Source organism: Mytilus edulis, chromosome 12 (assembly GCF_963676685.1).
Source record: "Mytilus edulis chromosome 12, xbMytEdul2.2, whole genome shotgun sequence".
Taxonomy (NCBI): domain Eukaryota; kingdom Metazoa; phylum Mollusca; class Bivalvia; order Mytilida; family Mytilidae; genus Mytilus; species Mytilus edulis.
In genome coordinates this window covers 27,703,734-27,769,295 of record NC_092355.1, presented here as the reverse complement: position 1 = coordinate 27,769,295, position 65,562 = coordinate 27,703,734, and the positions used below count along the sequence as shown (strand labels likewise).

The 65,562-nt window shown below is 32.2% G+C and overlaps 4 protein-coding genes across 4 annotated transcripts; 2 read left to right on the top strand and 2 right to left on the bottom strand.

Annotated features, from left to right (window-relative positions):
- Window positions 1-5,323: 5,323 nt before the first annotated feature.
- LOC139498169 (uncharacterized) lies at window positions 5,324-10,195 on the bottom strand. The gene is made up of 3 exons (XM_071286501.1): window positions 9,774-10,195; window positions 8,548-8,700; window positions 5,324-7,179 (listed from the first exon to the last, which is right to left on the bottom strand). Exons 1-3 carry the CDS (start codon window positions 10,024-10,026, stop codon window positions 6,962-6,964), a joined length of 624 nt encoding a protein of 207 aa, XP_071142602.1. The 5' UTR covers window positions 10,027-10,195; the 3' UTR covers window positions 5,324-6,961.
- A 3,469-nt stretch (window positions 10,196-13,664) lies between these two features.
- LOC139498167 (uncharacterized) lies at window positions 13,665-18,925 on the top strand. The gene is made up of 2 exons (XM_071286500.1): window positions 13,665-13,842; window positions 17,107-18,925. Exon 2 carries the CDS (start codon window positions 17,110-17,112, stop codon window positions 18,778-18,780), a length of 1,671 nt encoding a protein of 556 aa, XP_071142601.1. The 5' UTR covers window positions 13,665-13,842; window positions 17,107-17,109; the 3' UTR covers window positions 18,781-18,925.
- Window positions 18,926-23,904: 4,979 nt separating this feature from the next.
- Window positions 23,905-30,803, top strand: LOC139498170 (uncharacterized). Its single transcript, XM_071286502.1, has 3 exons — window positions 23,905-24,243; window positions 26,711-26,863; window positions 28,096-30,803. Exons 1-3 carry the CDS (start codon window positions 23,973-23,975, stop codon window positions 28,347-28,349), a joined length of 678 nt encoding a protein of 225 aa, XP_071142603.1. The 5' UTR covers window positions 23,905-23,972; the 3' UTR covers window positions 28,350-30,803.
- A 13,726-nt stretch (window positions 30,804-44,529) lies between these two features.
- Window positions 44,530-52,533, bottom strand: LOC139499246 (uncharacterized). Its single transcript, XM_071287919.1, has 6 exons — window positions 52,518-52,533; window positions 51,248-51,272; window positions 50,386-50,455; window positions 48,855-49,293; window positions 48,439-48,617; window positions 44,530-46,978 (listed from the first exon to the last, which is right to left on the bottom strand). The coding sequence occupies exons 1-6, from the start codon at window positions 52,531-52,533 to the stop codon at window positions 45,593-45,595; spliced, it is 2,115 nt and encodes a 704-aa protein (XP_071144020.1). The 3' UTR covers window positions 44,530-45,592.
- Between the last annotated feature and the right edge of the window lie 13,029 nt (window positions 52,534-65,562).

Sequence of the window (65,562 nt, the reverse complement as noted above, 5' to 3'; positions counted from 1 at the left end):
TCTGTTCAATCATGCAGATATGCATGTCAGTGCATTATATTTATATTACATGTTTGTGCTAGCTTGAACCATGTGAGGACCTCAATAAGTTTCAAAACATTAATTCTGTCTATTAAAAAGATTCACAAACTAACTTTTTTTGTTTTTAAAATGCATTTTAACTATTTAAACAAGAGTGTTCACGCTAAAATGACTAGCCTAGATTCATTATTTATTTTGAGTTAATAGTCCTAAATAAAGAGTTTTTATACCATTATCAAATAAACTAAACATTTTAAATGATCTATTACAATGAGATCATGGTCTGATAATCTAAATCAAAAGACATGTACGCCTTACAATTACTTGTAGTACATACACCAAATATAGCTGATGTTTTGCTTATACAAGAAATATATAAGAAACAAATCCAACCATAAACACTTTTAAATATTGACCAATGAACTATGAACACGATGTCAAGATTAAGACAGACGTGAATGATTCCACGTATCATATATAGTTGACTGTATTGCTTATTGTATTTGAAAAACAGACTGAACCAGAAAAACTTTTCATTAAATAATGAAAGATGACAAAGGTCAAGGTCTGATGAACCATGCAAGACAGATATATATATATATACCTATGTTGTGAAAATAAATAATCATTCCCTTGCTTTAATGAAAATGAAAAATCTTGCTTCAATGGTGCAGTAAATAAATAATCTGTCCACTTAATAGTTTACAAAAATAAATAACCGATGCAAAACAAATCCTCCTCCCCCTCCCAGAATATCAAATGGTCGTCCCCTTATAGTTATTAATTCGAATATTTAGATACTTGTATTTAATGTTACTATTTTAATATTGGTACACATGCAGCTTTGCACTTGTTTCAGAAACACAATTATTATATGGAACGTCTTTCAGAAAAAGAATTGTCCTATATTACAAGATTAAGGTATACATAGACCAAGCCTAGACAAGAAGCTACTAAGAATAGAAGTAAGGTTTTCTGAAAACCTATATTAATCCTAAATATTTACATGTATTTCTTAAAATTATAACGAATTGAATGTACAATCAAACTGAAATGCCGTTCAAGAAGACACGTAAACATGTGATTGGTTGAGTTTCTGTGACATTTAATTTAAATGATTCTTTGCCAGCAGTTAGAATTTCTAAATAAATACAAAATAAAACAAATCACACAAATGATCACAAATGCTACATTATTTTGTAAAATATCTTTGAATATAAAATACAAAATATATGTTTTTTATCACTTTTTATCTAGATCAAGTTTCAAGTGTTTACAACTAAATAATTTAAATCGATAGTGTCTCCCTTGGTTTCTTCCGTCTTATTTTTACCTTATTATTGCTATCAATAGTCGTAAATCATGTAAATGTTACAACTGTATTTTAAACAGAACTAATTTGAATCATCGAATATATTACGTATAAATACTTGAAGAAATTTTCCTAAATTTAAAAATACTCGTTACCTTCGTCTTTGTTTAGTTAAAAAGGAAGTAAATTATGATTGCGCATGTATAACAATATTTAGATTTAATTCGAAATTCCTGAATCACAATGATTGACAAATATTAAATTTATATTGTGTCAATATTTAACATGTTAGAAGTATGAATCTAAATAAATATTTTCAATACAATTTGTAGACTAAAGTGTATGTTATATCTATGATACACACTTCAAGTTCTTAATAAAGCTAGTCAACAAAGAAGTATTTGAATGGCATGTTCAAATTGAAAAGTTCACAAATATAAATAGATTAGCTGTCACCTGATATCTGAGCCTGATATGATATGTTTATAGGCTAGCAACATAGACATGTATATTAATTACGACAACATGATCAACAATCACTGAAACTAGACTAGAGCTGCAAAATGTTTCATTTTTTCTAATTCTTTGGTTCTTTGTATCTTTATTTTTCTATCTATAAAGTATATATGCTTGTTTCACACAACAAATAACGAGAAAAAAGGGGGGTCTTAATCTTTTGAATACCTGTATAACAATTACAAATAACTATTTCTTTGTTCAGTTGATAATAAATATTCGACATAAATCTCCCACTTTATATTCTCAAAGCAACAAATTGTAACACAGTATAATTATGCCAAAATTATTGTCATTATGATTTCAAAAAAAAAAATTTTAAAATGTAACCTCGTGATAAGTTCGTATGCCAGTTCATTTCAGAAACCTTTCTAGTGGTTGATTTTGTACTATTTTGATTTGAAGGAAAAATATTTGGGCGCATCAACCCGAGAAAGCAAACAAATGTAAAAAAGGATCGGTGTGTAATTGCTGGTCTTCATCTCATATTTAAACGGACTCCTTAAAAATGCAGCTTGGAGCAGATTTGTATAAAAGCATGCAACTTTGCTTGTTTCTGAATCCTAGTTATTTAATTCAGTCTGCTTTTACAAATCTTTTTCATTTTTTCATATATTCCTTTATGCGAAGATTTATCTTAATAAAGAGATAGTATAAAGAATTTTTTTCTTTTCTTTATATGAGAGTCCAACGAGACCAAAACATATATCTGAGATATCCAAATTTTGAAACTAGACGTTTATTCACAAAAATTATAATCAGTGACCAAACATATATCTGAGATTTCCAAATTGTGAATTTAGACGTTTATTCACAAAAATTATAATCAGTGACCATAATTAACATAATTTGTTCATATATAAACAAGGGCAGATCTGAATATACCTCGACACATAAGAAAACGTCTAACTCGTAATAAAATAAAATGAAAAGTTGAAAACCGCTTTCTCCTCTACCATGTTTGTTTACTGTCTAAATAATATAATATTATGGTATGAATTTTTTTCATGACATCGCAATTATATTGATTCTCCAATGTGGCCCGAGAACACAATTAAAATAGTTGTCCTGCTAAATCCTTTTTATATGAACCAGTTGAAAAACACGGGTTCTTTAATAAAACGGTCTTTAGAGCTGAGGAAAGGGGACTCTTATTATTTATTTTTTGTGGTAATTTGTTTGCATTTGTTAGAAATAATTTGTTTACTTATAAATATGACATGTTAATAATCTTAAAATTTGTGGAAATAGATTTATATCTTTTCATATTCTAGACAAGTTCTGTTCTTTGATGAGTAATGCATCGAACGGATAACAGAAGTTTACCGTTCATGGCTAAATGTGCCTGAGTCCAAAGGAAGATAACCCAAGTTTTTTTTATACAAAATTTCATAGTTTTCATAGTTTTCTTCGTCTGTTGAAACGTTTAGGAACTAGTTCTTTTTATCTTAGATTTGACCTATAATTGTTCTGTGGTTGTCGATGTGTTTCTTGATTCTCAGGGTTTTTTCAAGCCGGTGACTTCTGTCGCAAAAAGCTCGACTTATCATCGACAATAGATTTGTTGTATGGAAGGATTATAACATTTTCATGTCGAGATGGCAGGTTTCATGGTTAAAGTAGTGTTGTGTTAATATATTCTTTTTTTTTACGTCAACTATATTTGGTGTATGGAATGTTTGTAAAATGTATATGACTGTCTGACAGGCATCATCTAACCTTGATCTCGTTTTTTTTTGTTCATTTGTCTATGTTCAGTTCGTTTCTAAGAAACTATGAACAATAGTATATATATTTGGTGTGTTTGGTGTATGAAATGATTATAAGGTGTACACATATTAATTTTCTGGTTTGGTTAATCTGACCGTGACCTAATTTTTTTTATCATGTAAAGTTAAGGTGATACTAGTACCAAAGATTTATATTTTAATAGACTCTCAACCTGACATCAATTGTCATGCAGTTAGGCATGCATGACAGATCAGCATGTGCCCTCTTGTTTATATAGATTATACTGTTGGTTTTTCTGTTTGAATTGTATTACGCTAATCACTGTGAGACATTTCTTAGCTTTCTGTAGGGTGTGAGCTAAGGCTCTGTGATGGAGGCCGTACTTTGACCTATCTTTGATTGCTTTAAACACAAAATGACCTGGTTGGAGAGTTGTTTCATACCACATCTTCTTATTTCTATTAAAATTAATTCTGATGGTTTTATTGTTCTTTAGTAAATAATTAGTTTACTAGAACTGAGGGCAGGAGACTCTTAACAGCTTGTTTGTTGTTATAAATTTGATGCTGTTTTTATTGAGTGTTCCATTATATGTATATATGTTAATTGTATTAATATATGTTGGTCACAAACTGTAAAGTTTCTATGACAATAAAATATTTGATTTGATTTATTTAAAATGTGCATATGTGCAGGATATGTGATTGAAACTTTTCATTCCAAGTATTGTGACATTGCATCATAACAGAACACCAATTTTAACACAGTAACAAACAAACAGACACCATTATCAGTAAATTTCATGTACCCTTTTTTTTAAACAAGAATGTACACGGATACCCCACTCGCACTATCATTTTCTATGTTCAGTGGACCGTGAAATTGGGGTAAAAACTCTTATTTGGCATTAAAATTACAAAGACCATATCATAGGGAACATGTGTACTAAGTTTCAAGTGGATTGGACTTCAACTTCAGCAAAAAGCTTCAACCTCAAGTGGGACAGACAGACGAACCAACGAAGAGACGGACAAACAGACGCACAGACCAGAAAAAATAATGCCCCTCTACTATCGTAGGTGGGGCATAATAAAACATATTGTATAGTCACTTGTTTATTATCAAAGACTGTATGTTGACCTTTATGCACTGTCTGCAAGGTTGCATCTGGGATGATGGTCTGGGAAATTTGGACTGCCACTGGAAAAGTAGGGTATATTTGATATGGACAGAAATTTTGCAATGTTTTATCTGGACTAGTATGGTTGTTTATGGTAAGAGTAATTTAAAGAACTGTACATGTAAAAAAAGAAGATGTGGTATGATTGCCAATGAGACAACTCTCCACAAGAGATACAGAAATTAACAACTATACTATAGGGCACCGTATGGCCTTCAACAATGAGCAAAACCCATACCGCATAGTCAGCTATAAAAGGCTGTGTGGTCATTTTATCCAAATCTTTTATATTTAATTCCTTGAATAAAATTGGGAATGGACAACAACCCAACCAAAGAGCAGAAAAAAGCAAAAGGCAACCCTGAATGGCCCTAAACAAATTTATGTACTACTTTAGTGAAAATGGATGTTACGCTATACTCCAAAACATATAAATGAGCTAAAATTAAAAATCACACAAGTTTACCAAAGGCCAGAGATTTCAGACTTGGGACAGGCACAAAGGGGTTTGAAGACTGTAAACATTTAAAATTGTTCAATAACATTAAATTAAAACAAAATAAAAAGATAATTTTATTCTTTACATCGATTATAAAATGTACATTTTTGATGATTGATGAATTAAGTATCTCATTTAAAAAAAACATACATGTGACATATTTGCATAATAATAAACTTTCCTCAAAGAACGATTTCCCACTTTGCATATACCCACCATATTAGATCTGGTGGACTCTATAAATATTTATCTCTAAAAAGTTATTTATACAGGTGTAGAATTTAATGACTTTCTAATGCATTCATGTAATTTAAAAGATATTTCTGATTTAATTTTCCAATTATTAACTAACTTTTTTTTAAATTGTTTGTTTCAGATACATTTCAGAAAGAATTGGTTAACTGAAGTGTATAGTGCTTAAATGATAATGAATGATTCTTGTATATACATATGTACAAAACTTGAGTAAAAAAGGTTATAAAATAATTACAAATGATTTTTCTGTACATATTAGAATTGTACACACAGTAAATTACACATTATTTAACAATTGATATGTTTACTATAAAATAAAAATGGAATGTTCTTGTTGCTTTTTATTTAAAAAAAAATATTTGCAGTAGTGAATTTAGCCTTTTTATTTTTTACTTTTATGCCAAATATACACACTTGAATTATCTGTTAATTAGGTGCATTCTGTTTTAAAAAGGATGTTTTTTTTAATGCACTCTTTTGTAGAAAAAAAATTGGTACAATCTTTACCAGTTGATAAGTGAAATTCACCTCATCAGCTACTATCTGTATAAAATAATACCAAATAACATTGATCTAAGGTATATGCTTGTGAGTTCCAAAAATCAAAAATAATGTTATTATACAAAATTATCTCCCTTTGATAAAAATAATAAAATTGTTCAGACTCTGCTTTCTTCCTGTATCATGTGTATAATTCTTTAAATTTAAAGGGAAAATTTTCCGTGATAAAAACTATTTTTACAAGAAGTTCTCTTAACTTCAGAATATCTTTACAGAAATTTCTAAATGATGTTTTTTTACACATTACAATATCTTTGCAAAATGATCAAAGAATTAAAATGGCACTTAATGAAGATATATACAATGTGTAACATATAAAAAGTCTGAACAAATATACATGATTTATGACAACCGATATATTTAATTTCACATGTAATAATAACATGTGACATTTCACAACCTGTACAACGTATATTGAACAATTCCAAAATCATTTCAACATTTAAATATTTTTTCTCTATAAAATTTGATTTTGTTTAATTATGAACATGATAAACCTTAAAAAAAAAATGAAAATTTATTTAAATAACAGTGTGCATTAATACATATTCACATTTTCAATGAAGAAAAAAACTAGAAACTGTTAAGACTTTTACTTTCTGGCATTTTTTACTGACTAGCTAGCCTATTTAGCAGCAATTATCTGCTGCAAAACAAAAAAAAACTTTATAAAATATACACTTGAATAAAAATGTGTATAATGTGAATATTATCTGAAAATCCATAGAAACTGTCATGTTTTCTTCAGTATAAATATACCTATTTGAAAAACAAATATACAATCTTATAAAATTTCAATGTATTTTTACAAAAATCAAGTTGAAAAATTGCTATGTTAAATAAGTCTTGTTTTTTATACAATGGTTGAGAGATAAACCAGTATGATCTATTTGTAGTAGTTTTTATGAGGATAATCCTCCCTAAGTTCTTGTTTGATGCTCCTGCCAGCCATCAAAAGCAAAACTGCTGCTATCAGTGTGAAAATAATGGAAATGACAAAAAATCCATATCCCCATGATAAATAGTTCTGGTCTGGTCGCGGCATCCATCCTCGATCTTCTTTCTTCACTCCAAATAGAACCATTTCTATAAATCCAACCAGCACTGGAAAGAGTAAATTAAACCATAATTTATATTTATTTCATATTGATATCATTTATATGGACTTGGTCGACGTCATAACCATAAATCAACTGATTACAAACAAGAATGTGTCCTCGGTACACGAATGCCCCACTCGCACTATCATTTTCCATGCTCAGTGGACCGTGAAATTGGGGTAAAAACTCTAATTTGGCATTAAAATTAGAAATATCATATCATAGGGAACATGTGTACAAAGTTTGAAGTCGATTGGACTTCAACTTCATCAAAAACTAACTTGACCAAAAACTTTAACCTGGAGCGGGACAGACGGACGGACGAACAGACGCACAGACTAGAAAACATAATGCCCCTCTACTATTGTAGGTGGCGCATAAAAATTCAACTAGAAAATATCAATTGGAGTGACTTCATGATTTATGTTCATTTGTGTTCCTACCTCTTTTGATTGAGTTGTTGTTTGTTGATATTGTTCGTAAGTGTTTTTTATATAAAGGTTGTTTTTTTACCAATTTAATGGTTTCACAGTCCTGAAAGTGACACTAGTAATTTTTTGGGGCCCTTTTGAGCTTGCTGTTCAGTGTGAGCCAAGGCTCTGTGTAGAAGACTGTACCTTGACCTATAATGGTTTGCTTTTAAAAATTGTGACTAGGATGGAGAGATGTCTCATTGGCACTCATACCACATCTTCCTATATCTACAATGTATATCATGTCATTTGCTCATTTTTCATTTTCTGCTATTTTGGGCTGTTAAATTTTTGTATTATTGTACTTTTATTATAAATTTTGTGTACATGCACTCATTTTCATTTTGAGGTTCTCTTCTCTTCATACATGTATGATCTTTAAGCATCATTGTATGTGATAGTCCATGTATGAACATGTATATTTTGTAAATGTGATGCTAACTGAAAAACTTCTTGATGCTTTAATTTTTTTTTAATGCTGCTTTTTTCAAATCCCTTGTTCATCAGGATTTTGCATTAAATTTTTGTGATACCACTTGTATTATCTGTTGAAAAAAAATGTAATGTTCTACCCATGACACTTCTCAGAGTCAGATGAATTCAAATAATTTGTAAAATTGTTTATTTTGATTTTAAGCATCAAATATCCAATTATGTATAAATCATTTAAATGTATTTAGTACTATTTACACTCTTGGTATTTAGCTAAATTTTGTCTTTGAGTGACCTTAGATCTGCTCCTAATAACCTTATGTTAGATGTGAAACAACAACCACTTTATAATTGTGACATGAATTTTTTTAATTTGTGATGCATATTTTACAGAAATTTTACCTATAAATGGCAGACATATTGGCATACAATTGTAAATAAGCCTATTCATCCTTTTTAATACTCACCCACAAAAAAGTAGACAAAACTAATTCCCATGAGGATTACTTCTTTCAGGTAGTACGGCAAACAATTCAGTACCATTAGAATTAGAACAAATGTGATGATGACGTGAAACAGCAGACATACACTGACCATAACTTGACATACGATAAACCATGCTGAAATGTAAATCATACATCAGTTAACTGAAGTCGAAGATGAAAAGGGGGAGGTCAAGATCTAAAATGAAAATAACAGTCTAACCTCTTGCACATTAAAGTAGCTTAGACATGCATTTTGCTTTTTTTAAGTGTAAAATGTACATGTATTTTTTTTAAATTATAATGTCATCAATGTGTGATTTTTGCCCTACGTGTATTTATTTTTGATAATCTGGGTGTTTTTGAAAGATCTCCCATAGTCTTCTCTTTCATCATGTTCATATCTAATGTAAACTTAAAAACAAAAGCTGACTATGCAGTATGGGCTTTGCTAATTGTTGAAGCCTTACAGTGATCTATAGATGTAAATTTCTGTGTCATTTTGGTCTCTTGTGGAGAGTTTTCTCATTGGCAATCATAGAGTTTCATCTTCTATTTTATATTTAAAATATCTCTTTATTTTGTCACGAATCTTGTCAGTTCATTTATGTATATCAATATAATTATATCCGATATATAGTACTCTTATTTGAGGGTAGTAATGCTCTTTACTGTAAGGCATCAAACGTCCATTTTCAAATTGATTAAAATATCTGTATCGTGATTCATCAGAGGTCTCAAATAATTATCGTTACTGTTATTTATGGAAAATAATTAACATGATTAAGGTGATTCGTCAAAATTATTCGATTTTTTAATCGTCTAAAAGAAAGTGCATATTTTATCATTATGCACCAAAAATTACCGTCAACGTCATTTGGCGAGAATTTTTATCATTATTCCATGTATTTGTCATGAAGGTACCCCTATTACCACCCTCTTATTTATAACAAAATTTATTGATAAATATATATATATATATATGATTTATTATGTATAATGCCATTATGGTATTCATGTTGGTATCAGGTGAGACAATATTATAGAAAATAAGGTACTGTATGAATAAATATTATTGTGTCAAAAATCACTTCCGGTATTTGAAAATGAACAGGTAAACAAATAAAATTTTAAGTAACTACCGTGTAAATTCAAAATAAAAGTCTTGTAAAATATGTGACAATCTAAAACTAAACATAAGTCAGACTTACGTGGTGATAGCCATTCCCAGATTGGTCTGTATTGGTCAGAGAAGATATACCAACAACCGAGGTATCGTTTTCCATTGTAATCCTTCCAAAACGTGTAGTCATTGAAACAAAACTCCCATAATCCACATTTTACAAATCTGTTTTCAGATTTAGAAAAAGATTCTATCCAATAAGGGCTGGCAAATGATCCAACCATAAACGCCACAGCCGCTATTGCGAAAATTAAACCAATTACCGATTTCTTTTCGGCCATTTTTCTGTTTTACCTGTTTCGACTGTTATTTGACAGGTGCGAATTGTATCGGGAAGGTAAATGTAATGCAACCGGGTACCAGTCTACAATGTCATTCGCTAGGAATGTCAACAACTTGGACGAATCCAATTTAAATATAAGGTAAGTTTTATTTTCATTAAGATCTGAAATTGTAAAGGAAAACACAAGGATTTGTTTACAAACCCTTGGAAAACATCACAACGGCATTACTTACAAAAGAATAAAAGAAAATCAACAAACAAATGATTTTATAAGCAAAAAACTGTACAAAAACAACTAAACAAGAAAAAAAAAATAAAAAAAAACAAGAATATGTGTCCTCAGTACACGAATGCCCCACTCGCACTATCATTTTCTATGTTCAGTGGACCGTGAAATTGGGGTAAAATCTCTAATTTGACATTAAAATTAGAAAGATCATATCATAGGGAACATGTGTACCAAGTTTGAAGTCGATTGGACTTGAACTTCATCAAAAACTACCTCGACCAAAAACTTTAACCTGAAGCGGGACAGACGGACGAACGAACGAACGAACGAACGGACGGACGCACAGACCAGAAAACATAATGCCCCTCTACTATCGTAGGTGGGGCATAAAAATTAAAAAGAAATTAAAAAAAGAAACAATAATAATAATAAAAAAAAAAAACAAGCCAAAACATTTTCGATCAAATTTCTACTACGGCATCTGTTGAGTAGCCGCTTCTAGCCTGGCATACTGACCAAATCTATCATGATCCTTCGTCGACTGTCTAGCAGTGAAACAGGATCCCGGCATGACGGCCATATAGCTGCCTATATATAGCAGACTCATACTGAATACAGTTATAAATGTTTTCAACATATTGATGTAGATGAAGCATGATCATCCTGATGCCAATTGGACAATTTCGATCACTATCAACCAGACTGTCGAGAGACCAATTAAAGGACCGTTGAAGGGTGTAAACAAGTTCAGGTCACTATACCGTCTTCAACAATGAGCAAAACTCATACCTCTGTGTAAGCAACACAAGCCCTGGATCGAAATGATAATTCAAAGGTGAAAACTGTTTGAAAAATTCATGTTGCCCTCTATATCTATTGTCTTTTTGTCAATGTGTTGCTGTCTCCTTGGTGTATGCATTAGTCTTGTATGATTTTTAATTTCAGTTCATGTATATTTTTGGGAGTTTAGTATGGCCTCCATTTTCACTGAAAAAGTACACATATTTGTTAAGGGGCCAATTGAAGCACGCCTTTAGGTGCGGAATGTTCTCGCTGTGTTGAAGACCCATCTGTGTCCTTCGGCTATTTTTTGTTTTACTATTTGGTCGCCGGGGTTGTTATCTCTGTCACATTCCCCCTTTCCATTCTCAATTTCAAACATTGCCATCCCTTCAATAAACCGACCCTAGTTGTTTTCAGCATAGTTTTTTTTATTGTCTTAACTTTTTGCCGCGAGTAACTCGTTTCTTAATTTATATAAGGAAGAATATGAAATAAATCAAGCTTTTCCTTCAACTTTCCTTCATTTGTAATATGTTAATGGGATAACATTATAGTAAAACTCTATTATCTAGGTTTCACTCTTTTTACTTGGAAAAATGGAAAAAAACGTTGGGCGCCAATTTAACAGGGTGGTTTTAAGGCTCGTATAACAACACTCTGTTTACTTAGGGTTCTTCATACTTTATTAATATTCAGGAAATATAATAAATACAGCCCTGAAATAATAATAACAAATATATAATAAAGTTATTAACTATCACAGTTACATATGAAGTACTAGTAATCACATATTGCATTTATAAAGGCTGACGTCATTTAATAAATACAAAGTTAAAATATCATAGCCATAACGAACGTAAACGTAGTAATAAGTATATGATCTACATTTGAATATAACTATCAAACATTCTATTAACATATATCAAGGTACCATAGTATATCAATAATACGTTTATCAATAGAGATCAAGATAAGCCTTACCGATTTATGGAATCAGGCAATAACATCAACAGCACTACATTAGCATTATAACCAATGCTCTACTTCTAACATCAAATATATGTCTGTATGATCAATGGGTCCTACAAGCAATGTACAACACAATAAGTATTCAAATACACATTTCAGTTCCATATAATCAAAGCATTACAATGTTTTTAATAATCAATCACAATAGTAATATAAACTTGATTATCATATATCAAAATTACAGGCTATGACGTAGTATCAGTATAAAGCAATGTGACGTATAAGACTCATGACATAAGGGTCAAAGGTCATTCTCAGAATCATTCAAAAATCTATCTCCCTACTTGCAAACTACGCTTTCATATAACTCATACTCGGAATCATCTCTTTTACACACATTTACATAATATAGGGATATACCTACCAAATAGGGCTTAAAGCGTTCCATACAATTCATTCATCTCTCATTCTACTCAAAGTAACTAAAGTGCATCCTTACCTTATAAAGTGAATATACTAAATTCCATATGTCCAAAATACTGCATATGACTATCAATGAAATATCATTCCGTTCCAAACAATATAGAAATGGCACAAACTAAAGTAAATATAAATTCTCCATTTTACTCAAACAATACCCATTTCAAATCTGGGGGTATGTCCCAATTAACCAATGAGAACACAGATAATTCTGGCCACAGAGAAATTCAGAGGACTTTTGACTTTGCCTTTTGATTTTGGATTTTCCTTTTTGAATTTTCCTCGGAGTTCGGTATTTTTACTTTTCACCTGAGCTTTCTTACTAATGATATATAAATTGTACAGGTAGAAACAGTTACCACTGTGCGGTCAAGCATAGCTGATTAATACTAAATACTCTAATCATTAAATAATATATAGATAAACTGATCAATAAGTAATAATGATAAACTATACAGAGAAGTGATTAAAATAATAAAATCAATGAAAATCGTCTCTACCACACATGTATTTGCATATATACGATATATATATATATATATATATGCTATGTTTCTTTCGTTCAAGTTCATCTAGGATCTAAGGTTAGAACTACAATAATTTACGAACCGTCATCAGTACGGGTATTAGTTTAAACATATTATCAAATATAAATGTTTATTTATGTATTTGCTATTTCTCTAATATAAGCGCGCAACATCAAGGAGTCATATGAACAAAGAATGGTCGGCTCGTAGTTAGAATAATGTTACTAATAAGAGCAATGTTTTACAATTCATCCCAGCTTGTCGTTCTAGTAAGCATGATATGAAGGGGTTCTATTCACTTCATCATTGCCTCAATTTCAAATAGCGACCTCCCTCCCCCTTCCTTCCCCTCATCATCTCGACAGGAGAAAAAAAATCATATGCTGGCTCTAAACCAATGAAAAGACACTCGCAGATAAAAGGTAATGACTATGTTTATCAACAACATTTAAATTTTAAAGTAGAAATTTAATAACACAATTATTGTTCGGTGCAAGTCATAATATGTATTATAGAAATAGAAATTCTTTATTAATTCAATTATGGACCTTTGCAGGTTTTAAATTTCATGCAATGCCTGCAATGATTTTCTTTTAATTACCTAAATGTACGCACAATACAGGTGTAATACGTTATTGTGAGAACATAAATTTAAATTCTTTATGTATTTCATAGAGATACATATTTGAATTACTAAGAGTGTTGATCGCTTTACGTGAAATTACATTTAACAATCTATTCTGTCGATAAAACGGTAAATTTTTAACATTTAAATAGGACGAATATACACTCTTGTAAATATCAGGACATCTTTAAAAAAAAAACAGTGAGTATAATTCATTTCTTACTTATGATTTCAAATTGCATTTTATTTGGAAGAGAACATCCAGTTTTAATTGATATATAAAGAATAGAATACAACACTGTTATTCACCAATTTTATATAAGGGTCCCAGGAGGGCATGTTCCTGTAGCAAATATACCATATATATAGCCAATGCAATCTTAACACTTATATATACATAAAATGTGTAATAATAATAATGATAAATAGAAACACCAAGGCCGTAGCTACCCTTGAGGCAAGTGAGGCAAATGCCTCACTAAAATTTCGACACTGATTTTTTTTTTATACATATCTATAAATATAATAGTCATTTGTTGTTCTGTCTCAACCTTAATTTCTATAACTTGTCATCATTCTTTTAAACTATTTTTCCTGGATATAACTCAGCATCTCAACGGGTGATGTTTCTCGATTACATTAACCTAGTAACGATTATCACCATGGATCTTTATAGTTAAAACAGGCTCTTGCAGAAAAGGGAAAAGCGATACTGAAGGTAAAGAAGGAATAACTCTAGTAAACTAGTTTTTTTGAGTGTGAGTATTGCATATAACTTCATTAGAACAATCCAAAAACGATAAGTAGACTGACAAATCACGTACTGGTCTTCGGAAGGGGACAGTCATGTCTGCGTATTCATTTCTCCGTTTCCCCAACTTTTGACAAATCAAGTACTGGGCATCGCAAGGGGGAGTCCTGTCTGTGTATTCATTTCACGAACTTTAATCTTTCTCTTTACAGATAAATAAAATATAAATAATATGAAACATGAATGCATGGATTATTTTTTATCCATGTTTCTTTAACCTAAAAAATTGAGAGAATATACCATATTCCAATTTGATATTATTGAGGAATGGTATCTACATGTACCTTTAACACAGGATTTTGTCTTTACTTATTCGGGACTACGGAATTTCGTTTCTTTATATTCGGGGTTTCGAAATCGGACACCCCAACCCCTAACCCCTAAATTTATAGATTCTGGAACTAAAATACCACCAACTATTTCCAGAAATAATTTGAAACTACATGTAAACGTCAAAAACTCCATTCCAATTCCCCTGTACCAATATCATATATACTTACTCTATAGATAGAATCATATACATGTATCTTATCTCATTCTATCCCTAGTTTGTCTACTCTTTGTCAGCATAAAAGCGAGTTTAATATTTTGTAACTGCGACTGTATGATGGTGCTTACAGGAAAGCTTAATTCCCTTTTGCAAACAAAACTGTTACTACCGATGCTGCTACCGAGTTGCTGATGGAGAAGGAATTGGAAGAAGACATTAATCATTGTGTTGATGATAATGTGCTACCTTTAGAAATATTGACTGCCCTGAAACGACTGAAAACTTGGAAAAGAGCATGCATGAGTGGCGAAAGATTGTGGGTCTTGCCATGCTCCCTGTTCATCGCGATAAGGATATCAGCAGACCAAATTATGATTCTGAAACGATTTGACTGAACCGGCCATAGAAAAATTTGGCAAACTCTACTGAATCGATGTTTGTTCTATGTTCTGGCAGCAGACTCAAATCAGTGATATTTTGATGATTATCTTACATATAAATTTAAATAAAGTTTTTAAAAATTTGGTGTTAGTAAAAGTCTTTATATAAAAAGTGTCCAAATTCAAAACATTATCAAACTCTCTAAAAATGCCTAGAATGCAGGATTTTGCACCAAGTTCATTGCATACCCTCCTCAAAAAAAATTTCGCCTCGCTTCGCCTCGCTTCGCTCGGCTCAGTTATTTTGCCTCACTAAAATAAGATGCCTAGCTACGGCCTTGAACACACACAATAGAAAAACAACATTGTCTAGAGGAAAAGGTGTGTGTTGGGAATGGAAATAGGGAATGCGTCAAAGGGAAAACAACCTGATCGAAGGGTAGAAACAAAACGAAGGCCACCATCCAATGTGTCTTCATCACCCGAAAATCTCGCACCCGGAGTCGGGATTCAGCTGACCCCTAAAAAAGGTGAACTTGTTAAATGAAAATGCCAGTACGTCACTTTAAATTGCAAAACGTATATATATATATATGACCTAAAACTAAATTGAAAAAAAGCCACACAAGACTAACAAAGGCTATTGAATAAAAAGCTAGAAGGGTTCAGTAGTTTGTGGCTTATGGAGAAATTTGTATGAGGTACACTTTACTGCAAATAAAGGATATAATGACTATAACAGCAGTAAGTACGGCGGCCAAGTGGTCTAAGAAGTTCTTATAACTGTAATCACTTCCCAGTCAACACTGAAGTACGTTAAATTGTGAGTTCGAACCCCGCTTGTGTGGGTTCAATCGACTCTAATCTTTATTGTCTGGGATTGTCAGTTTTTCTTTCTCTTGGCACTCCGGCTTCCTCCACCAATAAAAACTTGCCGCCACGGAAAAGCCCAAAATGTGATACTTTAAAGTGGCGTTAACAAAACAAAAACCAAATCAAACCAAGTCCTAGAAGACCTGTAAGTAAGGTGTGTTGAATCAGAATAGCTAGTATTCAATACAAACACTCGTAATTACAGCTATTTTCATAATGCATGTAGTATGAATGTTTGGTTGGCTTGGTTTGTTTGTATAAATGTTTTCACAAGCATCCAATATAAAATCTAAAGAACAACCTGTCAATTGATTAATGAAATTGTAAAACTTAATTAAAATGCTTGAGCTGACAGTCATCAAAACAAAACAAGCAAGCCAACCAAACCTTTAAACCACATGCATTAGGAAAATAGCTGTAAACTAAAAAGATATTGATATTTTATTCAAATGTGCAGGCATAGTAAGTAGTCTTGTGAAAAATGTAATTTGATATTAATATAATGAGTATGAATTATACAGTTCGTACAATGTAGGATGTATTAACGATGTAATTCGATAGAAATATAATTTGAACATAATTATAGTTTTTAAAAAACGTACTTCAGTTAACTTCGTTTCAAGTACATGTCAGAACTGAATACGTAAATAAAAATACTTATAATATATATATTCGATGTAGGATTTAAAAAAAATCTTTGTTTGCTTTTAACTGACCGGTCTATTACTTGTGTTTTTGTTTGCTTGTGGGTTTGCTAACTTGCTAGTTTGTTTGTTTGTTTGTTTGGTTTTTTTTTTGTAATGTTGATGCTTGTTTTTTTTCATCTTTTTTTCTGTGTTTGTCTGCTTACTTTGTTTGTTTGGATTACGAAAGTGTGTCATTACTTTTATTTCATAATTGATGTATTGTAGGAAATGGCGGATCAGTTCGAGTGCGAACCTTGCATGAAAAGAAAGAGACAATCAAAAGCAACTAATTGGTGCTTGCAATGCGAGGAATTATTGTGTGCAGAGTGTACGGCGAGTCATAGGAGCATGAGAAAGCTTCAACATTGCAAGATAATAGAAGAAAAAGATATTCCTCTCGTTACAAACATGAGATTACAGGGTTGTAAAAAACACGGCGGTCTGCTTCTGACGTCATTCTGCGTAGATCACGATGTCCTCTGTTGTCCAGAATGCGTGATTGAAAATCACAAAGGTGGCTTCTGTAGGAATGTTATGTCTATCGACCAGGTATCTAACGGAATAAAAACGTCACATATTTTTGTTGAATTGAATAAACAAATTGATCACATTATTAAATCGTTGAATGGACTTAGAAATGAATTGGCTTCTAACATAGAAAATATTGAACTTAATACAAAGAAAATAAAAGAAGAAATTGCGAACACAAAAGAAGTCCTGATTCGGTACATTGAGTCGCTCGAAAAGGATTCACTAGAAGAGCTTGTACAGAAAAAACAAGCATATTTAAAACAAACAAAACGAAGAATAAACGAAACAGATGACATTCTTCAATTATCCCAAGAACACGCAGACGCAATGGACTTCGTCAGGAAAACCGGATCTGAATTGCAAGCGTTTTTATTAATTCACAGTTCTAAAGAAAGTTTAACCCAAATAGAAAACAGAGTAGCTAAACTAGATGGTAACTCTCTGCAGTTGCAGATTTCTTTCATTAGAAGTTCATTTGAAGACACTGCTCGAGAAATAGGAAAGCTAGATTTCATAGAAACGAAACGGACAAAGCCATTTGCGTCGTCGGTTTTGCGCCATTCGCAGTCTTTTGTCGGAAGGAAAAGTTCAGATTGCTCGTTCGTTTTTCTGAAAGAATTGGACCTTTCACCGTTAAGTTCGTCCAACCGTTACACTATTACAAGCATGGCCATATCTGGCGAAAACGAACTTATGTTATGCGACATTAAGAAATCCAGAATAATATTATTTGATACGGCAGATATCTATCGTAGTTATATCAAATTGACGGACAAACCCTGGGATATAGCATCGCTTGGACATAGCAGTGCAGTTGTTTCGTCACGTGACGTAGACAGCATACATTTCATAGACCTTAAAAACATGTCATTCATCAAAAGCGTTAAAGTTCAAGATAGTTCAAAAGGAGCTATTGCTACTACTGACGAAAGCATTTTGGTTGGAGCCGCAGGTAAAATACACGTGCTTGATCACGAGGGATCAGAAATGAAAATAATCACTGTGCCAGCTGAAGGCACAGTCAGTTACATTTGCACTCCTTCCGTCGACAGCATTTGTTTTTGTGATGGATCAGATGAGACAAAATGCGTAACACTTGACGGGGAACCAGTTTTTAAATACCAGTCCCCTGAGCTCGTGAAGGCAAAAAAAGTTACAGCTGACAAAAGTGGACACATATACATTGTTGGAGAAGACTCTCACAACATTCACCATCTGTCACGTGATGGGAAGTTCATCGATATTGTCCTATCGGACGATGATCAGTTATACTGCCCAATAGCGATTACATTCAGCAAAGACTACAGTAAATTCTATGTGGCATGTAAATTTTACGATATACGTGTTTTCAATGTAAAAAAACGTTGACTTATGATTGCCGCGGAGCGCATCGATCACTGGTTTTATGCATGAACATTTTATTATATAACGTGCTTAATACATTGTTCTGGTGGTGGTGTCAACGCTCTTTGTGACTTCCATATTAAAATGTTAAAAGCTTTAATATCAAAGATAACAAGGTTATCATTAATTATCATCAATTAGACTGACACACGTCTATCTACATCGCACTTATCAGTGAAGCTCGCTTCGTTAAAGTTTGAGAACCAAAATCAGTGGCGGTTTCCCCATCCAGGACCCGGGGGATGAAGTCGTAGAGGTCGTAAACAAACAATTATACCTTATGTTTCTCATGATTTAAGATGATGTCGCCCAGTAAATTGTTCGCTAAATCACTACGGTTGACAGTTCATATACTGTATAAAATTGTATGCCCTTTTCTCCCAAATTGAGGAGCTTTTTATAAACGATGTGTCAAATCTGACTGAAGCCCTATGAACTTTGTTAGGGGTTGGACAATCTTCAGTGATGAACCAAATGATTTTAACAAACAGTCAATTTGATTTCGGAAACAGGCCACATTGATAGTTGAAGTAGTTCATGTCACCAGAGTATAATATTATATAAGGAATTCATCAGATGATGACTTAATGATGTTTAATAAAAGAAAACAACACGTTATAAATTCAATTCGTTCGAAGCATTTTTCTGTATTCTTAAGGAACTCTCAAAGCCGAATATTTGAAAGGCATCGCTGTATAAGAACCGAAAGAGTTGGGCAGCTATATGACTAATAAGGACCCCGAAATAATAACAAAAAATCAATCTTGTGTCAATTTTGTCTGAATAAGTTTAAGGTATAAAATATATAGTTATGTCCTCATGTTAAAACAAAACGCCTATCAAGTGGTCCATCCAACCGCCTAACTGTTTTAGTTATGTAAACCTCACGCATGAACCTATATTTCAAAAGACATGTATAACTCATTATATTAAGAAATCAGTCTTTTCATCGATGAGGTTTCCGAAAGTGAAAAAACCTATCTCCTCGTTTATTTTCAGTTTATCTTAACGATATCCAAGATTATTTCTTGAGTCTGAGAAAAATGATCGAACAGCTTACTGAAAGATACACGTGACCCTCCATGACATATCAAGTCTTATGGAGGAAGAACGCCATTGTGTGAAAACCCGTTAACAATATGTGACTATACACTTCAAAGCTTTTAAAGGTACATTATTCAAAATTTCCTTTTGGTATATTTTATCTGGAACATTCTTAAACAGATATCTTTGTCGTGTTGAAATTACTTTTTTGAAACGAGTTATTTAGAATACCAGCATGATAATGAGGCTGTTCAATGACAACTTTTATAATCGAGGGCATCAATTTATTAAATACAAAATAAATGTATTTTTATGGCGCTTGGTAACCTTCAACGGTCTACTAAAATAACGCGGTAGAGGTCCAATTTGTTAGCTGTCATGACACAAAACCACGAATCAATGAATTCGCCTCTTGATATAACTAATATAGGACAATGGTGTTTATTAAAGATTACACCATTCCGCGCCCTTTTGTTTTCCACATAATTAATATTCCCAAAAATTAACAAACTCCGATACCGAAACAAATAGTACATGTTACCTTATCTGTACGTTATAGTCTCTGTCAGAAGAACCGCCAGCCAAGCAATTGAGACAACTATCCACCCGAGTCACAATGTGTAACAGTAAACCATTATAATACTAGGACAAAGTATGGTCTTCGACATAGAGCATTGGCCGAAAAAAAAATACTAGTGCAAAACCATTCAAACCGGAAACGCAACGATCTAATCTATATAAAAAAGGAGTAAACACATCAACAAACGAAAACTACTGAATAGTTATCAAAGGTACCAGGATTATAATTTAGTACGCCGGACGCGCGTTTCGTCTACATAAAACTCATCAGTGACGCTCATATCAAAATATTTATAAAACCAAACAAGTACAAAGTTGAAGAGCATTGAGGATCCAAAATTCCAAAAAGTTTTGCAAATACGGATAAGGTAATCTATGCCTGGGATAAGAAAATCCTTAGTTTTTTCGAAATATTCATAGTTTTGTAAACAGGAAATTTATAAATGACCACATTATATCAGATTCCTCACTCAGAACAATTGCAAACATATATGTATACATGGCTCACAACTATCTGAATTTCGTCATTAAACAGGGATAATCTATATTGCTATGAATCTCAGTTTATGACCAACTCAGTAAAGACCCATCATTTTTACATTTGGTTGATACATTCAAAAATACCTACCGTTATCTGGATGATATTTTTTCGTTGAATAATCTAGAGTTTTCTAAATATACTTCAGAAATTTACCCAAACGAACTTACTTTAACTAAATCTAACATAAACAGCAGCAGTTGTCCTTTTCTAGATTTAGACATTTCAATTTCAAACGGGAAACTTCACACTAAAATTTACGACAAAAGAGACGATTTTTCATTTCCTATTGTTACTTTTCCTTTTTTAGACGGCGATGTGCCTAAGGCTCCATCATACGGTGTTTATATATCGCAACTCGTTCGGTTTGCCCGTGTGTGTTCTGATGTCATAGATTTTAACGAACGTAATCAATGCATCACTGGTAAATTGTTGTGTCAGGGATTTCGATACCATAAATTACTTAAAACTTTTACTAAATTCTTTCATAGATACAAAGATTTGATTAGTAAATTTGGCTATACCTGTAGAAAGCTTATTAAAAATGGTATTTCACATCCTAAATTTTATGGTAATATTGTACTTAAAGCGAGGAAATCACTATGTGATCCTTGTAAACTCATCGAACCTTTAAACAAACCTATAAGTAAGGGTTATCGTACCAATTTTGTAATAAGATCTCTGAATATAGTTCACATTGGCACTAATATTGATATTGTCATTAGCAAATTAAAACATAACTAAATTTCAGTATCTTTTGAGGCGAGATGTATAGAGACACAGACACGTTAACTTTTATTTCTATAGAAGTGGCTCTTCCACTATACTACTACCTGTCGATACATTTATTTTTGGCATTGCACAAGTCATGTCTTCTTTGACTATTAATGACGTTAAAATACTAAATCCCTGTGATGTGTTTTAGTCGATTTTAGTCTCTGATGCATGATTTTTTATTATTAATTGGTCTTGACTTTTAACTAGCTGTCAGTAACTGCGAGTACTCTCAAATCGTATTTTCTTAATTCGACCTGTTGATACTGTTTATAATGCTTTTTTGTTATTTTTTATTTATATGGATCTTGTCTGTACACCAGCTTTGATTATTTGTAATATCTTCAATTGTTCACTTATTCTTATAACATTTGTATAAACTTCAAGATTATAAAAAAAAAACCGGTTTTTTTCTAAAGTGAACATTGATTGGTTAAATATTTCTCAGTCATGTCCTGTGTTTGAATTTGTTTGTTAGCTTTTTGGTAATGAATGTTTGTCTCTAATATTTAATTAACTGTGCATTTGTATTCAGATATCGCAGATCAAATTTATTCGTTCATTGTTTAATCATACGTTTTTTGATTGAGTTAAGTCTGCCAATTGATATTTTATCGTATGTTTTTCTTTGTTGTGATGTTATGCTATTGTTTCAGAAAAAGGGAAAAGGTTTGGATCCATTAAAACGTTTAATCCCGCTGCAAATGTTTGCACCTGTCCTAAGTCAGGAATCTGATGTACAGTAGTTGTCGTTTGTTTATGTAATATATACGTGTTTCTCGTTTCTCGTTTTGTTTATATAGATTAGACCGTTGGTTTGCCCGTTTGAATGGTTTTACACTAGTAATTTTGGGGCCCTTTATAGCTTGTTGTTCGGTGTGAGCCAAGGCTCCATGTTGAAGGCCGTACTTTAACCTATAATGGTTTACTTTTTAAATTGTTATTTGTATGGAGAGTTGTCTCATTGGCACTCACACCACATCTTCCTATATCTATAAGCAGAGAAAATTGTTCGTTGGCTTTATGACAACAAGAATACTAAAAATCCGGACTGAAAATTTGGCGTAGTACTTTCATTATGTCGAAGATCCGCGATGTCGCGGGTGTGTTCTAACTTAAATAACAGTTTAAAAAAGTTTAAAAAAAAAAATACTACAATTACACAATTTCACAGTTCTTATCTCAATAAGAAAAAAAATGTAATTTAAAAAAGATCAAAGTAAGCTTGTATAATTCCTATTTTTTAATTAGATTTATCATGAATGTATCCAATGTCTATACAAAATATAGTAACAGTTTATAGTTGTTCTATATACTTATGCAATGATGTAAAAGAACAAACACTAAAAAAAGAGAGAAATATTTTTATAAAAACTTAAAACAACCTCAGATCTCAGAATGAATAATCGAGTTAATATATATTCTTTGTATGTTTATAATCTTGTATGAATATTGTTAGTGCTTCATAAGCCTCTAAAGGCTGGCTGATATGATATACTATTGCTAATGTATTGAAATGTAATTGTAATTTCATGTATATTGTAATCAGGTTGCACTTTAAATAAAATAAAATCTAATCTAATCTATACTTATTGAAGTTATTGTGACTAGATCTATGTTTCCCCTAAATTCTTTGTAAATACTAGTTGTTTCGAGTATATTATTTATCATTTATCATGTAAGTTTATATATTTATATAACACAGAAAAGCATGAAAATAAGTTAATTTAAACTTATAAATAAAATATTCAGGATTTTGGGGAAAAGGGGGCAAAACATCTGTCCTGTCCGTAAGTAACTTTGATAGATATAGTCGACGTCACTGCCGTCACAATGCTATCTAATCTATATTAACTTCGTGTTTCCGCACTGAAAGTCACAGCTTTGACGATTACATGCGTGGCTTATTTGATCTTATTTACAATCTAAAAGAAATAAATGTTCAGTAAAACGTTACATTGCATATATTGGTGCACAGAAAAAATAAACTGATTTTTTTTTATTATTATAATTGTTACAATGTAAAATTTAAAATTGAGAATGGAAATGGGGAATGTGCCAAAGAGATCATAGAAAAAAAAATAATAAAAAAAAAATAATAAAAAAAATAGGCCGATTTTGTTTTAGTCCGAGTTATCCAGCAGCGAAGCCAGTAATGATTGCTGTACACCCCTATTATCTTTGAAATAGAATAGTCCTTACCTGTAAGGTAAATTTCAAAATGGCGAAATCAAGAGGTGACTGGCTCCTCGTAGCAGGGCTAGTATTTTCGGGATTTGCCCTTCTTTTTCTTGTAATTGGTTTCGCGACACCACACTGGTTGGAACTAGACACAAAGTTTATAACAAACAGTGGGTTTGAAAAGCTTGGATTGTGGGAAGCGTGCTTTAACAACTGGGCATATTACAGAGACTATACTGGCAAAACTTACAACGGATGTTGGTGGATATTTTCGTACGAATATCGTCCAATATGGAGTTATATCAACCCTCGTAAGTCTTGTTTATATTTGAGTAAAACTGTCAAAAAAGAAATAAGAAATAATGTCGTTTTGATGACTTTAAAATACCTGAAATTACCTGTGGGAGAAATCATTGTTATTGTTTACTTCCGGTATTTTGAAAAGAAAGGATGATTCTTACTTTGTCATATTATAGTGTTGATTTGTTACATGAACGACATTTTTACATAGATTCATACTTGCATTAATCTGTTGTCCCTGTTTACTTCCATTTAAATGATTTTAAAATAATAAATGGATTTTGTTTTTTGGGGGAAAAAGGGGGGGGGGTAGGAATCTGGGTCCGTTCGCGCCCATTTATGTTCGCACCCAATCATGTTCGCCCCCTTTCATTTTCGCACCCGACACATTCGCGCCCAATTTTTATTTTATTTGTTTATTAACTTGGTAATCAAGTTTTGGCAAGTGTATACATGTACCTATAACATTGTATAAGTATATTTGTTGTCATTGTCCTAAATTAAAGTGTGACAACGTGTTTTTTTTGTGTTGAATTAATCTTAATCTTGTTTTGGTTTAATGTATTGCTAACTTTTATTTTATTGTTTCAAAATAAAGTGACTCAGACTCTGACAACGTATTTGTTTTGTGTTGAATAAATTTTAATCATGCTTTGGTTTAAGTGTTCATGTACATTGTACATATATATTGCTATGATTTTTTGTTTCATTGTTTCAGATCAAAGGGGCCAAGCTGTTAAAATCTCTTGTGTTTTTCATTTAAAATCTTCAATGTTTTATTCAACTGGAATTTTGTTTAAAATTGGGTGCGAACGTGTGAGGTGCGAAGTTGTAGGGTGCTAAAGCGTATTGGACGCGAACGGACCTGATACCGGGGGGTAGTAGTCGTAAAATAATTATGAGGCTGATGCCTTTTGTTATTCGAATTCTTTAAGTATGACGAATTCACAGATCAGATCAACTGAACTTGGCGACCACAATACTCATATTTGTATATAAATAATGTACTATTATTGTTGAAAAAAAATTAAAAAATCAATAGGGTTTGTTATTTTCAGATACATGTATGTGTTTTATCAACAATTTGTTGGAGTTTTTTTGTTTTAATGCATTTTGTCAGATATAAAAATTGAGACTTTTGCTTATACAAAATGAACTTTTATTCATTGACATGACTTATAACTAAATAGATATAGGAAGATGTGGTGTGAGTGCCAATGAGACAACTCTCCATACAAATAACAATTTAAAAAGTAAACCATTATAGGTTAAAGTACGGCCTTCAACACGGAGCCTTGGCTCACACCGAACAACAAGCTATAAAGGGCCCCAAAATTACTAGTGTAAAACCATTCAAACGGGAAAACCAACGGTCTAATCTATATAAACAAACATACTTAAATTAACACTCAATTAATTACGCAAAAAAGTATACAAAGAAACATACTTAAATTAATACATAATTATGATAATGTAATATTATATATGAATACCTGAAACAGGCGTACACAAACAAACCATCCTGCTGGGCCAAAACAAAACAGAAATTCAAGATAATGAAAGGGGTTGAGTGAGTTCAAGTGAAGCACTCGATTCCTATATCTAGTGAAAGAATGTGGCGAGACCAATGGGGGAAGAATACATAAGATGCATTCAACAACTTGTGAATCCACATGTGACTGAACATATTATCCAGTCTATTTTCAAATTAATACTTTCGAATAAATGCAGTAATAATAACATTCTACTTGATAAAATGTATTTATATTTTATATGAACAATACTTGTACGTTAGTTATTTTCCGACCATGTTTGAATCAAAATCATCATTTAAGGTTTGCTGGAACATTATAGATGATAGATATTACATTGTCTCCTTGACAATAACAACATATTAGTTGTTATTTCATTTACTTTTTTTTTTGACATCTTATGTATTTGAAGATTTTTTTTCATCAAATAATCGATCACAGATATCAATTGTTTCAAAACGTTAAACAATATCCTGAAATTCATTACATGACGTCACAAGGTATCGGTTTTTAGATATTCTAAAAATAACCGTGCAATATGCTTTTTGCCGGTCAATATGCTTTTTGCTATCCGCCGTTTTCTCTCTACCTTCGGTAATATATTATAACATGTGACTATCCCTAAACGAATCAAATTTGTTAAAATATATATACGAATTAATAATATTACAAAATGTACATACAACATATATAGAGATTAATACATGGCCTTTTCCATATCGGCCAGGGTATCATCCTGAAACCCCCATATAAGCCTGAGACGTAGTAGAAGTGTTGATATGAGTCAAGAGATGATACCTGGGTCGATCATGGAAAAGACCGTGTATTTATCTCTTTATCATATACTTCCGACAATTGTTTTATGTACATTTGTACATGATGTATAATGATAAAGCAGAATAATTTGTTTACATACATGTACAATGTATTGTATATTTATTTTTAGCATGGTTCCTTGGAATCCAAGTAATGATGACTTTGGCTTTACTAGCAGAGATTTCAGTGGTATTACTGGCATTGTTGTTCCTGATTGGATGTTGTCCAGGGAGAAATAGTGTCTGTGGACTATTTATTCTTGGTGGTATAGGATTATGTTCAGGTACAGTACATTGAAGCATGATCATGATCATACATGTATGAACTATAAACATTGTAAGGTATACCTCAATGTGACAGCAATCTTACAACAATCTTACAACAAAAAAATGGGCTTATGATGAATTTTCAATGGTTTACTGTATTACAATATAACACAAATTAAAGGAAATGATGAGACAGCAACCTATAACAAAAAAAATACTCAAGGGTAGCGCACAATCTTTAAGGATAAATGAAGTCAGGTGTTTTAAGAAACGGACTTGTGAACAAATTAAACTGAACAAAGATTATACATGTATATCAAAGATCTTAATTATTTTATGTACATGTACAAACGTAGGTGCTAGCAAGACCAAAAATACATAATAACATTTAAGGAATGACTGTAATATTTTTTCTGTCTATGAAGAAATAACATAAAAAATGTGGAGGAGCACACTGAATAATCTGTATAGCGGGTTATTTTAAAGTGTGCACCACATTTTTTATGTTATTTGGAATAGACAGAAAAAATATTACAGTCGTTTCTTACAATTTAATTCTAAATTCCATTTTAAACCAGATTAAACCATGAAAAATGTTGATGATGCAGGGTCACTTGACAAAATTATGTCTTTGAGCTGATAAACATAGCAATGTCAACCAATCAGAAGAAGCATTACATCAGAAACTAAATTATTAAGATATACATGATATATGACAAATGGACACCATTTCTGATACCTCAATCCTCTCCATGTTAAACTTGATGTCACGAGAAAACTAAGACATAAAATTAAAGAACATTCCATTCAAATCAGTACAGGTCTATAGGTAAAACACTACAACTGTATGATTTTGGTATACATAATGAAGATGACCATTTGTTCAGTCAAAATATTTTCGTCAACACAATTTTGTATCATCTTTGCATGTTACCATCTTAAATTATTATTATGCTTAGTATCACCAACATTACCTATTCTAGAAGATCTAGTACATATTAAATTTACTGTTTGATAATTTTTTAATAGACCTCTATATATACATATATATAAATCATCTAAATACACAAATGTGTTACAAATGTAGTCAACAATCTTTCTTACTTAAAAGTTATATTTATATGTATAGATAACTAATTGATGTATGCAAAAAAGCACCATACCAAGATACATTTGTAAGTTTGAATTTACTGTAAGCTTCACATATATTTTATAAATCAATTTCAATTTTTTACTTGTTCAATTTCAGGTATTTTGACTGCCATATGTACCGTTATATTTGGAGCGAAGTCTGTTGTGGACAGACAATGGATAGAGAATCCAGATAAGAATTTCCTGTCCTGGTCGTTCGGATGCGTTGTATTTTCTGGTTTCCTAATCCTGTTCGGAGGAATGTGTATCATTGTATCTGCTCTACAGGTGCGATTAGCAAACCAGTACAGCCACAGGGCCAAGCCATATGCAGGATACGAAGCTCGACACGAACCTCCTTATTACTCATAAGAGGTCAAGGAATGAAGCCTCAGACTTAATTTTATGTACATCTTTTTCATTTTGAAAAAAAATGTATTTAATGTACAGGTGTCATTCTTGATCTGTGTGATCTTCAAAGATTCTTTTACATTGTCATGATTGTTGTAGACTTTTTAATGACTTTTATATATACATTCTGTACATGTACTCGTAAGGGTTTTTTATATGAATTTTAATTTTAGAGATAATTTTTTGGGGCAGATTGACACAAGTTCTATTGATATATTTTAAGAACACAATTGCTTAAGAAAATATATTATTTGTATCAAAGTGGTGAAATATTGGATTTTTTCTCTTATTTTGACAAATTGAGACAATACGAAGAAAAAAAAGGCTCACATTTTATGCAAAATGCAATAAATAAATGATTGCTTTAAAGAGTTGTCTTATAAACAAAATGCCATCTTCATACATGTTTTTAAACACCTACTCTGTTTTTTGAAAAAATATGTTGATATAATTTTTGAATTTCAAATAAGCATTTTATGAAACTTTTTCCATTATTTTTTTAAATTGTTTATACATATACAGTTTTGTACATGCACAAAGTTATCAAATGGAAAAGAAAATCAGCAAATATGTGTAAATACATTCCAATTTTTTATAAATTTAAATTTTTTAATAATTATTTTGTGTAATATATTTGTAAATATATAAGCCTCTTGAGACAGAGTCTCAACACTGTACATATTCATTTTATTAAGCAAGATATATATTTCTAAATTGTGTGATGTATCATAATATCATGTGCCATTGTTGTATATTTTTACCATGGTGAGAAAATGTATATTATTTTGAGATACTTGTACTAATTTGAAATTGATGAGTTGTGTGAAACATACCATTTTTGAAAATTTTGATGAGTCCCAGCAATGTGAAAATGTGAAATTTGAAAACTTTAGTGAGTCCCATAAGAACATGACATTTTTGCACCCATTATGAAAAATAGAAAGAATTCCTGTTTTTGGATCATCTTTTTTTTTAAATCTCTCATGTATATGTCTGAATTATTGATTTTTTAAAAATGAAATCTCTGAAAACTTCAAAAAAGATAATATAAGATATTTCTAAATAAGATATGCCATGTTTTCTTTTTTATAGAAATGGCCATGCAACAAAATGAACAAACTCATCTCATTTAGATCATGTTATCAGTACCAGACTTCACTGTGTAAAGTAAATAATGCTTATATGTTAAAATTTTGTATTTGGGGATAGAATTTTGATATATTGGTACTCTTGATTCTTATATCTCTCATATTAATTAAGTGCATCTTTATGTCAATTTGACAAAGCATTCAAATCACCAGTCATCCTTCAAATCTTTTAAAGGGAAGCTACTGCAAACAAATTGAGAATCAGACAAAAATCCCCTTTTCTGTTATTCAGGACATGCAGGATGGTTTATTCAAATATTTAATAGTTGTAAATTTTTGTTGTTCATATTTATTGTAGGTATAATTTTATTGCAAGCTGTTTTTACTTTTGAATGTCAAGTATTATCATTAAAAAGGAAAAAATACACCTCTTAATATTGATTGCGATATTTTTTGAAAAGTTTTTAAAAATATATATATTCAGTTTTCAGTCTTTCTGATGAAAGTAAACCCAGAAAAGAAACACTCAAAAATTCTTTACAAGGACAATGAACACCTGTTTAAATCAATTGCAATATTTTATAAAAATTTTCAAATATTCAGCTTTAGTCTTTCTGATGAAGTCCAGAAAAGAAACACTTAAAATTCTCAATTTGTTTTTTTGTTGTGTTTTTTCAAAATGATTCATATACAAAGGGAGACAACAAGATTATATTTTATGAAAGAAACATTGGTAAAGGTATTCCTATAGTACTGCTTCGCTTATTTTACATAAATTGCATATTTGTATTCAGACATCTTTTAAAATGAGATTTTTCTCTTTTGTACTAACATTATTTTTGATAGCTTTTTAAAATATAGGTTGTTGACAACAAAGAAATAGATAAACACAAAACAACAAACAAAATTACTTTTGAGAATAAGAAATACATTAACAAATTGAAGACCCATTGGTGGCCTTCGGCTGTTGTCTGCTCTTTGGTCAGGTTGTCACATAGTGAGAAATTGTAAATGTATCAGGTTATATCTTCAAGATTTTATTTATAAATGGAAATACTGAACAATTTGAAGGCAAAAATTGAAAAAAACTACCGAACTATTGGAAAATTTGAAACAACTATATTTAACATGAATTAACTTTAAATTATTAAAATTATTACAGGAAAAATAGTAAATAACAGTTTTGTAATAAAACATGAATATTGTAACATGTACACTGGTATATATACTGAGTGGTTCTTCATTTCTATTTACAGATTGAAAATTCCTTTCAATATGTTCAATATAATCAATGCATACTTGAAAATAAAAAAGAAATAATTCTATTGTTGATGTATGATTTATTCTGAAAGGAATTTGTAAATCAGATAGAAACATGTTAGTACATGTACAATTAGAGTATGAATTTAAATCTTGCCTGTACTAGCATGACTTTAAACAACACTTGCTAAATCTATAGTATGCAAATCAAAATTCAGAAGTACCAGAATCCCATGTTATTGACCTTGATTTGATTTACTATAAATTTTTGGGATATTGAGAAAAATGAGAAAAATCCTAGTATTTAATTCATAAAAAAATTTCAAATTGGGTGTATTAACTATATATTGCGGTTATAACCCTGTCACATGTTTTGCAATAATTAAAACATTCCCAAGAGAAAACGAAAACGGGATCCATCGGGATCCCAATGCAATCCCGGTGAAATTGTCGGGATAAACCGGGATAAGCATCTGGAGGCGGGATCCCATTCGGGATTAATTGCAATAGTTTCTGAATTTAGTTTTCGATCAAACTCAACCTTCAGCATGCAAAAGGATCAAATGCTGTTGATATCCCTGTTTATCCCCTACTTGCAGAGTAGATGGTATATACCACAGCCTTGATTTTCTATTCATCTTGTATTTTATTTTTTTTCTATTGTTTTACCCCTTACAGTCCTTCCTTCTATCAAATTATGGGTATAGCTATCCTATAGTTTAAGTGCTAGGAAGTTTTCACTTTGTTGGCTGTTAGAAGATATAGGAAGATGTGGTAAGAGTACCAATGAGACAACTCTCCATCCAATGTACATGTATTAAAGGGGTAAATGTAGTCAGGATTTTGAATCTTATTGATATATCATCTTTTAGGAAAAAGTTGAACTCTGTCATTTTTGGACTATATATTTGCATAAAATGTGCATAGGGTTTCCAGATAACCTCTCCTTTGGTTTGAATGCTTAACAGTTTTATCTTTACTGGCTGTTAGAACATATTTTGAAGGTGTGCATGTGGTCAGGATGCATCTTTTATTGCAGAAAGCTTGACATAAGGATAGTGATCTGGCTGCAGCAGCAGCATTAACTAACTACTTAAAAGCTTATTATTTTAGAAGGTTGAAGACCTAGATGCTTCATAATTTTGATAAAGATGCCTTAGGTTATGAAGTTTCTGTCCTTCATATGTCCTTGTCCTTGACCTTATTTTCATGGTTCAATGACTACTTGAAAAATAAAATATTGGTGGACTTCGGCTGTTGTCTTCTCTACGGCCGGGTTGTTGTCTCTTTGACACTTTCCCTATTTCCATTCTCAATTTTATAATGTTAATTTCTCCCTTAATATGAGTAATAGGATAACTTTATTCAGTATGTATGTACCTTGCAAGGTCTCATATATACCAGTCAGACACTCTTTATAAGACCCTTTCTATTTTTGGTGTATTGAGTGATTGTACGTTGTACATGACGAATTGTTATGTGTCATCTGAATTTGACCTCAATTTAATGATTCAGTGGTTAAGCTTTTGCGTTTTGCCATTTTTGTCGAGCCTGCAACTTTTGTTGCAGAAAGCTCGACATAGGGATAGTGATCCGGCGGCGGCTAAGGCTACTTTGTATATAGATGCTTCATGTTACGAAGTTTCCGTCAGTCACATGTCCAATGTCCTTGACCTCATTTTCATGGTTCAGTGACCACTTGAAAAAAAGTTCAAATTTTTTGTAATGTTGAATTCTCACTTATTATAAGTAATAGGATAACTATATTTGATATGTGCATACCTTGCAATGTCCTCGTGTTTGTCAGACAGTTTTCACTTGACCTCGACCTCATTTCATGGATCAGTGAACAAGGTTAATTTTAGTGGTCAAGTCCATATCTCAGATACTATAAGCAATAGGGCTAGTATATTCGGTGTATGGAAGGACTGTAAGGTGTACATGTCCAACTGGCAGGTGTCATCTGACCTTGACCTCATTTTCATGGTTCAGTGGTTATAGTTAAATTTTTGTGTTTTGGTCTGTGGCCTTGACCTCATTTTCATGGTTCAGTGGTCAAAGTTAAGTTTTTGAGTTTTGGTCTTTTTATCTAATGCTATATGCCATAGGTCAACTATATTTGGTGTATGGAAATATTTTTTGATCTTTATGTCAGTCGAGCAGGTTTTATTTAACCGTGACCTCATTTTCACGGTTCATTGCACAGTGTTAAGTTTTTGTGTTTTGGTCTATTTTTCTTAAACTATAAGTAATGTGTCAACTATATATGTTGTATAGAAGCATTGTTAGCTGTACCTGTCTGCCTGGCATGGTTCATCTGACCTGGATCTCTTTTTCAAGGTTCATTGGTCTTTGTTTAGTTATCTTGGTTAATGTTAAGTTTATGTGACAGCTGTAATAAAGCTTAGCTTTATACTTAGGACTATCAACATAATATCAATGATTTGTATAGAAGGCGAGACATTTCAGCGTGTGCACTCTTGTTTGAATACTATATGCATAAGTCAACCATATTTGGTGTACAGAAAAATTTTAAGATTTATATGTCAGTCTGGCAGGTTTTATTTTACCCTGACCTCATTTTTCTGGTTCATTGCTCAGTGTTAATATAAAAAAGAAGATGTGGTATGATTGCCAATGAGACATTTTTCTGTCCACAAGAGACCAAAATGACACAGCCTTCAACAATGAGCAAATCCCATACTGCATAATCAGCTGTAAAAGGCCCTGAAATGACAATGTAAAACAATTCAAACGAGAAAACTAACGGCCCTATTTAAGTTTTTTTATTTTGGTTTATTTTTCTTAAACTATAAGCAATAGATCAATTTTATTTGTTGTATGGAATGATTAAAAGGTGCACGTGTCTGTATGGCAGATATCATCTGACCTTGACCTCATTTTCATGGTTCATGTGGTTCATTGGTCAATGTTTAGTTTTCATGCTTAATTTTGAATCTTAGATACGATAAGTAATAGATCAACTTAATTAAATGCATAGATTGATTGTAAGTTGTACATGTCTGTCTGGCATGGTACATCTGACCTTTACTTCTTTTTTTATGGATCATGTTAAGTTTTTAAAGGCAGTGCTTTAAGGCCTGACTGTCAAGTCATGAGGTTCATCTTTCCTTACGCAAATCTTTGCTGGGGGCCATTTTGCAAGAAATAGATCCGGAAATGTTTAAATTTCTCTTCTACTTTTTGTGGTATGTATTGGTTTTTGTTCCTTTCATTTACATTGGGAAATAAAGAAACGATCAGTGTGTATTGTTCGTTTTAAAAATCTGTTTATTAATGTGTCTTTTGCATTATAAGCAGTCAATCTGATTACAAACTATCATTATTCGAATTCCGTGTGGAAAGAGGTCCCTTCAATTTCGAGTACTATTTGCGATCTAAAGATATTTTAAAATCATTTCACTCGTTGATATAACATGATATTATAATTAAAAGTCGACTGACCGTGAATTATATTGCATAATATACAATTTAAAGTATTTCTGTACGTGAAGCCGTATGACGTTATAGTTATTTCGGTCTCAGTTATGTAAAATATGGAATTATCGTTCCTGAATAGGGTTCCACTAATTAAAGACAAGAAGCGTCAAAAAGTGATAAGAAGCGACAATAAAATTAAAATAGCGATAAGAAGCGACAATATAATTAATTTAGCGAGAAGAAGCGTCAAGAAGACTATATAGCGACTAAACATAAATAAAAAAAATTTCATTGCAACAACTTATTCCCCATAGATATTAAAAAAACATGCATTATTTTTTATTATAGGTGCGGTTATAAAACATTTTTTATGTTACTGTACATTGATAGATAAAAATATGTTTTTATTAAGGAGAAAGGGATTAGTTTTTATTAGATATAAACAAAAATATATTTTATGCACACGCTAAAAATTGGCCATCAAAACAAAAAAAATTCAATTTCCTTTTAAAGAATTTATTGAATCAAAACCATGCAATATCATTTCCTTTCTAACAGTGAAATTCTTCTTTTTCATAGGGACATATTTGATAGGTGTAGCTTCACCCTATCACATCAAATGAGAATAGCCTCGTGAGAGAATTACGATTCGCTTGTCCCTTGTTAGTTATTGTCGCTTCGTCACTAAATTAAACTTCTTGTCGCTGTTTGTCTCTAAAATTCTTCTTGTCTCTTATTAGTGAGACCAGTCAGTTCCGTCCTTAACTTCCGTTTTTGCACTGCAAAACAATCACACAATTAACGATGCATAGTCCTTGTTGGTGTGTACCTGAGTGTCATTTAAGAGGAGGACTTGCATTTCTAAATGACTTAATAAGAAGGAAAAGTTGGATCAACGCCATGGCTCAAACGTAGATTGTCATGTGCGATGCAATCGTAGAACCCATATCAATCAGCTGTTGTTTGCAAGGCACATTTTACTGAAAACGACTACGTTCAGGAAACTATTCATGGTAAAACTTTATTTTCTTTAAGAAATATATACTGTTATTTATATAATCGCCATGCAAGTAAACCAAAGTCTGTTTGCAACCGCAATTATCGTTTTAGAATAACAAGGGGGGTGAATTCAAGACGTCATAACTTTTGGGATTACGATTCAATATCATCTGTTTGACATTTTTTGGTTAATACTACAATTGTATGGTTTTTCTACAAGAGATATATTATTTTAGCAGTAATTATGTAAATTTCGGTTGTAATGACAAGAATTCATGAGCTATGCCTCAGGCTTTCTTGAAAAATATCAATGACAATGTAAACAGGAACAAAACATTGACATGAATGATGCTCTCCACCTATGTTATAGTTATTTAGGTATGTGTGTTGCACAAGTCTTTCACAAGTTTCAAAAAAGCTAATGTTATAAAACTTTTTTCAGGGCACATACCCACTTTATAGAGACTTGAGGGGGAGGACAGGGGTAAGGGACACAGGGAGAAAGGGGGTAGGAGAAAGGAGAAAGGGGGTAGGAGAAAGGAGAGGAAGGCTGGGAGAAAGGAGAAAAAATAAAATATCTCTCCTTTTAAAAAATGATCTAATATTTCAAGAAAAAATATCTCAAAAGATGTTTTATTCTAATGGGAGAAAGGAGAACGGGGTAAGGAGAAAGGAGAAGAGGGGTGGGAGAAGGGAGAAGGGTACCCCCTGTCCTCCCCCTCAGACTTGTCTACTGCCATGCATTCCCATCCTATTTTCATGCACCATTTGTAAGCAAGAGACTGAATGGTTTACAAAATTAAAAATCAGAACGGTGTCCCGTTAAACCAAAAGAACTAAACTGGATGAATATTGTAGGAGAAATCTAGAGGAAAGTTTTGATTTGTGAAATTGGTTTTCCTGAACAGATGTACATTCATCCTGCAGGAAAGATTTATAACTGTCCACCACCAACTGACGAGCTAATGTTGAGCTTCACAGATGGAATTACTCAAACACCATAAATGCCTATGTTTTCAGCACAGATTTCACAAATCATGACACAGCTGTGCATTTTTATGCCCCACCTACGATAGTAGGGGGGCATTATGTTTTCTGGTCTGTGCGTCCGTTCGTCTGTTGTACCGTTCGTCCGTCCGTCTGTCCCTCTTTAGGTTAAAGTTTTTGGTCAAGGTAGTTTTTGATGAAGTTGAAGTCCAATCGACTTCAAACTTGGTACACATGTTCCCTATGATATGATCTTTTTAATTTTAATGCCAAATTAGAGTTTTTACCCCAATGTCACGGTCCACTGAACATGGAAAATGATAGTGCGAGTGGGGCATTCGTGTACTGGGGACACATTCTTGTTTATACCTGTTAAGAGTCGAAAACTAAATATTATTTTTATATATTAAATAAACATATATTGTGTCATTTTAGAACTTATATTTTTCCAAAGGATGCATGAATGAAAGTAGTGAAATTCATTTTGCTTTGATATATAGATTTGAATTACAATTGTTCATGTTATTGTAATGCATATAAAAATAAGGAGATGTGGCACAATGTAAATATATGATATTCTGTGAGTTTATCAAACTAAAGGGGATAAGAAATGGGTATAAGCAGTTACAGGACTGTACTACTGTACAATCTCCAACAATGAGAAAAACTCATACTGTAAAGAGAATTTCATATTTACAAGTAAGTTTTGTTTTTGCATTGAATAATTTTCTTCTATTGTCTTAAAAGCAAATATGGGAAGTGGTTAAAATGCTAATGAGACAGCTTTTATGGCCACCAGATGTCATTGTTACCTTGATTAAAAAATCCTTTTTAACTCACCTGACCTGACTAATCGCTTGATTTCGTCGTCCATAAACTTTTACAAAAAATCTTCTCTGAAACTACTGTGCCAAATTTAACCAAACTTAGCCAAAATCATCATTGCGGTATCTAATTTAAAAAATGTGTGGTTAGACCCGGTCAACCAACCGAGATGGCCACTATGGCCAAAAATAGAACATACAGGTAAAATGTAGATTTTGGCTTATAACTCTGAAACCAAAGCATTTAGAGCAAATCTGACATAGGGAGAAATTGTCTCTTCAGATTTGTCTGAAAATTCCTGGGAAGATCTATCTGCCCAGGAATTTTTAGACAAATCTGACAACCCGTTGATGGATTGCTGCCCCCAAATTAGTAATTTGAAGGAAATTTTGCAGAGTTTGGTTATTATCTTAAATATTATTATAGATAGAGATAAATAATACAAATAAGTCAATATGACCAAAATTTTAAGTTGACCCCTTAAAGAGTTATTGCCCTTTATAGTCAATTTTTAACAATTTTCATAAATTTTTGTATTTTTTGTTAATTTTTAAAAAATATTTTCAACTGTAAATACTGGGCCATGTTTATTATAGATAGAGATAATTGTAGCACCAAGAATGTTCAGTAAAGAAAGATCTACAAACACATTCCCATCATCAAAAACACAATTTTGTCATTTTATATGTGTCCGTTGTTTAATATGCACATAGACCGTCCAAGGTGAGCGACACAGGCTCTTGAGAGTCTCTAGGTCATTAATACAGGTAGATAACTTTATCATGTTTATACTGAAAAATAATTTTGCTTGGAGGGAGATTTAAAAAAAGTTCTGTCTTCAAAAGAGTTGACATGTTACTATGTACATTAACCCTTATGTTACTTGATGTTCTAGCAATACACACAGAACGGAGACTAGTCAATCTTTGTGAACTATTTTTCATAGGATAGGAGTAATTGAATATGTGTATATAATCAATAATTAAAAATAGTTTTATTTACATTAAAAAGGAAAAGTTCTTATGTCTTAAAAATGCATTTCATGGCGAGGTACAGAAAATATACTGTAAACAGTAGACTATAGATATAGGTGAACTAGGTACAAGAGAACTCTAAATCTTAAATACTACAAACCACCTCTGTTCTATGGAAGATAATGATATAACTGGACTAGAAATACACACAACCTGTAATTAACTGCCTTTACAGCGCTTTCGCGCTTTGATTGTGTTAGTTGTACTAAAGCTGTATACTTAGGACCATCAACATAAAATCTCTGGTCAATAAGAAGGTGAGATATTTCAGCGTGTGCACTCTTGATATAAATATTTTTTCTTACGGAAGATATTTGCACTTTTTCATTTTTATACGACCGCAAACAAATTTTTACGGTCTTATATTGGTATGACGTTGGCGTCGTCATCGTCGTCCGAAGACACATTGGTTTTCGCACTATAGTTTAAGTAAATAGAAATCTATAGAATTTAAACAAGGTTTATGAACACAAAAGGAAGGTTGGGATTGATTTCGGGAGTTTTGGTCCCAACAGTTTAGGAATTAGGGGCCAAAAAGGGGCCCAAATAAGCATTTTTGTTGGTTTTCGTACCATAACTTTAGAATAAGTAAATAGAAATCTATGAAATTTAAACACAAGGTTTATGACCATAAAAGGAAGGTTGGGATTGATTTTGGGAGTTTTGGTCTCAACAGTTTAGGAATAAGGGGCCCAAAGGGTCCCAAATTAATTTTTTTTTGAATTCATCAAAATTTGAATAATTGGGGTTCTTTGATGTGCCGAATCTAACTGCGTATGTAGATTCTTAATTTTTGGTCCCGTTTTAAATTGGTCTACATTAAGGTCCAAAGGGTCCAAAACTAAACTTAATTTAATTTTTAACAAAAATTGAATCCTTGGGGTTCTTTGATATGCGGAATCTAAACATGTACTTAGATTTTTGATTATGGGCCCAGTTTTCAATTAGGTCCAAATAGGGGTCCAAAATTAAACTTTTTTTGATTTCAACAAAAATTGAGTTCTTGGGGTTCTTTGATATGCTGAATCTAAACATGTATTTCGATTTTGATAATGGGCCCAGTTTTCAAGCAAACAGCAGTGAACGGCAGCAACGTTGTCCTGGTACACCAGCAGCCAAGTAAAGAGCAGATAATTTTGATATGCCAAATTGTGTATGTGAATTTATATGCCAAATATTTTGTATAAACCGAAATGAGCCTAAATTTGTGTATGTGAGTTTTGCAAAAATAATTAGTGAGATGTTTTGTATGTACTAAAAAAAAATGATAGGTAAAATAAAATAAAATAAAATAAATATAAAACCAAAGGGTGTATGTAAATTTTGACTGCTTTGTGCTAGCCTACCGTAGTTGCAGGACTTTATAGTGCTAGTACACTGGAACACTATCCGCAGGAAGACAGCGCCCCACACTAATTAAAAATTGAATATATGGGGTTCTTTGATATATGCGGAATCTAACCATGTATTTAGATTTTTGATATTTGGGCCCAGTTATCAAAGTGGTCCACATTGAGGTTTAAAGGTCCAAAATTGAACTTTATTTGATTTCATCAAAAATTGAATGCTTGGGGTTCTTAGATATGCTGAATCTAACCATGTATTTAGATTTTGGATATTGGACCATAATAGGTAAATGTCCAATTTAAATTTTTTAAGTTTTTAAGTTAAGTTCTTAGACCAAATTCATTCTGTGTCAGAAACCTATGTTGTGTCAACTATTTAATCACAATCCAAATTCAGAGCTGTATCAAGCTTGAATGTTGTGTCCATACTTGCCCCATCTGTTCAGGGTTCGAACTCTGCGGTCGTATAAAGCTGCGCCCTGCGGAGCATCTGGTTAAAGTTTATGTTTGTATTAAGGGTGCATAGCCTTAACAGATAACTTCTGTGAACCATACCCCTATGGGCTCCCATGCTAAACTTTGTGTATCTTAGAATAACACATTTAATCAGCAGGGGCATCATGAGTGTCTCACTGACACAATTATACCTCAAAGAAAGTTATGCATTGTTCTAAAACAGTTATTAGTCCTTCAAAGTGAATAGAGGGGCATCACTTTGTACAATTAATTGGACATTTATCCGCAGTTTTATTGAACGAGAGGACAAAAATACCAAATAAAAATTAAGACTTCTACAAGTTCTACGTGGAAAACTGACCCAGAGCCTAACAAGTAAAACAATGTGTTAGGGTTCCGCTGAACCCTGTGTCTCGCCTAATTTTGCTGTTAATCGCAGACTCAACAAGAATGAGGAAAATAATAATAATAATATTTCTCTTGATACTATATTTTGATTGAAAGAAGTTTCTGTCCAAGTTTTTTGTAAAAATCCAGGATAGTTTATGAATCTTATAAATGTTATAAAAACTTTAACTGCATATTGTATATATATAATGTTTACTGGAAGAAAAACTAGTTCCATTTATAAATAAGTTAAATACGGGAAAAATTGATCATTTTTTTTACAAAATTTACTTCTGCATACTATCTTATGATCATAAACAAGCTTCTGCATACTATCTTATGATCATAAACAAGCTTCTGTCCAAGTTTGGTAGAATTCAAGGATAGTTTAAGAAAGTTATTGAAATTTTAAAAACTTCAACCACAGAGTGAATGTAATGTTTCCTGCATTATGATCATAAACAAGCTTCAGTCCAAAAATGCTGCAAGTTTGGTTTAATTGACATCGATTTTATATATATCCTTTTGGTCAATCAATTTTTCCCAAATTAAGTTAAGAGGGGGGTAGGGACGTCAGTGAAAAAACTATATGAATTAAGTTTTTTGATCCTACATTGAACTTTCGATGTCGTCCCTAAGTCATGTCCTTATTTATTATTAGACAAGTTAAATTTGACGTTTCCGTATGCTAACTTTAGTTAGCCTTAACCAAATGTTACAATTAATACACAATGGCTATAAACAACAAAGTTTTTACACAGATCAAGTTTGAATTAGGGTGGCGTCACTTTAACCGTTTTCGAGCACTGTTTTCGTAATTAGAAAAATTGTTGAAATTCCAGTTTTTGCACTAGCAACTTATTGCACTGACATGCATATTTAACAACCAGTGACATCTGTTTACGATGGTCACGTTCTTCTTAATTCATTAAAGTCTATTGACTGGTGGTGGTATATTTTTAATGACGTTTACCTATTGAATAACATTTCAATTGCATGTTGGAATATCGCATTTTGCACCTATCCCAAATCAGGGGATTCTGGCCTTCGTTAGTCTTGTATGTTTTTTTTTTTCAAGCATGGTTCCCCTGAATTCGTATACATTGCTGTTTATGGGCCTGTTGACGCCTGCCTTTGGGTGTATAATATTTCCAATGTGTGTTGAAGACCATTTGATGGCTTAGGGCCTCTTTTCAATTCTCCATGTTATTTTAGGATTCTTAATTGAGTATCACGTTTTTTTTTGGTTGTTTATGTCTAGCCACAGAAGATTCAGAATATGACTGATTGATTTATTGTTGGTGTTCAAAAGAAATTTTAACACTCTTTGCTGTATCGATCATTATAGCGACCACTTGTAATAGGTCGAGAGAACAGAATTCGACTAGCGTATTTCATAACTTTGAAATATGAATTATAAAAGGAACTGACAAATAATATCTGGATTTCTGTTGGAAAATCTGGTAAATAGTTAGGGGACAACCTTGCACCTGCAGCTTTCTCAAAAAACGAGAGAACTAGTCAATCAATTCTTAAAAAAAAATTATATGTCGATTGTAAACTGCCAACCGAAGCCCGGACAATTGAGGAGGAAAGTTATTTATTTCCTAAATACTAGTAGATGCAAATATTAATGTTACAATGAATTTTAAAATTAAGCGGTTCAAACGTATAGGATTTGTTCAAATGAATTATGCCGCAAAAGGGTGTATTTTTAGCGCAAAGGGATTTGTCCCGTTCTTTTTTATTTAAATTGTTTTGATTAGAGCGTTACTGGTGATAAGATGTATCGAATATTCGTGCTGTTAATTCTTTATTTTACTATGTTTTGTTATTGTTTGTCCTTTCGTCGGTTATTTTCGTCATGGTATTGTCTTATTTTACAGGACTTTTAGATTACCCTTATGATCTTGTCACTCTCTTTCTCTTTTCTTTGATAAACAGAACACAGAAAATTCTTTCAGTGAAAAACCCAGACCATAAGAACACAACATGAGGTAACACTAGTAACAATAAGTTGTGCATCAACGAATGCAGTCTGTAGCTGTCATGCAAATAACTTCAAGTTGTCCATTGCTAATCAATGTTGATCATTGACATTTTACTTAGTTTCTTTTGCTGCATATCCTAAAACAGCCAGGAATGTCTTTAAAAGAGTTTTACTGTGCGTTTTCCTGTGATTTTGTTTATTCCACATTGGTTAGAGGTATCTGGTGTTATCGGGAATCCACACGAGGTCAGGAACACCTAACCTTTGTTAATCTCTTGTGTTTTTGAATTTTGGTTCATTTGAATTTCTGAGTTTAGTGGCACGTCCATTTCGTTTGCTAAACTTTTATACACTATCTTTTAGGAGCTAACTAAATCTCTTCTGGATGAGGTTATTTCTCGCTGCAGTAAATACCACTTGCGGGCCTCTGGCTGTTTTCTGCTTTTTGGTAGGGTTGTTGTCTCTTTGACACATTCCCCTTTTGCATTCTCAATTCTAATAGAGATATCAAGCTATAGCAAGTATCAACAACTTGTAGAGACAAAGACAATCGTATCATTCTCTTGCTTTTCTGTCAAAAAGTTTTTGATTATTTGGTTATAATTTAGTCAGTGATGAATAGACAATACTTGTGCATTGACTTGACATATCAACGATATATGGACGAGGCTTAGAAATGGGGAAATGCGAGGTTCGTGCCGAATCCTTATATCGTTGATATGAATAATTGAATACAATTTCGGCAAATTCTATTTAAATATTCATGTGGAAAAGTTATATCGGATCAGTGACTGTATATGACATAGAAATATACAGTCAACGCATTTTTTAAACTGCTCAAATAGAACAAGTGCAGTATAAATGTGATTAGAAACATGAGAACTGTCTCTGAATGTCAATGTTTAACTTATTTAGCAGAATCATATAAATAAATACCGTACAATTTGATAGGTTAGTGAAATGAAAAGCAGGACAGGATTTTGCCATGTCGATATCAGTTTATTTCGACTTTAACTATGGGTTATGAATGTCCCCTTGATTTCTGTTGTCTCTTGTTACTTTCTTTTTCAGAAATGTTTATTTTCATACGTTTCATCGTAGCTCTGCTTTTTTTCTCAGTGAAAGCTACATGAATTTCTTATGAGGCTCATACAAAGAGTGTCTACGACACAATTAAGCTGGCTGACTACTACAATTTGTTTGGGTGAAGCGAATGCAAGCGGATTCGAGTTTACGACACAATTCACATAAAATAATCTAAGTTGTCTCCCTTCTAACATGTCTAATGAACACAGTTCAAATCGAGATATTTTTTTTAAATTTTTAAATGATTTTTCATCGGATAGCATTAAGCAAAGGAAAACCAAATAAGTGTTACCTATATCACGAAAATACAAAATTATTGGTTCTTTTCATTACCAAGACAAACAAAGGCGATAAGGTTACATTCTTTCATTTTGTATGTTCCAAAATGGTCCGGTCTTTTGGTATATAAGTATAATGTACATCAGTGTTGCTACTTGTAAGTTAATAAAACTACACTTCTACGTACATTTTATTTGAAAGATTATACAAAGCAAATAACTATAGCGCAAACTGTCAAAACACAATTAATTAATTGCTTTACAACAATGATTTATTTTCAGTTGCAAAATCTAAATGCTGTACGATGCACGTTTGCTCTTCCCTCTGTATGTGTTCCAGGCTCTTTTGTTGTCGCTTCTTCGCAACATTATGTCTATAAACTGTCCAGTACATTAATTAACTTTGCGACATTACTATATCGCCACACCTTAACTATACATGATGATATTATATATTAACCGACATTCAACAATTAAAAACTACAATTTCAAAAAGAATAAATATAAGATGAAACTATTCCATCACAAAATGATACGTAGGGAAACGTACAATGATTTGCTTACATACTAAACGAAAGACTTCTTTAATACTGTTTGTTTTATGAGGGGATTGTCATCGGGCTTTAGTACATGTTGTCCTTTTAACACACACTCTCAATACAGATAAAAGTACTTCATTTCTTAGACGACAAATCAGTTAAGCAGAAAATGGGCGTCACGTCAGTATGTCAACATTCCTATGTTTCTTTTTAGAAAAATATACAACTTGGTAAAACTGCATAATCTCTAAATTAACAGCATGCACACATCATTATATTTGTTTTTTATATTTATAATCAAAAGTCCATATGAGTTTATGCTGATTCATTTTAAAATCATATATGCATCTCAAACCAAGTAAGATAAAAAAAAAAGATATTATAGGTTAACATGCATATCGCGATGAAATAAAAAAGTAAGACATTACTATACACATATTACAACTGAAAAAAGGTGATTCAATCATAAAACATAAAAAAAAAACAGTGCAAAAGAGAATGTCAAGAATTTCGCTTTAGGTCACTAAAAGTAACTAACATATGAATATTAAGAGTATATTTGATTTAGAAAAAAAAAATATAACCAGCTTGGAAGGTTAATGAATAGACAATAATGATAGTGTACTGACTTGACATTGATATAAGGGGAAACACGGGGAAATGCGAGCCTCTGCTGTTTTTCTAACAATTGTAAAAGAATTAAGTATGAGTCGTTCCACGCTTCGTTGTATACACTGCAAATAAGAATAAGTTGTTCAAAGAGATTGGCATGCATAATTAAATATAGTTCCGGTTTTACTATTTGAATATTCGTGAGAAAAAGTGGTATCGGGTCATTGACTGTATATGAAATAGACATATACAGTCAACGTATTTTCAAGAATTAAAATATAATAAAATATATTCAACTCTTGACCAAATAACACTGAATGATAATTATAAACACAAGCGTTATCGATCAGCCATACAACCGCCACTGCTCATTTACTGATCGTTCCCGTTAGTTAAATGATGCAAGTAGTGTGAAGAAAATCTAGAAATCTCAGATGCTTTAAAAACATTCGTCAGTGGTACGTGCTAGTGATTAGACACATTTATTTTACTTTCAGTTGTTAATTTTTTCTTCTTTTTCTTGAGTGGTACACGTTGATAAAGTAATGCAAGTTGTAATAATAAGCGAGAGTGTTTAAGTGGTGTGACTTGGCCGTGGACCTAGTTAAATTCAAGACAAATTGAACATAAAACCATTTCCGCCTGCATACAAAACATGGATGGTAAGCAACCAGCTACGGAACCCTTTTTCGTGTTTAATTTATTAAGGTACGCTTATTATTAAACTGAATTACTATTTATATTTAAGATATAAAGTACACTACATACACCATTTACACTATCTATTATTATATTATACTTCTGACGATCGTCAGCTCGAAAAAAAACAGCTAAAGAATTTAGTCTACACATTAAAAAGTATAGAAGATGCCATATCTATCCAAATAGCAATTGCTTAAATTTTTTGAAAACACCCTTTTGATCTTTATCTGAAGACATACTATCATCTGCAGCAGTAGATGCGTTTAAGGTGGCTCGTGTGTCGCGTAATCGATGTTCAAAAATTTGAAAAGTTTTCCCAATTTCAGCTCTCTTTTTACATTGCTCTAAGGTTTCAATTCTCTGATTAAATCCCGATTTTTTCTCTCGCATTTCGCTTTCAATCATCAGTTCAATATACTGGACAGTACTCAAAGGATCAGGACGAAGAGCTATTTCTTTTAATCTGTTGCCATATTCTGTAATTTCTTCTACCTTCATCTGTATTCCAATCTCTAATACTTTGATTTCTTCGTGCATTTCTTCCAATACTTCTTCTTGTGACATCTTCTTCCGGTTTGCCTGCTGGTATTTATCCTTCATTTCCGAATATGTCTTCTTGACTTTCTGCGTATACCATTCAAATACATAAGGAACGTTAGAATGTTGTGACCAATGGCAATTTTTAGGACACTCAGTACAATGGCCACCCGATCCCATTGCACAGCAGTTTGCCTTTTCACTGTCATTGGCAAATGCACAATTGTTGTGGCAAGTAAAGTTACAGGTTAAGCAGGTTGTTGTATATATTCCTTTCCCACTTATATCTACTTTTTCCATCTTACTTTCCTCAACCTCGTATTCAAAGTTCTCGTTGTCCTGTATTTGCCTTTTGTATTTTGTAAAGATATTCACTTCTTGCTCTAACAGGTTGATTTTCGAAAGACCCAAGTCGATTTCTTCTTGCAGATGTAGAATCGTATTTTCGAGTTTCTGCCTTTTCGTCAGAACCTCTGCAGTTAGGAGGAGACTTCTTGTTTGTAAACCATCGAGACTTTGAAAGAAATCCCCGCAACTTTTCATTCCCATTTCCCAGAAAAATGGCGAAAGGGTTCCTTGGTGATCTGCTCTGTTGTCTACGAATAAAGCTGAGTTGTTAAATGGAAAGTAAGTCGTAAAGGGGAGTGGCGTACCTTCCAATGCCTCCAACGCAGCCAGAACAGGAGGGCGTTGGCCATCAGCAAATGTAACAAGGGTGCATATATTATTCTTGATATCATTTCCGAATAATGCTAAAATAGATTCAAAGATATATTTCTGAGTGGTTGTCAATCTTGCATCTGGCGCTTTCAGAATGAAACAGACAGCATCTAATGTAGCAACACCTCTTGCATCTTTTGCTGTGAACATGTCTCTTATCTGTGAAACAATCTTGGCATCTTGTTCGAGGCCACGTGTGTCTCCAAATCCTGGTGTATCTATAAAATTGATTGTGTAATCTATTCGGCTCGCCACGTCGCTGCATATAGTATAACATGTGATCCATTCAGTCTGAGACAGGGCCTAGAAAACAAAGAAGTCAATCAACACACGTTAATAGTGCCGGATAGGTGTAATACCACTAAAGCATATAGTACGTCACATCCGGTTAGGTACGAAAAAGGGTAGAACAAAATATTCTTTTGAATTCTACTAGTGTTGAACGACCGAATACCGAATACCAAAAACGCTAACCGGTTAACCGGACTTATTTAAAAATATTGATAGATTTGATATATATTTGTATTGAAATCATTAAATCGTTATTTTTTTTTTTTAAATTGTCGTCGTGCTGATTAATTTGACAGATCAATTGTCCAGTATATTGATTGCTATTGTTAATAAAAAAATAATAAAGAATTAATTAGAATTTGTCTCTCAGCTCGGGGCAAGATCTTAAGGAAACATTATTTGCATACATGTTTTTTTAACAGTAACTTTAAATCAGTAATACGATAAAATTGTACGATTTATTTCATTATTTCATTTTTGTTCTTATATTGTGTAGACTTACATCTGAACTTGTAATCTCCGTCGTGCAAGGTTTTAGCATACGTTTAACGAAATGCTTACTCGAAAATTGTGAAATGCAAACCAATGTGTATGTTTTTAATGTACCATACTTGATAGTACGAGTAACAAGCCTTGAAATAATAATTTTAACTTAAAACACTCCATATTATTTTCAGAGACAACATGAGAAAATGAAAGAATCATGGGTTTCAGACATATTAAATTCTACGAGATCAAGAAGGTTTTTCTTACTTTTCAATCTGAAATTAGTACAAACGCCATAGTTGATACGGTGTATTTGATTATAAGAAGTCAAACTTCGACATGAATCTTCACAGACAATCCTTATAATACCAACGGACAAATTTCAATTCATCGTATTATAAAAACGTAAATGTATAACTTATTTGGAAGGTTGTCACATTGACACTCATACCACATCTTCTAAAATCTATGTGTAGGGTTCTATCGATAAGGCCTTCAACCATCCTCTTAAACTACCGGTTAACCGGTTAATCGGTCAAACGATTATCCGAGTAACCGGATAGGCAAAAGTGTTCAATTTGACAACACTAAATTTTACAGTTGTAGGAAATTAATCCTATATTTCATTGCAGTAAAAAAACAACCATAAACGTATATCTTGGGTGTTTCATAGCACCATTATATTATTATTAAGTGTTTCTAAAGAATATTTGGAAACTAGAGGTTGCATGTTTATTAAAGCCAGTACACGGAAAAAAGGGCAAATATTTGATTGGTTAATTTCCAGATATGTTTATTTTTCTTGTATGCAATGGAATGTTATGCGATATTTTGTCTATGATATTGGACAGGATCAAACTTAACTCATGCCTTTTAATTACTTATTTGAAACAAAGATAAGTTCTGCACAGTCAATGGTGTTACACCGAAACAAAACGGTATAACAATAGTGTCAAACGGATCCTGCCTTAGATAACATAACCTACCTCATTGCCAACTCGTTCTTTTTCGCAAGTCTCTAAGTGTATAAGTGTGAATCTGAAGGGGTCTTCCCAAGTAACACCCATTGCATAGTTGGCCATACCGTTTATCAATGTACTCTTCCCCGGCCCCGTTGCACCAACAATCATAACTGTTTTCTCTTTTGTGTTGTGTCCTGGTGTCCCTGTGAAATAATATATGATAGTAAATAATTATTTACTAGTATTCGACAGTCTACAAAATGGTCTACGTTTGAACCTAAATTTTTGTACTAATTATTCAACCTTTATATGTATACATATGGTATAGCATGTATAACTCTATGATGAAATAATAGTTAACGATGAATACAGATGAACGATAAAAAGTGAGTTTATAAAAAAAAATCGATGGGGTTCAGTGAAGAAAAGTGGTAAAATACCTAAGATAAACTTTCTTGTTTGAGAGGCCTCATTTCTTGCTTGTGGGATTTCTTGAATTGGTAGTCTATACACTGCAGGAATACCATCTTCTATCTTTTCGGACCTCTTCATTATTTTGAATGCTGGTGATTCGCCAGTGACAATAATGTCACTTTCAGGACTGAACGGGCCATCTTCACCTGTTGTGTCGTTTGCTTTGCGGACTTTAAATACATAAGATGTTTCTGCTTTGAGACCATCAACGGTTACTATGCGAGTAATGCATGGCTTTGGTGTTTGGAAAATCTTCCATTTGCCGTCTGGATATTGCTTTATTAATATTTGATAGAATTCATCTACACCCAATTCACCGTTATGCTCCCATTTGAGAATGATATGATCTGACTTGTTAATTTCTTCTGTTACGTATGGTTTGTCAGGTTTGGCTGTCTTCCTCTTCTAAAAGCAAAACAAAACCCCAAACAAATTGAAGATGAAACAAAAAGATGTTGGAGAATAACCTTAAAGTTTATAACCCAGAGACATATGGGACTGTTAACAAGAGTAAGATATGTGCTGATAAACGCCTGGTTATGCAAAAGTAGTTTGTACTGTTAATCCACCATTTTCTACATTTGAAAATGACTGTACCAAGTCAGGAATATGACAGTTCTTGTCCATTCCTTTTTGATGAGTTATGTTATTTGATTTTGCCATGTGATTATGGATTTTCCGAATTGAAGTTCAGTATTTTTGTGATTTTACTTTGTATGGTAAATTGAAGGATAGTGAACAAGAACCAAATGTGTATCTGTTTAACAAAGAAGACAAATAAGTAATTTAACAAAACTTTCAAGTACGTAGTAATAATTTTTTTTCCTAATTTCTAAGTGATACTGCATCTGATGAAAATGTTAAGAAATGTTTTCAAGACAATATAACATCAAATCTTTCAGGCAATAGATGAGGCTAGACATGTGAAATCTAAGGAAAAGCACTGATCTTGAACTTGCAGAGGACACACAACAATTAAGATATTATTACGTATGCAACCCCACTCATGGCATGACTGTGTGATTATAAAAGTGTGAGTTCCATTATTCACGTGTGTGTTCTTGTTGTAATCATTTGAATTTAAACATATACGCACATAATTTATGATTTTTTTTTCTATACATATTACCTAACATGGATCTCAAACACCATATTCGGGTTGTGATTTTAGGGGTATTGTAAATCTTGACTGATACAAAACAAGTAAAGATTGAAAAACTACAAATTGTGTGTGTTGGTTATTTTAAAATGATATGAAGGTTAAAATCCAGAATATAAAGATAGCCTTTTTTCTGAAGGTTTGGCTGTAAATTTATGATTCAGATATAAATGCAAATCGCCTGATGTTCTTTGAAGTTAACGTGAAGGTTTCCTATTAAAAACCCCGTTGAAAATGTAATCATATCGTGTGCTGTTTTTCTGATTAGTTGGAATCTCACTACTAACAAATACAAACCTATAAGCGAACACAATATGTTTGACATTTCAAAGTCTTACTTGCTTCATTTTGTCTTCTTTATGATTACCACTTTTTGAGATATCTGTACAAGGGACATCTTCATCTTGACTGAAAATATTTAAAGGAAACTGTTATCGCAACATATTTAAAGATACAAATAAGCAGGATGATATATAAAACGATCAAAAAGGAATCAAATTACATTTTAACATTATTTTGTTTAAAGTTCGTTCTATGTATTTGCTTGATTGAACTCAGTTGCATATAAAAACTAGTATGGAAGCCTTTTGACATGATGTGTGTACTTGCTTAATGTGTGCTGTTACAAACCTTTAATGTTCTTTTTGATTAACTTGTATGATTTAAATTTTGTCTCTTTTTACTTGTAAATAATCATACTTTATTAAGACTTTCTTTATTTTTCGTATCTGTGAATTGAAAACGTTATCTCATATACAGCTATCTCGTAAAAATTAGAAGATATATTATACATTCCAACAATAGTCAATAAGGATATTGTCACCACTCCTTAAAACCCCCAAAAGGCCTGCCATCGCCTGGTATTCTACCCCTTCACATATGACAGAGACAAACGCAGTAGAATCGACTTTGATGAAGGGTTTGACATCAACGACCCAGACCTACTGCGGACACCAACACACACATCGCCCGTCATCAACACGAATTCGAAAGAGGCAATACAAACAGCCATGCTAGCGGCACGAACCGATACTCCGTACCAGCAACAACAATCAATCGGAGTAAAATGAAGGCTAAAAAACAAACAGGCACCAGTCTGTAAAATATTTTTTTCCAGTCCGCAATATCCAGACAGGATAGCCGGACGTGAAACATCCACATATCATCATACATTCCAACATTTCTAATTACAAACTTTACCACAATGGTGGCGATCTCATGTGCTCTGAAAGGGTAAAAAATCCGTCATAAAATATCCCGGGGATAAATGTAATTTGGAAGGTCACATTGTGTGAAAAGGAGAGGGGTGGATATAAATGGATATCTGTGTAAAAACAATTTCAAAACAATAACAGTTTTGAATTTACAAATTTTATCTAAAGGATCGATAAGTTATCTCAGATCTATTCTAATTATCCGGGTTCGGTAAACGAAATTCCTGACCTATTATTGCTATTAATATACCAGTAATCCATAGTTTACGTTCATTGAAATCCAAAACGTCTGACTAGGACATAACTAATTAGTAGGGATGACAGTAAATAAACACTAATTTGTACTGACCTTTTCGTGAAGCTAGAGATTTCCCTTGAAATGTGATGATTTTTAGTTCGTTTCATCATAGTATGTTCTTCTGCACATGATGAACATAACGGTTCAGGGTTTTTACAATCCAAGCAATAACAAGTAGCTTGTGATGGCTCCCCAAGTTCACAGCAGATGGCGCATGGTACGATTTGCTCTGATATGACTTGTGGTATTTTTCCGATTCGATGATCTTTAGTATTCTTGCTGATCGTGTGCTTCTTCATGCATAATTCGCAATATCGCTCTTCACAATCATGACAAAAATGTACAGCTATTGTTGGTTTTCCTCTTTGTTCACATGGTTCACACCGTGGTTCTATAACTAAGAAACACTTGAAATTGCATGCAATGCAGTTGTTTAAGCTCACTTGAGGTCTAAGATTAGACTGCACGAAAGTGATAGCGAAGACTTTGGAAATGACAAACACCTGACTCAATAATTTAACAATATAATTCTTTGGATACTTTTTTTGTTGTTAAATATTTCTTAGATTTTAGCTGTTTCCACTTCAATAATTTGTTTATTTTGTATTTTTCACTGGGACTTATGATACACAAAATCAATGTTTCATATGTTACCTTGCTACAAAATGTATATCGTATGGACTTATATAAATTCTAGGCAAAATTGAACTGATTTGGATCTGGTTATTTGTTAAGGTACTTTATGAATCTTTAAGTCGTCGACTGTTTTGATTCTTATGCTTTCATTGCTTTCAAATTTTCGGCTTTGAGCGTTCCTGCTTAAGGTTAATACATGATAATAAAAAAGAAATAACGCCTCAAAAGTATGCAGTTAATAACGTGTTTTTTTACAGCACTGGGTTGATACATCTGCCAGTGGATTTTCTTGACTTGTCTGTTCATATTTACTTTTATTTACCTTTTGCCTCTTCCATCGTCGAAATTCTTCTAATATCAGGTTTAAAAAGCTATGTATCTTTCGAGCAATCAACAACAATAGATTTTATCCTAAACAATGAGAAAATTATACTTGTTTACAGGTAAACATCTTGATATGCATATCTGAGGTGTACTACATTCTAAACTAAGGAGCAGTGTTAATCGCGATTCGACAATATTATTAACATTCATTCGAGATTAAGCGATATTATTTGCGATGGTTAGATTTTACGAAACTCGTTTTGTAATATACTAAAAGTCGTGACGACAGATACCAAATTGACCCTTAAAACTCATATATATCAAAATTGAAAACATGAAGACTAAAAGGCAAACAAGTCCATAAAACATTTCATAGAAAACATTAAGATTGAATAACACATACTCCATCTAACACTAAGGAAGCCTCAATTTCTCAAAATGGCGAACATAAACTACTCAGTGAGTGGCACCTGATAAGGAAGATCATCTTTTTTGCCATTCGTTGGGGAAAACAAATACGGTTTTGTGGCTATTGCAATCAATTTAAGCATGTCCGTGGTCCTCTGAAATAATGAAACTCATAACGGTGGACCAATTTACGATGGGGCTACAAGAAAATCATGTTCAGGAACGTATATTCTGGAATATCGTGTCAACTGGAAGGATTATACCTTATATGCGTAGTAAGAATATCATAACATAAATGAACCGTTTTCAACTGGTAAACATTAATCATGAAATTCTTTGAACAGTTTTTTTCTCAACCGACCCTCATTGTCCATTTCCTGATTTTTAAGTCAAGATACGAGGACAATGTAAATATCTTCACATGATGTGTTATATTTCTAGTTGGATCGATATAAACACATATAAACAAAATAGTGACATCCTTTTTTTTTGGCAAAACAGGAATTTTAAGTGTAATACTAGCCTCAGCTCATTCTTCAGAAGAAGCTTTAGTATGAAATGTCTGCCTCGGGTAAATGAAAAGGAGATGAAAAAGAAAATGTTAAACTTTTTTTTTTTGTCAAATCCAGAAGAAAATAGGTTTACCTTGTACAAATGTATATAACCTTTATCAAAAATAGAATGACAATTTCATCATATGACAAATAATGTAAATAAATACTAGATACAAAGATTGCAAAAGACTAATAAGGTCACTGGAAACTAAACAGTCATAAAGGTCAAATCAAGATTAAATTAAAATAGAATATTTGTGCATTGTGCATAAAATATGTTGTGGATGTCTTGCGTTTGTTCTTGAGTTTATATTATTATGTAGTGAACAATGCCAAAGGCGTAAAGTATTGATTTTTTCCTTTAGAACATCACAACTGCTATTAATAAATAAATGAAATATCGAAATGAGTATTTAATAAAGGTCAATGTCGAATTAGTATGATATAACCCTAAGATGATATAAACTTCGTGTGTATAAATATAAACAATTATATTCCCTGTACATTCATTTAGTTCAGTAACCATTACAGATAGTAGGAACATATGGAGAACAAAAAGAGATGCCGAATTTTCCTGTTTTCGAATTGTTCAGATGCCGAAAGGTTCAAAACGGCGTCGGTCGAAATCTTCGGACCCAGGTCAAAGTGCCTTGTTACCTTTTTTGAGAATTGGCATAACTGAGTTAACTGAATGATTTAAATGTCACCTTTCTTTTGCTACCCCTTGTATTGGTTTTTTAAATGAAATTTTGTAACTACCACCACTTTGTCTTTATATTTAAAATATGCAACAACTTTACAGTAATGATATTAAAAACTGGATTTTAAAACAAGTTTGCATGATCGTATTAATCATTGTATCGAATTGTTTGATTATTTTGTGAGCATTAGTATTTTTTTTTAAAGTGGCAAATAAAGGCAACAATCGAAGACCGCTGTTCATAAACTGATTCAGAGAAAATAAATAAAGTATAAAAACTAAAAACGGTATAAAATTGAGAATGGAAAAATGGGTAATGTGTCAAAAAGACAACAACCCGACCATATAACAGACAACAGCAGATGGTCACCAATAGGTCTTCAATGTAGCGAGAATCTCCCGCACCCTGAGGCGTCCTTCAGCTGGTATATCATTTTTCTGATCATTGAACCGATATCAGTTGTATTGGTATTTTAAGATTGACCTTTTAACAATAAAATTGGCCGTTACAAAATAACCCAAAAGTGGCACTTCAAAGTGGCGTTAAAACACCAACAAACAACTTATTAACAAAAATCTGGCTTGAATCAATTCACTTGAGACAGTTATAATTTCAAATTTAAATTGGTAGGCTTACCGAGGTTTTAAATAATTAAATTTCAAATGTCGGAAGTGCAGAAATGTCGTATTGCACGATATGAAGTTTTAAGAAATGTTTCTTGGATATTTTTTTTTTTTTTTATAAAACTTGCAATCACAAAAATCGCAAAGATAATTTTTTGTTTTATTGAAACACGAAATACTAAGTATATTTTTTTTCTAAATAAAAATGTTTTTTTTTTGGTTTTCGTGTATGAAGGTTCTATACTCTTACCTTTGAACATTGAGGCGTTTAATGTCTACGGTAAATGATTATTTCAGTATGTGATTTAGTGATAAAGCTAGAGATATTGGTATATTTTATTCACCCTGGGGCTCCAGTTAGGGAAAACAGATAAAAGAACAAGCAGTAGAATAAAATAAATAAATTCAAAACAGAAAGTGCCTTATCAAATGATAAAGTCAAAAGCTTAAAACATCATGCGAATGGAAAACAACTGTCTTTTTCCTCACCTGGGACAGGTATTTCCTAATACGAAAAAAAGAGGTATTAACTCTTGTATTAGTAAGCGAAAATGACTTGTATGACAGTCGTGTATAATTCAATTTTAGAGACAACAATGTGTGAGCAAAACAAAAAGTCATGTCTGATGGATGGGGAAGTTAATTCCGAGGTCCCGTGTTTAAGGAATAGAACGTTTTTTGCACGCTACTGATCCTTCTCAACAATCTCTTTTTGAGTGATCCATAAGTGATTGGTTGTTTGTCAAAATTGTTTCATTCTAGTGTTGGATTTGATATATTTTTCTGTGGTTTATAGTTTAAATATATGATAATTTGGTTTTCGTGTTCAAATTTTTGTCTAAAATTTGTCTGAATTCACACTTTGGTGAGTTGAGCCTTTTTTTAAATTTATGTTTTATAGTATATCCTTTTATGTCATATTGTTACACCACTGTTTCAGCTTAGGATGAAGGGTGGCGCCAGTAATATGTCCAAACCCACTTTTTTTGTTTGCACCTTTCCTAAGGCAGGAACCTGACGTTCAGTGGATGTATTATAACCTAGCTATGCTTTGAATATATTTCTGACTTTATAACAATTATCTAATTAAATATCTCTCATCAAATACTAATTTCTAAAAGTTTTGTAACGCTCAAAGCTCTTTCATTCTACTTTATTCATTTGCATCTTATCAAAATGGGTACATACAGGACACTCTTCGTTATAAGATTATAAATGACGAGACACATCAAATTTAATGTTTTGATGTTAACTTGGGGATTAAGCAAACATCTTTAAGATTATTATTTAGGATACTTAAAAATCTGCTGACAGTTGACATTAACAACAATTGAAATATTGTATGATGACACGATAAATTTATGTCACTGTTATGATTTTTAGTGGTTTTTAAACATGAACTTTTTAATATATTGTAACATGTTGATCTCTACTGATCTCTACTATCGACCGATATACATCAAAAGACTTAAAATAAGATTTAAAAGATCTCTTGTTTGTAACAAATATAAATCAATTAAATTCAATGTTAACTAGGTCGAATACAAGACGAAAAAACAATCTTATCTCCTAAATATTTGTCAGTACAAAGTTAAAATACATAATACCGAAATTGCGAAACTTTAACCTTGTAATGCAAAACTAAATTCATATCTAAAAGGGCACTGTCCTAACGTTAAGATGGTCTTGATCATTTTCAGGAAAAAGCGTTTAATCGAGTAAATTTTACTCATTTTAAAAATATATTTATTGTTAGAAAAAAAAAAGAAATATGCTTTGATAAAACATAACTTTTTTATATTTTGTATATATTTGCCAATTTTCTCGTGTTATTAATAGATGCTTCTACAACTTACTGTTCCTACTTGTAGCTTCATTTTTTGTTTTATTTTGCAAAGATACTTGATGGCAATGTTATCATGGTTATAGATTTAAAGAAATTTAAAAAGTTTTATACGAAGCATATGTGTTTTGAATGTTTCCTCTAATCTGAATGGTGAAACGTTCCTTGCTTCGAATCTAATTTGAAACGTTTATTCATTCACACTATCCGCTATCTGTTTTTCTTGTTGTTGTTTTTATCCTGTATTTCATTGTCTTAAATATGTAGTTGAAGGGGCATTGGCAGTCAAATTTGTCGCCGATTTGACACAAATTGTCATATTTGATTTATTGCGTACTTAAACGTATATTTCGTGTGCATTTTAGTCTAGACGCCATTTTAATAACTATCGAGATGATCCCCCCCCCCCCTTTTCCCCCCGTTGATCACATTTACCTGATATAAACAAAACCCAAATTAAAATAGAAAGCGACCTTATGCAATTTTCGAGGTCTGTTTGATTTTCTGTTAAAGGTTAACAAATAAGTTAATTATCGTTTTCACCTATATAAGAGTTCTTTTGGCGGATCGAATCGGTCAACGAAATGGTTCTCCTTTGTTTTACCTACAATGTTGACATTCTTTTCCTTTTAATGGCCGAACACGAGTAATGCTTTCGCAAACAATCTCTAATTAATGGGCTGAGTTGAAGGTCACATAAGTACAGATTCAATGAGGTCAAATTATTCACTTGCAAGTGATGCAAGTGAATAAATCATCATCAATGTTTTTTTGCTTATTAGTATTTTGACAAAAATTTGACCAAGTTGGCTGCTAAAAGGGAATCAGCATTTCATTATTGAACTTTGATTAAAGATTGAATCAAACAACATTATATTATTTTGCATATCTCATAGCTTGTGCTTCTATAAAAAATGATACTGTGTACAAAGCCTATTTAAGAAACACCCTTTTTGCCAAAACTTCTCGATTTCATGCTTCAATTTACTATCACTATATAAACTATAATTTATATTTGTGTTATTTTATGCGGGTTTTCAGAAACTAAACATCTGCTTAGGGACTTCTGTTGTTTATTTCATTGTTCACACCCCAGAATAGAAACAACACCACCTAGTCAAATTTCACTTGTTTTGTTTGTTTCTATTTTTCTCGTTTGGATTGTTTTACATTCGTAATTTTTATGACTATTATAGCTGACTATGCTGTATGGGCTTTGCTCATTGCTGACGGTCGTCCGGTGACCTATAGCTGTTGATTTCAGCGTCATTTGGTCACCTGTGGAGAGTTGTCTCCTTGCGATTATACGAAATCTTTTATAATTCATTTGTGATGTCAACCGTGCTATTAAATCTGTCTAGTGGATTTTAATGAGTTTAAAAAATATTCCTGGTTGACCATCACTCACAACTTACAAAAATGTAAGGAAAAATAGTTATATGCATTCATTTTCATGCAAAAGTTTATACAAGGTTTTAGTATCTGTCTTCGAGCTTTCTCCACCAATAATTACAAATACAGCTATGAAATACTACATTATTGATGAAGTGGCGTTAAACACCAATCAATCTATTATCGATGTATTTTTCTTAATCTTATTAAAGTCCTGTATCTGGATGGATAATACAATTCAATAAGTGTCATTCACCAGATTAAGACTAGTTTGATAAATTTACAGAACAATGGACATTACCCATTTATTAATCAGATAAACATATTCTTACTGATAACAACGTGTAGTGAACTATTTATCCACTTGCTCATTCATAATGTTATCAATCTAGATGTGTGTGTAATATCTATTTGTATATTATGAGTGTGTGCATATCATGCATATATGCATATAAATATTACTACATAAGAAGGAATATTTCCACTTGTTATAAATAGTATTTAATTTGATGACATGTGATTTTACAGATAAGATTCATTTATATCTTTATTAAACAATAGAAATTGATTCGGTAAAGATTCTAATATGGATGAAAAAAAATAGAACCTCCTTACACTGCTTTGGCACAATCAAGGTAAGTTATGATAGAATACTTCATATACAAAGAATCATGATTTTACGTGGAATATAAATGCGTTACATTTATCATCGGTATAATCGACTAAGGTACATTTCGTTATCTATCGTTTTGGCATATTTTGCATTTTTCATCGGTATAATAGACTAAGGTACATTTCGTTATCTATCGTTTTTGGCATATTTTCAACTTGTTGCCTTTTGTTGGCTGTTGTTCGTATGTTTCTTTGTCAATTGTATTCTCCAATTTATTTATATTGTAGTCCTGTGGTGTTGAGTTGTCATTTTGAGGTTATATTTCACATGGCTATAAAAGGGGAGGTTTGGCATGCCACAAAACCAGGTTCAATCCGCCATTTTTTCCTTTAAAATGTCCTGTACCAAGTCAGGAATATGGCCATTGTTATATTATAGTTCGTTTCTGTGTGTATTACATTTTAACGTTGCCTCGTTTGTTTTCTCTTATTTTTTAGTGTAAATTCACATTGCGATAAGACGTGTCACGGTACATGTCTATCCCAAGTTCATGTATTTGGTTTTGATGTTATATTTGTTATTCTCGTGGGATTTTGTCTGATGCTTGGTCCGTTTCTGTGTGTGTTACATTGTAGTGTTTTGTCGTTGTTCTCCTCTTATATTTAATGCGTTTCCCTCAGTTTTAGTTTGTTTCCCCGATTTTGTTTTTTGTCCATGGATTTATGAGTTTGAACAGAAGTATACTACTGTTGCCTTTATTGTTCGACCTGTAATTAATTTGATATTCTCAAAATTAAGAATAAATAAAGGCACCAGTAGTATACTGTTTTCAAAAGATTGAAAGCGTTTGAGAGAAAACAAATCCGAGTTCATTGGCGGATCCAGCGGGTTCCGGGGGTTGGAACCCCGTTTTTTTGACCGATCAATGCATTTGAATGAGAGCATATAGTTGGAACCCCCCCTTTTACTCTAGGTTGGGAACCCCCCTTTTTCAAATGGCTGGATCCGCCCCTGGAGATACAAACGTTAACCGAGGAAAGCACATCAACTATTGGAGGAAAATAAAGGAACAACAAGAACACAGAAGTGCACCAAAAACATACACCACCACACGTATAAACGAACTATTTGATAACAATTGCCATATTCCTGACTTTGTACAGTAATCTAATTGTATATTTTTACAATACCCGCTCAACAAATATCATAACAAAGACAGGTTTGAAATGCTATTTTATCATTATCTGGACAACAAACGGTAAGACATAACATAACCGCAACCACAAGCGAAACATTAAAAATTAATACATAACTGTACTAATATGAACAGCTACAACTAATCCAAACTAAACGTCCACGAAATCCCTTATCATCTACGCACACAATTATTTATGAAAATACATGGTTCATGTACGGGACCAAATTGGACATATCAGCTAAACCAATGTTCTACAAATATTTTTTCAAACAATCCAGAATAATGTTTATACAAAGACAGATATCATCCGATACGCATTTTAATTGTTCGTATCTATATATAGCATCTGCTATTTACTATTTCATGTATTTAGCTATTTATAAATCAATGTCTGCACCAAACCCACACTAATCTAGTGTTTTCTATTTTTAATTGGATTTCGGAATTGAATTATTTCACGTGTCTAAAACAATCAAAGTGATAATCAAGCATTTCTATAATGTTTGTGATGTTTTGAAAGACCCTCTTTGATTTTTATTATTACTGTAAGTGGTTATTTTTATAATTACAAAAGTGGTTATTTTTAAGATTACCATAAATTGTTTATATTATATAATCAAACTTACAATAAGTAAAGGCGACAGTAGTATACCACTGTTCAAAAATCTAGGGTGAAATTTGAAACTTACAGCTATCATTTCGGATATTGTAATTTACAGACTTTTCAAAACAGAAAAGTGAAAAAGAGAAAATACATATTCTTGAACTTTCCTTTGTCAACAAAGGTCTCGATGGCGTCGACTTGGGCAATACCCTTCATCATAAATTAGTTCAATCATTAATAGCTCCTCATTTTAAAGATAAGTCTGTACTAATCATTTCTTATGGCTATATCAAATCAATTACATTTAAAACACGTTTTGCAGGATCTCAATATTAACGACTTCAAGTCTAACCCTCCTGATTGCATATGTGTTACTTCCCAATTCCCATATAATCCCGCTGACCACGTTATTATCGGAGACAACAATATTGTCAATAACCCTTCAAATGCGTTATCCTAAGGTCCATAATATCGTGAAACTACATCCATCAAATAGAAATACAACTTCAAAATACTGATGGATTCAATCGAGATTTATGCGAGGCTATTGGCTAATCGCGGGAAACAAGACGTAGATACTCTTTCCAAATGGAATAAGCTGTGGAGTCGTTGATACCAATCAGAATTTAGAATTTAAATAGGTCTATCAATACCTATACTACGTCAATCTCTAAAGACCCAAATGTTGCAAAACACTTGTCAAACCTCCATGACAAATATGTTGTTGTCCCTGCAGATAAAGCCCAAAACAACATCGTTTTTTGTGTTTACATCTCATAACTTAAAGTGCTTGATAAATCAACTAGGTATTGACAATTCACTTGAAAACTCATCATATGCCCTCAAGACACTTACCAAAGAGGAAAGTCTGTTCTATGTTCCTTTTGAATTTCAACCAAAGATGAAGAAATGGTTCTTTCATCAGTGTATTGATATCTAAATTACATCAAAAGTAAAATAACAAAAATACTGAATTCAGAGGAAAATCAATTTGGAAAGTCCATAATCACATGGCAAAATCAAATAACAAAACGCATCAAAAACGAATGGAAAAGAACTGTCATATATCTGACTTGGTACAGGCATAAGTGTTCTTACAAACAACGATATATTGCTGGGTCTTCCAAGTGCTCCACAAAATAATCCATGGTTTTCTATTTTTATGTTGTTGAATTTGGTCATGCTTCATAACCCAACGTGCACCAAATCAATCAATATTAAAAAAATAACCCCCTAAAAATCCACCATCATTTTTAATATCGTGGAAGAACTAGTCAGTACTCTGGTTGTTATCTAAAAGCTAAAGGTAACACCAAGAAAATTTTAAAACATGTCATTGTCGTGCTCCAAAATTGTGTCCTTATTTCAAAAACGCCGGAATGTCTCCATCTTAATTAATTGTGTTGTGTTACCACAAGTGCTGTTTTAATCAAATCTAGGCGAGATTAATGCCTAGAAGAATAGAGTTTCAGGGTCACGATTTAAAGCAAATGCATCAAATAGGACACAGAATTTTTTAAAAAGTGAGATAACTTGAAAATTTGAAATTTACAGCTTTTTGATAAATTTCTTGTTTTCCATTTCGTTTTTCCAAGTACGTAGTTCACAGCTCGGCTGTCAACGCAATTAATGATAAACGAATATTTTCGATAATTTCTTTAAAAATGATACCAATTTAAAAAATCTTCGATTTTCACTTTGGACGATTCCCAACTTACAAATTTGCGAAGTCCTAATATTGGATTTTACATCTTGACACTCAGTATCTTTCTAAATCTTATGTTAGAGTGCAAAAATTCATCTGATGAGGTTAAAACTTATCTTTTTCGTTTAAGCGAGGAGAAAAGTGGTTAATTTTTAGGAGAAAATAAATCATTTGTATGCTAGATATGAATTAATGGGCATGATTGAATGAAATAGACACTTTTGCTGGATTAGGCACGCTTATGTTATGAACTCGTTTGAAACTTATACATGTATACAATTCTAAGGAAATAAAATGGGCATTGTCAAAAGTAATCAGAAACAGAAAAGCATTATCTAATCATTTTAATTTGTTCTGACTAGCAAATACTCATATTTATTTGGTAATTCGGTTTTGTTTTCAGAAATGATTCAAAAAGTGTCAGCAGTATCTAATTAACTTTGTAACTGTATGAAGAAAAAGTCTTTTGGAAAGCCATTTACAAGTCTAAGATAGATTCTACTACGATGTTTTGTGCAATTTGCAGTGACCTTCAGCGTAATGCAGCAGCCGTAGCTTATTGCTTGGACTGTAATGTTCCTGAACCATTATGCAATGAATGTGCCGAATTACATGTTGTGATGAAGTGCAATATAAATCATAATTTGTGCAACGACATGAATTACTTCGGTGTTAGGTAACATATCTGTCAAACATATTTTGCAGAATTTTGCATTAATAAACAAGTGTTATTTATAAAAGGTAGTGCACATTAAACAATCATACCATAAACTCAACAAAAGGTCCGTAAGAACTTTCAAAATTCACGTCTTTTATAAATTTTCATTTATGAAGTTCATCTAGAAACTAATAAAAACAACGAGTATACAAATATTCCAGTAAATTCTGACGCAAATACAAAATTTCTATCCCTGTATCTATGATGAGTTTATTTGATTAATTTTCCGGACTCTCTTAGAAACGAATGAACTACAGCAATGTTCAAGTCTGTTGTTTTTATGATTTTTTTACAATTAGGTCAAGATCACTACTTATTCAAGTTTCGCACAGCTTCCGTTACTACAACGTCCTTACCACAGTGCACAAAATGACTATCATAAATTTACTGTTCATCACATATATTATGAAAGATTAAGTAGAACAATTTAAATGATAACTACGGAAACGTATAAGGGCCATCTTGTTTCTTTTTCTTTCAAATTGTCGATTTAAATCTTTAAACTTCCAATGTTAATCTTAATTGTCAACATTGAACTTGGAATTGTCAACATTGAACTTGGAATTGTCAACACTGAACTTGGAATTATCAACTTAAATCTTTGAATAGCCAGCTTTAATCTTGTAATTTCCAGCTTTAAATTTGGAATTTGCAACTTTAAACTTGGAAATTCCAGCTTTAAACTTAGAAGTTCCAACTTTAAATTTGGCTGGACCCTTGCCTTGGCTAAGCGGTGCCTTTCAGTTTGATTTGCCTTCATTTCTTTTTTGGTTAATTGCTATTGTAAACATCGATGCAGAACCGCCTATTTAGCAATATAAAACGATAAATTTAGGTAACGCATACAAACTTAGAAATGAATATTTAAATTTTCACTACAACAACCGGGGAGTTGTAACTTAAAAATTTTGGTATGGATGTGCCACTTTTGACTTTAAAAACTACTAATTTTTATCTAACATACACAAATTTATGGTACCTATATTCATATATAAATATATACAAAGTATGATTTTTACTTATATACAATGTTCTGACTTGAAAATGTAAATATGAAGCCCCAGCTTGATTCAAAGATCACAATTGACCATTAAAAAGATTTACAATAACATACTTATATTAGACATGTAGAATATATAACCTAAATCAATAAAAGGTTATAAGAGAACAATGTATATCAATATAAAGTTTCATTAAAAAGTAGTGTCATATATTAAATCTCGAAAAACTATGATATATCCACGTACCCCCTTCCGTTTGCTGCATATAAGGCTGCATGAACAGATACACGTCTTTAGATACACGTCTTTTTAACATTTAACCCCATTAAAAAAGTGCAAAAATAATTATGAGTAGTTAAGGTAAACGGAGAAAAACAATAAACCATGGGATAGAAGTAAAATAGCAGTGATTTCTAAGATTAAAGTTAATAATTCCACGATTAAAGTTGGAATTCACAAGTTTAATGGTGACAATTCCAAGATTACATGTAAAGTAGGAAGTTCCAAGATCAAAATTGATAATTCCAAGATTAAAGTTGATAATTCCAAGAATTTTTCAATTTGAAAAAAAAATATAAAAATGAATTGCCCAAATACCTTTCGTATAAAACTGATATCCTAATATTTTTGTCGTCGCATGTTGTTATTCAAGGACAAATTTTATGCACAAACACTTTTGTATATTTCAGACAGGCTCCACAAATTGATGTTGGCCATCGTCGGAAAGACTCACGGGTACGAGACAATTTCAAATGGCTGAAAAACACCAACAAATTGATATCCAGAAAGCTGCACAGTGGTGCCGCATCTTCGTTGAATGCCATGCGTTTCATTTGTCACGAAGTGGTAATGTTCTTAAAGTAAATAGATGATACATAAACATATTTTACAGGTTGCAAAATATTTACTTTTCCTTTTTCTTTAGGGGTAAATGAAATAACGTACCATACAATGGATAGTTATGTATTTAATACCTCATTATTATCATGATAATTCCAAGATTAAATTTGACAATTTAAGACTAAAAGTAAAAATTTGGAGAATAAAGTTGATAATTTCAAGATTTATAAAGTTGGTAATTGCCTAAAACTGAAAAAAAAATGCAGAGAAGCTATACTATAAACCGATATAAATCATTTAAATCATTGATATTTTCGTTTTGCAGAGACTGTTCATGTCTTTAAAACCAGGAAAGCCGTATCATGGCTCGACTGATACCAAAGTCATACAGCTTATTTTTGCTTTGAAATGGTGCGAATATAAATTTCTTGATATTAATGAGTGTTATCAAGTCAAATTCAGGGAAACTCCGTCTGGTAAATGGACTATATATGACAGTGAAACACTTATCCTAGAGCCACGGGTTCTGATACGTGGGTTAAAACCAAATACCTCGTACATATTCAAAGTTCGAGTTAGAAATTATCAGACAATGGAAGAAGGACCTTTTAGTGACGAAAGTAAAATAATTAGAACAGGAAAGTCGGCCGCCGACTTTCTTTTGAACAAAGCAGAATTGATTCAACAGAAAAGCCCTAAATTATACTTGCTTTCAATAAAGGAAATTAAAGCTGCCAGGGATGATATTTATTATTTAAGAAAATACACCTTTGGTAAGTTTAAAAATTACATACAAAATTGAAATGGAACGATTGATAAAAAACAGAAACAGGTCCGCATCAA

Excerpts from the sequence above, each read along its gene's own strand:
- LOC139498169 (XM_071286501.1), bottom strand. The coding sequence starts at position 10,026 with ATGGCCGAAAAGAAATCGGTAATTGGTTTAATTTTCGCAATAGCGGCT. Across the intron at positions 8,701-9,773 it reads CTGGGAATGGCTATCACCAC|CATGGTTTATCGTATGTCAA; the intron begins GTAAGTCTGACT and ends TTTACATTTCAG. Across the intron at positions 7,180-8,547 it reads TTTTGTCTACTTTTTTGTGG|TGCTGGTTGGATTTATAGAA; the intron begins GTGAGTATTAAA and ends TACTCTTTCCAG.
- LOC139498170 (XM_071286502.1), top strand. The coding sequence starts at position 23,973 with ATGGCGAAATCAAGAGGTGACTGGCTCCTCGTAGCAGGGCTAGTATTT. Across the intron at positions 24,244-26,710 it reads ATGGAGTTATATCAACCCTC|CATGGTTCCTTGGAATCCAA; the intron begins GTAAGTCTTGTT and ends ATTTATTTTTAG. Across the intron at positions 26,864-28,095 it reads TGGTATAGGATTATGTTCAG|GTATTTTGACTGCCATATGT; the intron begins GTACAGTACATT and ends GTTCAATTTCAG.
- LOC139499246 (XM_071287919.1), bottom strand. Across the intron at positions 50,456-51,247 it reads ATGAGATCGCCACCATTGTG|TCAAGATGAAGATGTCCCTT; the intron begins GTAAAGTTTGTA and ends AAATATTTTCAG. Across the intron at positions 48,618-48,854 it reads AACAAGAAAGTTTATCTTAG|GGACACCAGGACACAACACA; the intron begins GTATTTTACCAC and ends ATTATTTCACAG.
- LOC139498167 (XM_071286500.1), top strand. The coding sequence starts at position 17,110 with ATGGCGGATCAGTTCGAGTGCGAACCTTGCATGAAAAGAAAGAGACAA.